We start from the raw sequence: 60,753 nt of genomic DNA, 5'->3' as shown, positions 1-60,753 counted from the left end.
TAAGTTTGCGGTGCGACTTTAACGTGGCATCAAAACGCAACGTCCCACTGTGAATCTAGCCTTAAACTTTTGGAGACATCATCAATTGTCCCGCTTTTTTACATTCTGTGCTTCCACCTTTTGCCCAATAACTTCTCTAATGGAGTGGGAACAAATCTCTATTAAAGAGTAAAAGATAGAACATGCAATTTCACTTCTACATCAGATGATCCTTAGAGACATGCAGTATATAAAACCTCTTCATATTTCATAAAAGATTCATGGGATAAGGAGACTGGTTAGCAATGCTCAACTCACTAACATAATTTAAATGTTCCCATTGAAATGAAACAAATCTCATTGGCTGTTTGTGGCTCCACCCCGTTTGTGATTTTGCACCCTAGTCACCCAATAACCGACAGTACCAGGTTTGAGGTCTCTGCCATTAACAGTGTAAGAATGGCTGCAGTTTATATTTTCCCATGTAAAAAGTTTAGTTGTTGGCTCTGCCCACTTTTTCTAACCTTGACACACAGTCACTCAATGACCAAATTTATGAGCTTTGGGGTCCTTGGCATCAATAATTTAAATTTTACCATAAATTACACGAATCTGATTGGCAGTTTGTAGCTCTGCCCTTTTTCTGAATTTGAGCCCCCGTAACCCAATGATTGACTGTACCATGTTTGAGGCCTCTGCTTTTAACAGTATAAAAATGGCAGTAATTTAAATATTCCCCTTGAAAATCAATAGGTGAATTTTGATTAGCTGGTATAGGTTCCACCCATCTACCCGAATATTAATCCCCAGGGCCGCCATCAGCGGGGCAACTAGCACTAGAGTGATGGGCCCAGCCCCCCCCCCCCCCCCCAATGTACAGGGCTGCTGCTAGCTACAAGCACAGAGGGGGCCTTGCCAAGCTAAACCGTCAGCTCCAGCTGCCATCATCTTCTGCCCTGTGGCCCCCAGCTTCCCGTAACTCATATGGCCCGATCCATGCGCTGAACCTCACCAATGTCCTGCATTGCATCCTGGCCATCACCATGGTTACTTCCAGCATGAACATCTGACATCATGAGATGCGCATGCCGGAATTAACCATAGTGATGGCCGGGACGCCATGCTGTGAGCGGAAGAGCAGCGAGGTTTGGCACGTGGATCTGGGCCATGTGAGTTGTTGGTGAAAAGGAATACAGGGAGGGAGGACTTGGGAACAAGGTGCACAAGGGTGGGGAAAGCTGAGAGCAGAAAATGTGACACAGGGACGAAAAATGACAATAGGAGATAATTTTCCATCTTCAATTTAAATACATTTTCAACACTCTGCAATTGTTTATATAATTGGTTCACCTTCCCCCTGCAACCAAGGTTGCTTATATATCCATCAGCACTGCACTAGCACTTTAGTCTCTTTTTTTCTCTCATACCTATGTATACTGCACTAGTGCCTTCACTATAGCGTCACCATATTATCCTGACATCATCATGCACTACACTGAGTTTTATTTATTTAAATTGTAACTAAATATGGCGTATATGTTATATGATATTCACTGCAGAAATCATTATAGCAATGTTTGTCTCTTGTCTACAGTTTGTCCCCACCTTATTGCCTGATGAAGCGGGCTTGGCCTGCGAAATGCATTGCACTTTTGGGGTACTTTACAATAAATGTATTTATTACTATACAGACAGTCTTTCATGTCTGCTTTCCGGAGGTAAGTCCACCGCTTCCTCCAAGCGAATTTTAAAAGTTTTATCCATTTTTATCCTGCTGGTGCCTCTGTTCTCTTGTTGCTATATTGTGACCACCCTTGGTGGAGGAGTGACCTATCCCCTTTTTTTCTGATCTACAGAGAGCAACTTTTTAATCCTGAGTGGGGACAGGTCTAATCTCCTCCTCTGCCTGTACAGTGGTTGCCTATAAGGTAACCCATGTTTGTGAGTATACTTATCTCACTTATTGTTATATCCAATTTCTTTTGACATACTACACTATATTGGTCTCTCGGTTTCCCTATTTTTATACTTGTTATTCAGGTCACCTCCCAGTTGCTGTTTAGAGATGTCCCGAACGGTTTGCACAGGGCCGGCCCGCTCATGAGGAGGGGTGAACCTTTTGCCTCAGGCGGCACTTCTGGGGGGGCGGCACCCACCCGTCCGTAGGTGCAGGGGCCGGCCGCTGAGCTGGAGGGGTAGCGGGCAGGACGGGGGTATTGGGCCTAGCGGTGGGGTCGCCTGGGTTCCCCGATCTGTGCTCCCCTCCACCTTTAAATCGTTAGGAAGCAGCCGATAGGAAGAGGCACGGGCGGGGAGGACTCAACTTTTCCGCGTTCCAGCGTGCGATCCACTGGCATCACTTCCTGCAACGCCGCCCCATGGGGGGGCAATTTTTTCCAAATTTGCCTCAGGCGGCAAAAAGTCTAGGGCCGGCCCTGGGTTCGCATGCAAACTTATTCACGCGAGCAACGCAAACTTTATGGTGGTTCAACCCGTCCCCTATACTACATCATTTGGCTAATCTTTGACCCTCTACATCACAGTCAGCAGACACATGGCAGCCAATCAGGCTGCACTCCCTCCTGGAGCCCACCCTCCCTCCTTATATAAGGCAACAGCGTCGGCCATTTTCTCATTCTGTGTGCTGCAGTATTAGTGAGAGAAGGGAGAAACATTGGAGAGATAGAGAAAGTGATAGTTAGGAGGTCTGTTAGCTTGCTGAAAAGCACCACCAAAACAACTCTTTTGAGAGCTAATGTTCTTGTGATGTGTTTTTTATTTTTGTGTGGCCCACTGACACTGCATATACAGCCCTGTCTGTCGCAACTGGTTCTTGCTAATTGCTATACTGTGCCAGGCCCAGCACATTCAGTGCCTACCTTTCAGGGGCGTAACTAGAAGTCCCCGGGCCCCCCTGCAAGAATTTGAGTGGCCCCCCTGGGGCCCGCTCATGGCCATTTGGGGGGGGGGGGGGCAGTAGGGGTCGCAGCATGTGTCTAGTATAATATACTTTGCATGCAAACCATATTGGAAGCTAAAGTTCCTCCTAGTTTAATAAATGGTAGCACTTGTCTTGGATGCAGGGCATGCATTTTTCAGTCTGTCAGAGGCGGTGTATGCCTGTGCGATTAACCATTCTATTGCAACATGTGTTTAGGGACGCGCAGCCTTTTCCCCCCACCTTTTCGTAACTATGTAACTGTCAGGTTAGCTGCTCCCAGCCCCTCCTCCTGAGTTTTCTGTTTGCATAATAAGTATTAGCAGATTTGCATATGATTTGCATCTGAATTGAATGCAAAGTGTGCAGAAAATCTATTTAGGTGCTGCACACTGAGCTGGTGGTCATTTCAGATGCAGCCTTAGTGGTATGCGCTGGCGTTCTCCTCGCTGTTCAACAAAATGTAAGTTACACATTTTTTTTTGCTTAGCTGCTCCCAAGGTTTTAAATTTAGGTTAGGTCACTTGCCTGGAGGTTTGCCTCACCGTGGCGCAAGTGCCTAGTATAATATACTTTGCATGCAAACCATATTGGAAGCTAAAGTTCCTCCTAGTTTAATAAATGTTAGCACTTGTCTTGGATGCAGGGCATGCATTTTTCAGTCTGGCAGTGCGATTAACCATTCAATTGCAGCATGTGTTTAGGGACGCGCAGCCTTTCCCCCCCCACCTATTTTTCATCACTACCTTCCCGAGTCGGGACTTGTGTGCCATGCCTGCTGCCTTCCTTGGATGTGTGGTGGTAGCCGTTTCTCAGGGTCCCACTCCGGACCGGAATCGAACCCTGATTCCCCAGCCGTACCCTTTCTTTTACAATGGTAGAGAAAGAACCATCGACAGTCTGAGCAGCGATGAACCCCTGGACTACTGGGTGTGCAGGCTTAACCTGTGGCCAGAGCTGTCACAATTTGCAATCCAACTTCTGGCTTGCCCTGCCTCAAGTGTCCTGTCAGAAAGGACCTTCAATGCTGGAGGCATTGTCAGTGAGAAGAGAAGTCACCTAGGTCAAAAAGATGTTCAGTACCTCACCTTTATTAAAATGAATGAGGCATGGATCCCAGAGGGCAGTCCTGCCTGCCGGCTGCTGCTGCCTGCCTCAAGACCATGTCATGTCCCCTACACAGCATCTTTGCCTGCAGGCCGCTTGACTGCCTTCTCTGCCACCACCAACAGAGTCCAGGACTCCAGGTGGATTCCTGAACAACAAGAATAATAATTTTTCTGGTGCGTGTACATGCCTGCCTAATTTTTCTGGATGCACTGGGACTGCAACAACAAAACAAAAGGCATGTACATGTGTCAATTCCCCTTCGTGATCCTTACCTTGCCGCGGTGAAGGGGCTTGCGTATCACAATGAAGCAATGACCAGACCTATATGAGTGTATTGGGGGGCACACCCAAGATAATAAGGTTGTTGCTTCATTGTGGACAGACCGTATTTGATCAGCTGGACAGTCACTGTTGTTCTGTCATTGAGCTACCTCAGCCCGACCATATGGACTTGAAAACCGCCATCGCCTGCACTCTCGCCATGGTGCGCACCTGTCCAGCATGGCCATCACTACATAAACAGCTGTTTGCAGTGCGTTACACAGTGAGTTTGGTCTGTCAATGTGAAGCAGTACACTAATCACACTACTTGATCCATGTATACACACGCAAGATGTTTTAAAGCACTTTATACCTCCAATTTGGGAATGCAATGTGATTTTTGCTCTTTAGGGATTATAACCCTGCTGTGCATCAAATCCGTAATTTTCCCCGGGACTTTTGGCATGTATCCCACTCCGGCATGCCCCCCTCCAGGTGTTAGACCCCTTGAAACATCTTTTCCATCACTTTTGTGGCCAGAATTAGTGTTTGTAGTTTTGAAAGTTCGCCTGCCCATTGAAGTCTCCTGCGGTTCACATGATTCGCCAGTTCACAAACTTTTTCGCAAGTTGGCGTTCCCGGTCCGCAATAAAAAAAAAACACGGGTTCACGACATCTCTATTGTTGTTTTCCCCAGCTTAGTTTGTCCAACCTTTCTTTTAATTGAGACCTTTCATAATTCTGATTAATTTATTTGGGGTCTTTGTACCTGTTCTAGAACATCAATTTCTTTGATGCACTCAAAACTGTATCCCAAACTCAGAAGTGATTTATACAGAGGCAGTAGCAAGCATCTCAAGATTTTATTTCCCATTGTATGCATCCCAGAATTCTATTTGTTTTAGCTGCCAATGTTTGGCATTTATATGCTAACTTAACTTGTTATCTGTGAGCATTCCCAAGTCCTTCTCCAAGTCTTATGTTCTGAGTGTGCTGTGCAAAAATGTTGCACTTTAAGGCAGCCAGTGTATTTCAAACTAAACTAGACACTTTATTTGAAATCTTGGGATACTTAAAGGATATTGCACTTAAAAACACTCTTCACATAATGCTCTACAACTGCCTTGTGATCAGTAACACGAATATATTGCATGATTGCTTCTTCTGGAAATCTCCTACAACTGCAGAGGACATCATAGCAATGTCTACAGCAACTGTTCAGCAAAACATTATTTCTATCATTTCTATCATTCTACTGCTACAGAGAATAACAAGACACTCTCACCTCATAACTGATACTGACAAAAACAATCTCCTCATCTGTACTAATACAGCTGATGGCAAGAACTTGTTACAGCATGGGGTGGTGCTGGGGGAAGGGAAAACACGGGTGGAATGGTAAATGAATTATATGCAATAATGCTAACTGTTGTAACTTTATTACTTTCTTAGGATGATTGTGCAATCATTGCTGCAGTGATCCAAGATGCGGCATTCCCATCTTAAGAACATTCTTGTTCTGTCGTTTGGAATCTTACTTTTGTACGTTGCATATATGGGACTTCAGACTTTACAGGTAAACTATCACATCAGCATAATATCTGCAGGTCTTCTTAAACTCTGTCTTAATTTGTCTGTGTATATGTTTTATTTCATACATTTATATATCACTTCTGTACAGTTTCACAGAACATAACATTTCTCCATACAGTTCCTAAAAAGGTCTCTCAGAATAATGGATATCACAGAGTTGGAGCCATGTACAGTATGGGGAGAAGTCAATAGAATTTTATGAGCAGATTGCCATGATTGGGGCACTAATGCAATAAAGTGACAAGGGTGGTTACTAGGAGTAGCCACATGTTTAGTGTACTGGTTAAGGGCTCTGCCTTTGACACGGGAGACCAGGGTTTATTTCCTGGCTAGGGTCAGTACCTATAGTTCTTGGGCAATTCAGTAATAAGTCCTTGGGCAAGAATTCCTAACACTGCAGGGTGGCCTCTTGAGTGCTTCCTTAGTGGCAAAAAACGCTATACAAGTGTTAGTAGTTAGAAGTATGTTTAGTAAATAGATAAAGTGAAGGTGGTAAACAATCTACAATTACAGGGAAATCCATATAAAATCCTACAATCAGGGCAGCCTGCAGTAGTAAAGTCGCAATGAGGTAGCTAGGTGCAACCGCATGTTCTACTAGAATAAATCCAGGGGAAATCAAAGTCCATATAACCGATCTGAAAGTTGGGGAGTGCAGCAAGCGATCACAATTCTGGAACAGGCCAAAGTTCATCAGCTAGCAGAAGATATGTTCAAAGCAAATTATAAACTCCAAGGCATGATTAAACAGATGTAGGATGGAATTGCAAAGATCAGGTTTCCACCAGATACAGTATAGTGTTTAAGATCAAGTCTCAGGTTATACAGGTTGCAAAATTAGGCTTGAGGTTCAGGTTTCAAATCAGATTTCTGGCACAGGCTTCTATGTCAAGATTTCAGGTTTAGATTTCAAGATCAGGATACAGGAATCAGAATCAGCTTCATTCACGACAGTTTTTGTACCTGAAATTATTTGTGGTACACTCGGCAGTGGTCACAGTACGATTCATGCAGTGAATAATGTACATTAAAGACCATGTAGACATGTAGATTATAGGACATGGGTTCATAAAGCAAGGATACCAGAGATGCGAGTGCGCAAGCCTGGGAGTCTTTGCTGAGGATGGGACTTGAGTTAAGGAGGAGGACTACTTGGGGAAAGAAAGTGTTCTTTTGCCTGGAGGTCTTGGTGGGGATGGTTCTGTAGAAGCAGCCTGAACGAATAAGGTTGAAGAAACACCTGCAGGGGTGGGAGGGGCTGTTATCTTGTTATCCCTGGAACTTAGTCTAGAAGTATATTTGAGGTTCAGTGGTGGCAGGGGTGACTACTCTTTGAAGTTTATACTTGTCGCTTGTAGTTGTGCCTACATACCAGACGATAACAGAGGAGCAGAGGATAGATTTGATGGTGCAGAAGCTGGTCATCAGCTCCTGTGACATTCCAAACTTTTTCAGATGTCTCAGAAAGAACATACTTTGCTGAGCCTTATTTGGGGTTTTGGGGGTGTAAACCCCCACCCACCTCAAATAACTGGTGATGGTAGTGCCTACAAACCGAATGTTAAGTACACCTGGTGACATCAGTGCCTTTGATGGAGACCGGGTTGAGTGTGGATGCCATCTGTTGTCCTCAGTAAATTCAACAGTTTCAAATGCGTTTAAGACAAGATTGTTGCCTTTCACCCAGGGGCGTAACTAGAAGTCCCCGGGCCCCCCCTGCAAGAATTTTTTCCTGTTTTAACAGGAAGTAATGTGAAGACCTTGCAGATCAGAGAAGCCCTTGCAGATCGGAGACCTCCGTATAGCTGCTGCCGCCGCCACCACTGCTGCCACTTAGATAGATGCAGAAGGGGGAGCGCAGAGGGGAGAGCCCGAGGTGAAGGAGGGGGAGAGAATGTCCCCCCTCCCCGCTGATGTGCAAAGCTCTCCCCTCATGCTGCAACCTCTCCTGCCCCCCCCAAAACGGCCGTGAGCAGGCCCCAGGGGGGCCCCGGGCCCCTCGCGGGGCAGGGGCTGCTTCCCCTTTTGTTAAGCCAGTGCTTCCACCATTTGGAGATTCTCTAAATTGCTTTACTTTAGTATGTGTTGTCCCCATTTTCGCCATAGAGGCCAAGGATGGTGGTATCATTTTAGAATTTGATGACCTTGACAGAGTTAGCTGATGATGAAGTCAACACCGACTTGTACAAGGTTGTTGTAAAGAATATTCAGTTGTCCGTACAGTGCTCACACCCCACAGTCACAGAAAAAAAGTTCAAATATTAACAGTTTCACTGTGTGCAGCGATAACTCCACTAATTTACTGTAATATGCACTCTCACCAGCATTTAGTGTCTGATTTATCACAGATCAGCAATGTTCACTTTTTCAAATAGATTTCCTTCTCGGCATCTTTCTTTCTCCTATGTTGACACAGATGGGATGGCTGATTGTACCATAAACCAGCATACACGCTTAGATACAATCTTATCACTGTGCCAAACTCCCGTCTCGCTTCCACTTGTTCCTCAGGGAGAAATTGTGATACAACATAGCGTAAACCCGTATAGATCTTTGAATCCTTCTTTCCTATATCTGTGCAAAAGCTGCCTGCACCTGCCACTTTGCATGTCATGCAGACACCCTGCAACAACCAACTGTGCCTCCACACTGCCCGGTGTTTTATATTCCTTCACCGACCTCTTCACCACATGCTATAGAATAGAAAGAATGCAGGCTCACCAATTGTTATGCTGAGCTTTCAGGGACCAGCAATCAGCGCTTTGATGTAACTAGTATAACTCCAAATAGCAGCCTGATAAGTACCTAAAGGAACTAACCATCAGCTCCCATAGCGTAACTCCGTATTTATTCCAAGTAAAAAAGCTTAATATTACACTCACAGTGTTAAAAACAATATGCGCATGTAAAACTCAAAGCATAATATAATTGAAAATCTGTGGCGTGAGTTAGAGAGCTGTCCATGCTCTGAAGCCATCACACCTGAATGAACTGGAGGTGTTTTGTAAAGAGGAATGGCCCAAAATACCTTCAACCAGAATCCAGACTCTCATTGCAACCTACAGGAAGCGTTTAGAGGCTGTAATTTCTGCAAAAGGAGGATGAACTAAATATTGATTTCATTTCTTTTTTTGTGGTGCCCAAATTTATGCACCTGCCTAATTTTGTTTAAACAATTATTGCTCACTTTCTGTAAATCCAATAAACTTCATTTCACTTCTCAAATATCACCTACCTATGTAACTGTGTGCGTCTCCTATACAATATACAGTATTTAACTGACATTCTTCATTGTAACAACCAATGATTTATACAGGAAAATCGTGATGATTAACAAGGTTGCCCAAACTTTTGCATCCCACTGTACACCAAGCATGGAGTAACCAGGGCTTTCCCTCAAGGTTTACAGTTGGAAAACATGTTTTGTAGATGGCCACACCTGCACATGTAAGCAAGTGTTAGTGTTGCCAAAATTTTGTCTTTGTGGTAAAAATTTAGCCACACCATGGTATTCTTCAGGGACGACATTTTTCCATGAAAAGTTGCTGAAAGGATTAAAAGATTCAGTTTGTTTGGAAGTTTATCAGTTACCTTCTCATATTATTCTTTGAACAATCATTTGAGTTGATAACAGGCCCGTTTCTAGGGCCGTGCGGCCCGTGCCGTCGCCCGGGGCGCTGTTGGGAGCTGGTGGGAGGTGGGCGCTGTAATGGAGGGGGGAGCCGGAGCCGCGGGGAGGGCAGCCCGACCTCTCCCTCCCTTCCACTCCCCGGGCCGCCCTCCGTGCTCCCCCCTCAGATGCAGAGCAAGCCAGCCAGGGAGGAAGCGCTGTATACAACATACCTCCCTGCGTTCCAAGCGCTGCTCTCTAGCCGCCGGTCTCTTCCTCTCTGCCTATATGATGATACACACGCTGCTTCCGGAAGCAGCGTGTGTATCATCGTATATGCGGCAGAGAGAAAGAGACCGGCGGCGAGAGAGCAGCACTTGGAACGCAGGGAGGTATGTTGTATACAGCGCTTCCTCCCTGGCTGGCTCACTCTGCATCTGAGGGGGGAGCACGGAGGGCGGCCCAGGAGAGGGAGGGAGAGGGAGGGCTGCCCTCCCCGCGGCTCCGGCTCCCCCCTCTATTATGGGGGACAGCTACCTATCTAACCTACCCTGGGGGGGCACCTACCTAATCTAACCTACGCTGGTGGGCAGCTACCTAATCTAACCTATACTGGGGGGCAGCTACCTAATCTAACCTACGCTGGGGGGCAGCTACCTATCTAACCTAGACTGGGGGGCACCTACCTAATCTAACCTATACTGGGGGGGCACCTACCTAATCTAACCTATACTGGGGGGCACCTACCTAATCTAACCTACACTGGGGGACACCTACCTAATCTAACCGACACTGGGGGCAGCTACCTATCTAACCTACACTGGGGGGCAGCTACCTAATCTAACCTACACTGAGGGGCAGCTACCGATCTAACCTACACTGGGGGCACCTACCTATCTAACCTACGCTGGGGGCACTTATCTAACCTGTATTGGGGGCACCTACCTACCTACCTAGCCTATACAGGTGGCAACTATACTGGCTACCTATATTGCAGGCACCTACCTAAATAACCTATACTGGGGGCACCTACCTATCTAACCTATGCTGGGGGCAACTATTCTGGCTACCTATATTAGAGGCACCCACCTAGCTAACCTGTACTGGAGCACCTACCTATCTAACTTATACCGGGGGCGCCTGCCTATCTAACCTATATTGGGGGCAACTATACTGGCTACCTATACTGGAGGCACCTACCTGGCTAACCTATAGCGGGGGCAACTATACTGGCTCACCTATGCCTGGCTACCTATACTGGGGTACCTATTCTTGGTTACCTATACTGGGGGGACCTATACTAAGTGCAACTAGACCTGGCTAACCTATACTGCGGGCACCCATACCTTGCTCGGGGGGGGGGGGGCACAGTTTTTACACCCTCGCCCTGGGTGCTTTTTAGCCTAGAAACTGCACTGGTTGATAAGACTGAACAAACAGAGCAGAGTTTGTTTTCTGCAGATTCAGTGACTTTAGTGAGGAAGAGTTTGTATTCTGTGCTTATGTAGAGCTCCTCACAAAGATTTCTGAATTGTGATCATAAGCAAACGCAAGGGGGATTACAGCTGCCCAGTATCCCCCCTCAGACCAGGGCCGGTGCAGTGTCTGGCGACAAGCACGAGTTGAGACACCAGAATATCTGCAGGCATCCTGCAGCTCACAGCACTGCCCCCTTTCTTTCCCAGCTACAGTTGATTTTGGATATAGCAGCAGCGTGTGTACAGACTCAGAGCATGGAGCACGAGCATGTGTACAGAGCATGGAGCAGCAGTGTGTGTACAGAGCATGGAGTAGCAGTGTGTGTACAGAGTATGGAGCAGCTCTGGGGAACTTAAAGGGACTCCGAGCAGTGCAGAAACTATGGAAAGATGCATACCATTTTGAAGCTCTCTTTCTCCTCTTTCCAACGATATATAAACCGGCGCCCTACGCCTTTTAGTTTTTGCTATTTTCGCGATCGAATTCGCGGCCGCTGCGATTTCGATCACAAGAATATCGAAAACTAAGAGGCGTAGGGCGGCAGTTTTTGTGTCATTGGAAAGAGGAGAAAGAGAGCTTCAAAATGGTATGCATCTTTCCATAGTTACTTGTATTACACAGGGCGACTTTTCCCCAGCTCCATTCAGCTGCTGACTTTGGAGAAAAGTCGTCCTGTGTAATACAAGCAACTATGGAAAGATGCATACCATTTTGAAGCTCTCTTTCTCCTCTTTCCAACGACACATAAACCACCGCCCCACGCCTTTTAGTTTTCGATATTTTCGCGATCAAAATCGCGGTGGCGATTTCGATCACGAAAATAGTGAAAACTAAAAGGCGTAGGGCGGCGGTTTATATATCGTTGGAAAGAGGAGAAAGAGAGCTTCAAAATGGTATGCATCTTTCCAAAGTTTCTGCACTGCTCGGAGTCCCTTTAACAGAATTGAGTATGAGCCCAGCCCTGTGCCCCTGCTGTGTGAATGCTTCATTTTCCCCTTCATTAGCAATGTCGGCTGTCATTATTATCTGTATCCAAGCTGCTCCTGATCTATCCCATTGTCGGTTGGTCGGTCGGACGGGAAATTGCATTATGTGTACCGAGCATGAAGTCCTACCATATTATTATACTGTATTGTGCGTGGCTGAGGGAGACCTTTCAGGAATCCCCCCCTTGAAAATCCTAGGTTTGCTCCTGGTGATATACTAGGGGCTTGATTCACAAAGCGGTGATAACCCAGTTATCACGCCTAAAAGACTTTAGGCGTGATGACCTTTTCACCACTGAGTTATCACCGCTTTTTCCTGCTCTTCGCGCAAAGTTACCTCGCGTACGCGCGTTCGCGCGTGAGCGCGCGCGCAAAGTCCCATAGGGTTTAATGGGAGCTTCGCGCGAAGCGTCGGGTGCTGCGCGCGCACTTACGCGCGTACGCGCGGTAACTTCGCGCGAGTTTCTTCTTATCACGCCTAGAGTGAGTTTAGGCGTGATAAGGGGCTTTTCACTGGCGTGCAAACACTTTGCACCGCTTTGTGAATCAAGCCCTATATATGTAATGACAGCCCCTAGCTATGCTGTTCTGTGAACTGGGAACTTAACATACCTGACACAACCTGTAGACAAAAGCAAATATGATAATTATATGGGCAATGCAGAGTAGGTAGACACGTTTTGTATTGTATGATTATTGTATATTATACCAGACTGGATACTCAGAATTGGAAGTCATGCAGTATTTCTCAAACCTGTTCTCAGAAGCTTCTCACAGATCTTCCTTTCCAGATATGTGAGCACACGTGCACAGTGGCGTACTGACCACAGGGCTGCAGGTGCTCACAAGCCTGGGTGTAGCCATGGCTAGGGGTGCCGCTGTGGTGCTAAGCCACTGTGTTCTTCCACCTGGGACCTTTTTCCGTAGTTTGGGCAACATTTGGGAAAATAGCATCAGGCTGTGCATGGGACTGTACTACTTCCTGTACTAGATGTAGCACCCCTCCCCTTCCTGTCCGTGGGCAATGTATTTCCTTGCTCTCTACACACAGCCTGCAGTGAGTGAATGTGCAGAGCAGCAGGGTGAGTAGACAAAATAATTGCTGTGCTGTAGCTGGTACATTAGCAGGGAGAGGTGGCAGGACGTGTTCAGTGCTTCAGAAGTTGCCTGTCATTAGTAGCCATGTTCACTGGCTGCTGTAATACAGGAGTGCCCTGGACTATATCCTGATCAGAAGAATAATTAATCAATAATGCAGGGTAGTCTGCTGCTGCAGAAGCCAGTGATACAGGTGCTGACAGCCGACTTCTGTAGTGAGCGAAGAAGCAAGCTCCAGGCAATTTAGATGAGCACGATTGCAGGTAATCTGATCTATTCTCCCAGCTTCCCCTCCCACCCTGTTGTCTTCCCCATGACCCTTTCCTCTTTTCAGATTTCAATGACAGCATGTCCCTGCAAACTTCAGTCCTTCCTGCCATATGTCCTGTCCCACCAAGCTCTCTGTTTTGTGACTCTACCACTTTAGCCCCCCTCCTATGCATCCCCCACTGTCATATGGCCCCTTTTTCTGACTGTCCTCAGAGGAGCTCACAATCTAATCATACCATGGTCATAGTCTAATGTCCTACCATATTATTATTGTGTATTTAGAGTACAGAGTTTCATAACGGTTAGCTCCGTCCACCTCCTGATGACTCCTTTCCTCCCCAAATGGCCCAAACATTGCAGCAACCCACACGGCGCCCCAACCCATCAACCCTCCTATCAAAAAAATGGTGTTTTTTGTGGGGGGGTTCTTTAAATAACCAGTACCGGGTGTCAAATTCTATAGTTATGCCACTGGATGAGTGCATGGATTACATAAACATCTGAACTTCGCATTTTGGTATTGACGACATGACAGAAGGCTTTGGCTCCAAAGGTTTTTTAGTTGGACTCTGAGGGGTGGTCAGGCTATTAAATCCTGTTGTTCTGTGGTTGTGGGAGTTGAGACACAGTTGCAACAGAACTGGGGCTAATATATAGCTGAACTCTAGAAAGTGGCAGCATAGAGGGTCACTATGTAATGTACGAAGCTTGAAATTTCAGATAACGGCAGAGTTATCCACTGCTATCATCATGAAAAAAATGTTTTGTTGTGTTGCACAATGATGATAAAGTGCATGAATCTTGAGTAGGGGGCTTTAATGGAGGAGCGGGGGTTACTGTTAGGTTAGGGAGGGACGGAGGTAGTGTCAGGCATAAGTAAGGGAGGGTTAGTGTGAGAGAAGGGTTAGGGAAGGCCATAGTTGAATATAGATAAAATAACAGATGTTCTAACTATTGGCAATAATCATACTCTTTCATCCAGTGCCATAATTACTTGTATGCCTAGTGGTATATTTAATGGAATATTTAGAAGATTACTTACAGCCAGAGACAGAAGTAACTCCTTGGTGTTTGATATTTTTGTTGAAAATTTTATACAATTTTGACTATCATTCATGGGACTTTAAACTGCTCCCTACCCAATGGCATAGCAATAGGGGTTGCAGAGGTTGTGACTGCATCAGGCCCCTGGACCAGAGGGGCTTACTATAAGCCCTCCCTCCAACTCAGTATTAGCTCTTCTATGGCGCTATGCTCATCATCAAATGATCATTTCTACAGGGAGTGCAGAAATATTAGGCAAGTTCTATTTTTGAGGAATAATTTTATTATTAAACAACAACCATGTTCTCAATGAACCCAAAAAACTCATTAACCTCCTTAGCGGTAACCCCGTGCTGGACACGGGGTAAGCCGCGCAGGAGGATTTCTCAGGCCCCGCTGGGCCGATCTGTATAACTTTTTTTTATACACGTGTTACTCACGATCACCGCCGCCCCGCGCCAATTCGCCGCTATCCGCCGCATCAGAGGGTGCTCCCCAGCTGAGACCCGTGCGCTGCCTAGCCAATCAGTGCCAGGCAGCGCTGAGGGGTGGATCGGGACTCCCTCTGACGTCACGACGTCGATGACGTCTATGACGTCATCGCGGGCCGTCGCCATGTTCAGAACGGGATTTACGGATAGGCATATGCGCCGGCGGCGATCAGCGCATACGGGTGGACGCACAGGGAGGGGGGAAGCATGTAGCTAGCGCTAGGCTAGCTACATGCTAAAAAAAAAAAAGTTAAAAAACCCTACCATACCGCCAGGGAGGTTAGTATCAAAGCTGAATATTTTTGAAAGTAGTTTTTAGTTTGTTTTTAGTTTTAGCTATTTTAGGGGGATATCTGTGTGTGCAGGTGACTATTACTGTGCATAATTATTAGGCAACTTAACAAAAAACAAATATATACTCATTTCAATTATTTATTTTTACCAGTGAAACCAATATAACATCTCAACATTCACAAATATACATTTCTGACATTCAAAAACAAAACAAAAACAAATCAGTGACCAATATAGCCACATTTCTTTGCAAGGACACTCAAAAGCCTGTCATCCATGGATTCTGTCAGTGTTTTGATCTGTTCACCATCAACATTGTGTGCAGCAGCAACCACAGCCTCCCAGACACTGTTCAGAGAGGTGTACCGTTTTCCCTCCTTGTAAATCTCACATTTTATGATGGACCACAGGTTCTCAATGGGGTTCAGATCAGGTGAACAAGGTATATCTTCTTTTATACCCTTTCTTGCCAGCCACGCTGTGGAGTACTTGGACCCGTGTGATGGAGCATTGTCCTGCATGAAAATCATGTTTTTCTTGAAGGATGCAGACTTCTTCCTGTACCACTGCTTGAAGAAGGTGTCTTCCAAAAATTGGCAGTAGGACTGGGAGTTGAGCTTGACTCCATCCTCAACCCGAAAAGGCCCCACAAGCTAATCTTTGATGATACCAGCCCAAACCAGTACTCCACCTCCACCTTGCTGGCGTCTGAGTCGGACTGGAGCTCTCTGCCCTTTACCAATCCAGCCACAGGCCCATCCATCTGGCCCATCAAGACTCACTCTCATTTCATCAGTCCATAAAACCTTAGAAAAATCAGTCTTGAGATATTTCTTGGCCCAGTCTTGACGTTTCAGCTTGTGTGTCTTGTTTAGTGGTGGTCGTCTTTCAGCCTTTCTTACCTTGGCCATGTCTCTGAGTATTGCACACCTTGTGCTTTTGGGCACTCCAGTGATGTTGCAGCTCTGAAATATGGCCAAACTGGTGGCATCTTGGCAGCTGCATGCTTGACTTTTCTCAGTTCATGGGCAGTTATTTTGCGCCTTGGTTTTTCCACATGCTTCTTGCGACCCTGTTGACTATTTTGGATGAAACGCTTGATTGTTCGATCATCACGCTTCAGAAACTTTGCAATTTTAAGAGTGCTGCATCCCTCTGCAAGATATCTCACTATTTTTGACTTTTCTGAGCCTGTCAAGTCCTTCTTTTGACCCATGTTGCCAAAGGAAAGGAAGTTGCCTAATAATTATGCACACCTGATATGGGGTGTTGATGTCATTAGACCACACCCCTTCTCATTACAGAGATGCACATCACCTAATATGTTTAATTGGTAGTAGGCTTTCGAGCCTATACAGCTTGGAGTAAGACAACATGCATAAAGAGGATGATGTGGTCAAAATACTAATTTGCCTAATAATTCTGCACTCCCTGTATACATGCTTTGTATAGTGGTAATCATTAACAAACGGTTCCTCTACTCTGCTTACACTCTCATACTGTGGATGTCCTTGGCAGGCTTTGTTGCATCATATGAATTGTTATGTATAGAATGGTTGGGGGGGGGGGGGGGGATAGGGCAACTGTAAAACTTGCACTGGGGCCCAGGGTTTCTTAGCTATGCCACTGCCTCTACCTGGGAATAATACGTTATTTTGGGCAGCACGGTGGCGTAGTGGTTAGCGCTCTTGCCTTGCAGTGCTGGGTCCCCGGTTCGAATCCCAGCTAGGTCAACATCTGCAAGAGTTTGTATGTTCTCCCCGTGTCTGCGTGGGTTTCCTCCGGGCACTCCGGTTTCCTCCCACATCCCAAAAACATACAGATAAGTTAATTGGCTTCCCCCAAAAAAATTGGCCCTAGACTATGCATGCACTACACAGTACATACATATGACTATGGTAGTGACTAGATTGTGAGCCCCTCTGAGGGACAGTTAGTGACAAGACAATATACTCTGTACAGCGCTGCGTATTATGTCGGCGCTATATAAATACTTAAAGGGAACCTAAACTGAGAAGGATATGGATTTTTCCTTTTAAAATAATACTAGTTGCCTGACTCTCCTGCTGATCCTGTGTCTCTAATACTTTCAGCCACAGCCCCCTGAACAAGCATGCAGATCAGATGCTCTGAATGAAGTCAGACTGGATTAGCTGCATGCTTGTTTCAGGTCTGTGATTCAGCCACTACTGCAGCCAAAGAGATCAATAGGACTGCCAGGCAACTGGTATCGTTTAAAAGGAAAGAGCCATATCCCTTTCAGTTTAGGTTCCCTTTAAATAAATTGCGCCTATTCTATATAAATAATAGAAAAATAAATACTATTTATATGGGCCACAGTAGAGAATTTAGCTCAATAGAAATGACATGCACTTCATATCACCATGAGCAGCTTGTTCATGAGTGATTAGACACATATTTACACAACTTACAAAGCTACATTATGTCATTGACTAAGGTGTGTGAGACATCCTAGGTCTTTTTGCTGTAAATTGCTTTCTAACTTCTCTTTGAAGCATAATAATACAGCAAAATGAGGCCTTAGTCATAATAACACACCTGTGTGCATAAGCTTTTTTACGGCTATGGATAAAAGTCTGACTTTTTCTGATGCAGTCAGAAAGCATGGAAATTATTTATAGTAAGGTTGTCACGTGCAGCAGATTGCTACAAGCAGGCAATTTTTCTCTGATAATTCTTGTAATTTAGCGAGAGTTACATGAATTGAGGTTTGTCATACATTTGTCAACAAGGTGTGTTTGCCTCTTTTGGGCTGTTCCAACGCTACAGTATAAAATGAGCAATGACACCACTTTATCATTAGAAAGCAGTGAAAGCAGCTTTTACTACTTAAAGGGTTACTCTACCTGATAGGGCATATACAGTTTTATGCAAATGTATGGGCGACCCCCTAGCCAATTGAATATAAGCAACAACATCTTCTGCAGCACTTCACATAGTGCACTGAATGTTTGGGGAAAATGTTTTATCTTTGAGTCTGTATATGTGTCTGTGTCTCTGAGCTTATATCTGCCAAAGGTAAACACGATGGCAACTGTGGGGCATGCTAGTATGCTCGTTTTTTTTAGTATCAGGGGACTCTATCTCCATGAAGTCTCTATCCCTATGTGGTTGTGGCTTTCTCTATCTGTTCTGACCTATTGAAGCAGACATTTTGCATTTTGTATTTCTCTGAACCCCATCCTTGGTGCAGACTGTCAGTGCAGTTTGACATTATTGCAGTCTGATGTCATATTTGACATCAATACACCAGTGCACAAATAGAAATAAACTCTTTAAACTGTGACATGGCCTACTCAGGCCTGCAGTTGAGCTTTAACAGTATATAGTTTATTATATTCAAGACATCTGTTTATTAAGGGGAAAAAAGAGATATGAAACATATAAATACATCAAAGGGCAATATAATAGCTTGGCGGATGAGCTTTTTGTCCCCAGGCCTTCTCAAAGGACTAGAGGACATGATCTGCGCATGGAGGAAAAATGTTTTAGCCATTTATTTAGGAAAGGGTTCTTTACAGTAAGAGTGATTAAGATGTGGAATGCATTGCCACAGGAAGTAGTTATGGCAAACTCTATACCTGCATTTAAAGGGGGCTTAGTTGCTTTCCTTGCGTTGAAAGATATCCATGGCTACAATTACTAACTACTACTAGGTAATGCCTAATGATGTTGATCCAGGGATTTTATCTGATTGCCATCTGGAGTCGGAAAGGAATTTTTCCCTTTTGGGGATAATTGGACCATGCCTTGTAAGGGTTTTCACCTTCCTCTGGATCAACAGGGATATGTGAGGGAGCAGGCTGGTGTTGTACTTTATACTGGTTGAACTCGATGGACGTATGTCTTTTTTCAACCAAAATAACTATGTAACTATGTAACTATGAAACATTACAGTGATATTTTTTTCTCTCCTTATACAGAGTAGTCTTAATAGAATTGAAGGACTTGGAGTTGCCTCACTTAGTGTAATGTACGTGTCGCTCAGCCTCTCTTCATTATTACTTCCTCCTTTGCTCATTAAGAAGATTGGGTGCAAATGGACCATTGTGGCTTCTATGTGCTGCTTCATATCCTACAGTGTTTGCAACTTCTACCCAAGCTGGTATGTATGTGATTTGTTTCTTGCTGCCTGAATGAAATCACAAAGCGAAAAATTGTTCTTCACTCACAATGCAACATATCCAAAAAGTAGCATTGAGCTTAAACAGTGCAGAGCAACCACACGGTAAGGCATACAGTACAATGAAAGTATGGCTCACTGTCACTGTAAACGCCAAGGTTACCCCGTAAACATACTGCATGCAGTGTGTTATCCTGACGGAACTCGCCACATCACACTGCAATAAAGTTTGATAGCTCCCACAGAATATTATTGCATTTGTGTTGTGATGCAATGTGATGCAATGATATTGTCCATTGCGACGCAACACAACAAACATAGCGTGAAAGAAGTCTAAAGATTTATAGTACTACAAATAACTCTGAACATGGTCCTGGTATACACATAGAGAATAGCAGAACATATATAATATGTCCTGGTGTCAACTCCAATGGGTTAATCCAGAATGTATAAGCGTCATCCAAAAACTATAGATCATTTTCATTTATTAACTAAGGAAACACTTGTTTTCTTGATTATTTCTTCACATAATCACCTCCTTTATTAAAGCATTTGTCATATCTTTTTACTTGGTTTTCAATCCCTTTGTTATAGAAGAATTACATGGGGAAGCGTCATGTTAATGCTGCTGAAAAACAGTTACTGCAATTCTGCAGTCACACAACATTACTTGATGACCCTCATATATATGTGTAGACCCAATATACTGTACATGATAAATCAAGCAACACTGCAAGAGGCAAAGTATAAAGAATACACAAAGAATTTTACATACATATGAATTAGGCCAGTGTTATTTGGGCAGAGGGAGAATCTGAAAGATGACTCTCCCTGCTCCAAGTAATCTTAGGGTATATAACTAATATACAGTGGCTTGCAAAAGTATTCGCCCCCATGACCCCCCCCCCCCCTGAAGTTTTCCACATTTTGTCACATTACTGCCACAAACATGAAGCAATTTTATTGGAATTCCACGTGAAAGACCAATACAAAGTGGTGTACACGTGAGAAGTGGAACGAAACTCATACATGATTTCAAACATTTTTTACAAATAAATAACTGCAAAGTGGGGTGTGCGTAATTATTCAGCCCCCTGAGTCAATACTTTGTAGAACCACCTTTTGCTGCAATTACAGCTGCCAGTCTTTTAGGGTATGTCTCTACTAGCTTTGCACATCTAGAGACTGAAATCCTTGCCCATTCTTCTTTGCAAAACAGCTCCAGCTCAGTCAGATTAGATGGACAGCGTTTGTGAACAGCAGTTTTTTTAGATCTTGCCACAGATTCTTGATTGGATTTAGATCTGGACTCTGACAGGGCCATTCTAATACATGGATATGTTTTGTTTTAAACCATTCCATTGTTGCCCTGGCTTTATGTTTAGAGTCGTTGTCGTTGTCCTGCTGGAAGGTGAACCTCCGCACCAGTCATTGCCCTGTATTTGGCTCCATCCATCTTTCCATCAACTTTGACCAGCTTCCCTGTCCCAGCTGAAGAGAAGCACCCCCAGAGCATGATGCTGCCACCACCATATTTGTCAGCGGGGATGGTTTGTTCAGATTGATGTGCAGTGTTAGTTTTCATCCACACATAGCGTTCTGCATTTTGTCCAAAAAGTTCCATTTTGGTCTCATCTGACCAGAGCACCTTCTTCCACGTTTGCTGTGTCCCCAACATGGCTTGTGGCAAACTGCAAATAGGTCTTCTAATGCTTTTCTGTTGGCAATGGCTTTCTTCTTGCCACTCTTCCATAAAGGCCAACTTTGTGCAGCGCACGACTAATAGTTGTCCTATGGACAGATTCCCCCACCTGAGCTGTAGATCTCTGCAGCTCGTCCAGAGTCGCCATGGGCCTCTTGCCTGCATTTCTGATCAGTGCTCTCCTTGTTCGGCCTGTGAGTTTAGGTGGATGGCCTTGTCTTGGTAGGTTTATAGTTGTGCCATACTCCTTCCATTTCTGAATGATCGCTTGAACAGTGCTCCGTGGGATGTTCAAGACTTTGGAAATCTTTTTGTAGCCTAAGCCTGCTTAAAATTTCTCAGTAACTTTATCCCTGACCTGTCTGATGTGTTCTTTGGTCTTCATGGTGTTGTTACATAGTTACATAGTTACATAGTTATTTTGGTTGAAAAAAGACATACGTCCATCGAGTTCAACCAGTATAAAGTACAACACCAGCCTGCTCCCTCACATATTCCTGTTGTTCCCAATATTCTCTTAGACAACCTCTGAGGCCGTCACAGAGCAGCTGTATTTGTACTGACATTAGATTACACACAGGTGCACTCTATTTAGTCATTAGCACTCGTCAGGCAATGTCTATGGGCAACTGACTGCACTCAGACCAAAGGGGGCTGAATAATTACGCACACCCCACTTTGCAGTTATTTATTTGTAAAAAATGTTTGGAATCATGTATGATTTTCGTTCCACTTCTCACGTGTACACCACTTTGTATTGGTCTTTCATATGGAACTCCAATAAAATTGCTTCATGTTTGTGGCAGTAATGTGACAAAATGTGGAAAACTTCAAGGGGGACGAATACTTTTGCAAGCCACTGTATTCTCATAGTGCTTACCCTGATTTTACCGCAATTTGGTCTGACCCGCTATAGCCATAATTAAAATTATGGCCTATGGGGTGCCCAAATGCGGCGCAGCACGGGTGCCAAGTAAGCGCCAAAATTTCCTGACTGGAGAATTTTTGAACCTGGAGTCAAGTGAGTTAACTTAACATGCAAACTGCACTGGTCTTGGCAATACAACAATTAGGGCCTGTTTCCACTACACGCAGATTGGATGCAGAATGGATGCAGAAAAACGGACTCCAATGAATGCCTATGGGCCTGTTTCCACTAAACACGATTTTTCTGATGCAGATTTTCCCATAGGCAGTTTTTCTGCTTCCATTCTGCATCCAATCTGCGTGTAGTGGAAACAGGCCCTTAGGGCTGTTAACACTGAATTGGTTTCTAAGAAGGGACTTATTGTACAAATGTAGAAGATCTGCATAGATCTTACAAACCCCTTTTGGAAGGCCATCAAGGCCTAGGCCCTTGTTGTTTAGGAAGGAGGAAAAAGCTTCCATGGCCTCATCTTTAGTGACATCTTTGTTGAGTAGACCCTTCTGATCAGCTGATAGTCAAATGAGGTCTATTTCAGACAATAACGTTTTGAGTCAATGTCAATAGCAGAAATGTACAGTTTCTCAAAGAACTACTTGAAAACGTTTACTGTTTGGTGGTCATTTTTAATCTCATTGTCCAAGATCTAAATCCAAGATATTGTGGGTGGGAATCCTGGCCTTGAGCAGGAAATGCTAATATTTTGTGTGTTTTTTTTCCAATTGATTTACACAACCTGCTTATTAAAAAAGATTTGAGATTTTGCATTTTCATGTATTTCTTTGTGTATCTCAGCTAAAAATCATACGCCTTTCTTTCTTTCTTTCTTTCTTTCTTTCTTTCTTTCTTTCTTTCTTTCTTTCTTTCTTTCTTTCTTTCTTTCTTTCTTTCATTACAACCAAAAAGCATTATTATTATGTTATATCAACTCAAAAATATTCAGTAATAAATATACAGTAAGTAATAAACATGCCCTGTCACAGTTCACATAGGCACAGACTAACCAGCAAGCTCATGGTGACCCAGAACTCATTGGAGTGTGTAAGGGACTACAATGGTCCTAAAAGCCCCCTTACTAAGATGTTAAGAAAAACAAAAGTTTGCTTTCCTAAAACAGAAAGAATATGCGATAATTCAGGTTCACTCCAACCTGAATTATCGCAAATTCTTTCTGTTTTAGGAAAGCAAACGTTTGTTTTTCTTAACATCTTAGTAAGGGGGCTTTTAGGACCATTGTAGTCCCTTACACACTCCAATGAGTTCTGGGTCACCATGAGCTTGCTGGTTAGTCTGTGCCTCTCGGATTTACAAGCCCTACTCCATAGAGCCAAATTAATCCATGCCATGCACTGATGAGGATCAAACAATCCGAAACAGTCTGTATGCATGTTGGATTATTATGGCTCTGTACAAATTAACAAGCTGACACATCATTGCATTCCAGTGGTTCTGGAGGTGTGTTTAGCTTCTAAGGGTACAATGGTTAATTTGCATATATTCAGCAGTGTTGCTCTGGGAGACATCTCGAGCTCACTTCAACCTGAATTATCGCAAATTCTTTCTGTTTTAGGAAAGCAAACTTTTGTTTTACAGTACACATAGCATCTACTAAAAATTGCTAGTTCATGTTGCTGCCCCTTACTTGACAATCTTTTAGGGAAGTAACACACTAGGCATAATCACACGAGTTTTCCCCATAGCACATAGTGGAAAACGTATATGTGATTCTGCCTAGTGTGTTCCTACCCTTAGGCCTTGTTCACATTACAGGCGTTGCCATACGTATATTGGCAACGCGTGTTGGAGGTGTACATGCAGAAACATCAGAAGTACATAGATGGCACTGTCTGATGTTCATACTGCATACGTTCCATACCAGTGCGGTGTGCGACCGCATGCTGCATGCATTTTTTGGCAAAATGCGAGGCTGACCTATTCACTAAAGTAAATGGGATCAGCCACGCAACGCATGCAAACGCAGATGGCGTGTGATCGTATGCGTTGCATTCTGATTGCACGTCCATATGCGTGTATTGATGTGAAGGAGGCCTTAACCACTTCAGGACTCAGCCTTTACCCCCCTTAAGGACCAGCACTAATCTCTAAGATCTGTGCTGGGTGGGCTCTACAGCCCCCAGCACAGATCAAATACCAGGCAGAGCAACCAGATCACCCCCCTTTTTTTCCCACTAGGGGGATGATGTACTGATTGGGGTCTGATCGCTCCTGCCTGTGTGTGGCTGGCGGGGGGGGGGGCACCTCAAAGCCCCCTCCACCGCAGGATTCCCGCTCTCCCTCTCCTCCCTCCCTGCCCCGGAGATCGGAGGCTGCACAGGAACGGATCTGTCCTGTGCAGCCTCTAACAGGCTCCTGCCTGTCATGTGACAGTGATCCCCGACCGCTGATTGGCCAGGGATCGCTGATCTAGTACAACGCTGCTACTGTTAGCAGCGTTGTAAAAATGTAAACAAAGCGGATTATTTCCGCTTGTGTTTACATTTAGCCTGCGAGCCGCGCGGCTGTTTCCTGATTAATTAGCCTGCAGCCGGCGACGCAGATGTGCGTCGCTGGTCCTGCAGCCACCACTTTGCCGACGCGCGTTATGAGTGCGCGGTCGGCAAGTGGTTAACGTTATCAAGTCCAATAGGTCCTGGGTAGGAAAAAATAAATATTTTCCTTGTCTAAGACCTTGCAATTTGTATCCAAATGAAAACATTTTAACTAATAACACAAACTGGTATCCACATCCCTCCCTCTTTTTACTCAGCCCAGAGTCCTTATTTTACAATTTTGGAAACATGAATCCAAAATCTCCTTTCATATCTTGAGTTTCTCAAATTATCTTACATTTAATTTGGTATTAATTAAATATGCCATAAGCTGTATGGCTTGGCTTGGTTAGAAGAGAAAGTTACCACAAATCAAGTATTTTCTCCAGATGAGGAAAAATTGTATTCATAGTATTCTTTTTCTATCTCCCCATACTTATCTATCCATCTAATGGTTCAATTTTTTCGATTAGATCATTTCATTTGATTATTCTGTTAGATTGATTATAAATATTTTTCCAATATGTCTTATCAGATTTTTATTAAAAAAAATTGGATAATAGTTCATTTTTCTGTATCGAAAAAAAAGATTATTTTAAACTTTCAATCGATTCAAGCATTTTGGTTAAACAAACGAGAACATTGAATGTTTTTATTGTACCATGTATGGGCACCATAAATGATAATTTTCAGTACTTACACTTTCATTGTATCTATTTTTGGGTTAACAGCATTCAATCCAGAATCTAAGAATACATTTCTAAGTTGCCAATATTCGATCTTCAATCCTGGACAATTGCTTCTTCCTCTAGGCTGTCTTTCTTATGGAATATGCATGGCATAATATTCAAAGGACATCTGTCTCTTGTCTTATTTTCTCCAAAACTCTAATGCATGTTGTCTGAAATACTCTGAATTCATCAGTAGAATGAACCACCAAGTCCACCCATTTTTTCACACAGGGCATTAGTTGCTGACATGTTGGAATCTTTTCTTCAGACAGTACATCTTGGACTGCATTAATCCATTAATTAGTCCATTAATCGCCAAATATTGGAATGCTAAGAAATGTATGCCACTTAGAAGTTTTGCTAGAAATATGGAAGTGGAGGATCCTTGACTGTTGACTAGAGATGGCCCGAACCTCCGATTTTCAGTTCGCAAACTTCCGCAAAAGTTCGGTTCGCGCAAACTTTCGCGGACCGCAATAGACTTCAATGGGGAGGCGAATTTTGAAAACTAGAAACACTTATGCTGGCCACAAAAGTGATGGAAAATATGTTTCAAGGGGTCTAACACCTGGAGGCGGGCATGGATGAGTGGGATAGATGCCAAAAGTCCCAGGGAAAAATCTGGATTTGACGCAAAGCAGCGTTTTAAGGGCAGAAATCACACTGAATGCTAAATTGCAGGCCTAAAGTGCGTTAAAACATCTTGCATGTGTATACATCAATCAGGGAGTGTAATTAAAGTACTGCTTCACACTGACACACCAAACTCACTGTGTAACGCACCGCAAACAGCTGTTTGTGTAGTGACGGCTGTGATTGACTGGTGCGCACTATGGCGAGAGTGCAGGCTGTGGCGGTTTTCAAGCCCATATGGTCGCCACGCTGTGGTAGCTCAATGATAAAACAACAGTGACTGTCCAGCTGATCAAATTTGGTCTGTCCACAATGAAGCAACGACCTTATTATCTTGGGTGTGCTCCCCCCCCCCCCCCCCCCCGAGACACTCATATAGCCGTCGGTCATTGCTTCATTGTGATCCGCAAGCCCCTTCACCGCGGCAAGGTAATGATCACGAAGGGGGATTGGCACATGTACATGCCTTTTGTTTTGTTGTTGCAGCTGCAGTGCAGCCAGAAAAATTAGGCAGGCATGTACACGCACCAGGAAAATTATTATAGTGGCCGCTGCTAGCAGGAATCCACCTGGAGTCCTGGACACTGTTGGTGGTGGCGGAGAAGGCAGTCAAAAGGCGTGCAGGCAGAGATACTGTGTGTGGGGTCTGACTTAGTCTTCAGGCAGGCCTGAGCGTGCTTTGCAGACCAGGCATCCATGGTCAGATGGACCCTTGACCCAACACTGTGTGCCAGAGATGTCACCACTTGCCTTTCAGCATCACGGTACAGTTTAGGTATCGCCTTTTTTGAGAAAGAATTGCAGCCTGGTATCTTCCACTGCAGTGTGTGACTTTGCTTTTGTGTGCTGCTTTTCCTCAGGCTGTCATCCCATTGCAGTTTGTGCTTTGTAATCATGTGCCTTCGTAAAGTAGTTGTCCCTACGCGGGTCTTGGTCTTTCCACGGCTCAATTTTTGGTGGCAGAGAGTACAGATGGCATTGCTCTCATCTGAGGCACACACACCGCACACCACACCGCTGAGCCCTGGGGTGATGGCACTTTGGTGGTGGCAGCCGGCTGAGTGTTAAGTGGGGTGCCAGAATCAGATTAAGAGGAGGAAGATATGTCACGCTTTTCTGCGGAAGCTGAGAAAGATGAGGTGTTCTGTGTTAAATAGTCAGCTACATCCTGACAATATTGGGGGTTGATGGCATGTGCCTTCTTCTAAACACTGTACTTTGGTCGAGGGCCGCACAAAATCACGACAGCGCGACCTTGAACAGACCTGCCAGGTGGCCTGCCTCTGCCTTTTGTTTTGTCCATATTGGGGGGAATTGACTAATACAATGTGCAGTCACACAGGTGCATTTACCAGGTATGCACAGAGTGGTATATCACACTGCGTGTACTCACATAGGTAGGTGGGTGCACTGAACACAACAGGTAGATATATGCAGTGATGGGTATTACAATGTGCACCTGTCACACACAGACAGATACCGGACAGGCAGAGTGACACTACGTGCGCTCACGTAAATAGGTGGGTGCACTGTGAACAACAGGTAGGTATATGCAGTGATGGGTATTATAATGTGCACCTGGCACTGGCACAGTAGTAATTATACCACCAAGGGGTCAAAGGCCAGCTGCGACTGACTGACAGGGCTGTATATAATGCAAGTGGGCCACACAAAAGAATAAAAAAATAAAATAGATCAAAAGAACAAGATTAGTTCTCAAAAGAGCTTTTGAGGGGTGCTTTTTTTAGCAATAATAATCATCAAGGAGCAAGCTAAGAAGCCTACAAGAGCCTAACTAAGCTTTCCCTATAAGTCTCTGCACAGCAGCTCTCCCTTTTCTAATTACTGCAGGCACACGAGTGAGTCTGACTTTTATAAGGGGGGTGGGGCTCCAGGAGGGAGTGTAGCCTGATTGGCTACAATGTGCCTGCTGACTGTGATGTAGAGGGTCAAATTTAACCCTCATGATGCACTATGGGGGCAAACCGAACTTTCGGAAAAGTTTGTGGTTCTCCGCGATCGCAAACCCCGTAAGTTCGCCGGCGAACCGTTCTTGCCATCTCTACTGTTGACCTATTCTATCCCTTAGTCTATTCCAAAGGAATAACGGATCAGTAATTGGTAAACATTTCTGTACACATTTATGTCCTCGCAGAAACCCACATTACCCCTTTCAAATCATTGGGACTCTTTATACACGTCTTTATTTTGACCCGCACTGGAGCTTGCCTAGGGATTCTCAGCATTTGTTAGCCCAGATAAGGGAGAATGGGTCCAATCCATTTCACTTGTTCTCCTACGTTTTCTCCTAGGAGATAATTTTCATCTTCTCTTTAAAATAACTTTTCATCACTCTACTACCAAAACTACCAAAGAATTTGTGAAAACAATACTGTCAAAATTATTCTGAGTTTTTTCTTCCCTGCTGGGTGGCTAAAAATGCATTTTATTGATAAGATGTGAAAATATCACCTAGGATAAAACTTAGGATAAAAAGTAAATTGGATTGGGCCCAATATCTTCTTCTGAAGAATGCTGAAATCATTTTTATCTAGGGGAACTGGTAATCACAGACCGGTTCCACACTGCGTGTCAGCGGTAGTGGTGCTGTCCATGAACTGCCCCGCCAAAAACAGGCCTTCGGGGATTACCGCATTAGTACGTGGTAATCCCTGTCTGGCAGCAGGCCAAGAAGGAAGTGACACTCACTTCCTGTGGCTGAATCGATGACGTGTGCGTGTGCAATGCATAAAACGTGCGGTGAGCATTTTAAAAACATGTCACCATAGACACCATAGACATAACTTCTAGTCTGCCGCAGGTTGCCACAGGAACTGCACGGTTACATAGGTATGCAATCGTGTTAGATAGGGTACTTACAGCCCAGTACGCCGCTCCACATGCAATGTTAACTACCCAATAGACTTTCATTGCCCTAGTGTTATGCTGAGGCAAAAGGCCGCACTGCGAAAGTGTGAAAGGCCCCTAAAGTAGTATGTTCATCGGGGAAGTAAGCTCATTTTGACCACTGATATTTGTCCCATCTAGGGCAAAGAGCAGGTATGTTAGACGTCTAAACCTCTCACAAGCATAGTTCTTGATATTTTTACAAAAATATAATAGACTTGCAAGATACAGATTTTTTTATTAAAATGAGAATTGTCTTAAAAATATATTTTCTCTTGACAATTCACCTTAATGCATTTGGTGAAAAATTGTTTTTCACATGCATGCCCATATATTTACAAAAATGTAGTCATCTGTGAGAAAATGTATTTTCTCTTACCCTTACAATTACAATGCAATTGGCAAAACTGACCTTCCTCATGCCCACATGTTTTTGCAAAAATTCTTGTTTGTACAAAAATGTGTTTTCTCATGTCCATTTATGTTTGAGAATATTACGGCAACCAAAAATGGCCATATGTTTCATCTTCACTTATTACTTTGATGGGACAAAATAAATATCAGAGGATCCCTTCATTTGTAAAGCTGACTCACCCCAAGTTATTACCCCCATCACCTTCTAGGCACCATAGTTGGGGAGAGTTCCTTTTCGATAATGTTGTACAAGAATGTTCTGAAAGATTAGTGGGAAGGTTTGCTAAATATACACCAGTGTTATGGACCACGTTGGCTGGTATTGTTGAAAGGGTGGAGCTCTATGTTAATAGGCTCTGAATTTACGTGGGACTACCAACCTGCATGGGGGGGAGGGGGGGGCAAGGGTTCATTAACCACTTCACCACTGAGGGGTTTTACCCCTTGAGCACCAGAGCAATTTTCACCTTTCAGCGCTCCTTCCATTCATTCGTCTATAACTTTATCATTACTTATCACAATTAAATGAACTATATCTTGTTTTTTCCACCACCAATTAGGCTTTCTTTAGGTGGGACATTTTGCCAAGAATTATTTTATTCTAAATGTGTTTTAATGGGAAAATAGGAAAAATGTGGGAAAAAATTCATTATTTTTCAGTTTTCGGCCATTATAGTTTTTAAATAATGCATGCTACTGTAATTAAAACCCATGAAATGTATTTGCCCATTTGTCCCGGTTATAAAACCGTCTAAATTATGGCCCTATTACAATGTTTGGCGCCAATATTTTATTTGGAAATAAAGGTGCATTTTTTTCAGTTTTGCGTCCATCCCTAATTACAAGCCCATAGTTTATAAAGTAACAGTGTTGTACCCCCCTGACATAAATATTTAAAAAGTTCAGCCCCTTATGGTAACTATTTATGTATTTTTTTTAATTGTAAATTTTTTAATTTTTTTTTAATTACAAAAAAAAAAAAAAATGGGGAGTGTGGGAGGTAATGAGTTAATTTTTTGTGTATAAGTAATGAATTTGTATGTGAAAAATGCTTTAGGGTGTAGTTTTACTATTTGGCCACAAGATGGCAACAGTAACTTTTTGTTTAATGCGACCTTCCGGACGCTTGGAGGAAGTACTAGGAGGCTGGGAACATTTTTTTTTTCACAATGATCGCGCTGCTTAGCGGAGAAGCAGTGGATCATTGCAGGGCTTAGATCAACCAACTGGAATGGATTTTCCCATTCATTGATCTCCGGGCGAGCGGCCGGCGGCGTGTTTACGAGCGGGAGTGCTCGCTAGAGCGAGCGGGAGCGCGGGCAGCGGTGGGAGCGCGGAAAGTACGGATTTCTCCGTCCCTGGGGGTAAAAGGATGGAAAAAGGGACGGAGAAATTCGTACGGGCGGGGGTAAAGTGGTTAAGGTTTGGGACAATTTTTTTAGTCCAACTATCGATTTACTATATTCAGTAGTGTAGACAACATCATTGTGGATGAATGAGCAAAATTGATACGTGGAATGGAAGGTCTCACTTACCAAGTAAGGTTAGATAAACTGGGTGTATTTAGTCTAGAGAAAAGACGCCTTAGAGGGGATCTAATTAACATGTATAAATACATCAGAGGGCAATATAAAAGCTTGGTGGATGAGCTTTTTGTCCCTAGGCCTTCTCAAAGGACTAGAGGACATGATCTGCGCATGGAGGAAAAACGTTTTAGCCATTTATTTAGGAAAGGGTTCTTTACAGTAATAGTAATTAAGATGTGGAATGCATTGTCACAGGAAGTAGTTATGGCAAATTCTATACCTGCATTTAAAGGGGGCTTAGATGCTTTCCTTGCGTTGAAAGACATCCATGGCTACAATTACTATGTAATGCCCAGTGATGTTGATCCAAGGATTTTATCTGATTGCCATCTGGAGTCGGGAAGGAATTTTTTCCCTTTTGAGGCTAATTAGACCATGCCTTGTAAGGGTTTTTTGCATTCCTCTGGATCAACAGGGACATGTGAGGGAGCAGGCTGGTGTTGTACTAAATTAGGATCATAAAGTATCTCACAGTTCATTACAGTTTTACAATTTATAATATAATTAATTGCATCTACCTTTTGTTAAAAAACTTTTGTGTATTTCAGGCCTACTCTGATCATTTCATCTATATTACTTGGATTGGGCGGAGGACCTCTGTGGGCCAGTAAGAGCACATATATTACCATAAGTGGAAACAAGCATGCAGAGAACAGTGGGAAACTGGCAAAAGATGTAGTGAACCAATATTTTGGAATATTTTTCTTTATTTGCCAAACTTGTCGTATTTGGGGAAATCTAATTTCTTCATTGGTATTTTACTTAACACCAAATGCAGGTATGTTGAATAATATTATCCCTATAATGTTTCTGAATATAGAAATAAAGACGCTAATATACAGTGGTGTGAAAAACTATTTGCCCCCTTCCTGATTTCTTATTCTTTTGCATGTTTGTCACACTTAAATGTTTCTGCTCATCAAAAACCGTTAACTATTAGTCAAAGATAACATAACTGAACACAAAATGCAGTTTTAAATGATGGTTTTTATTATTTAGTGAGAAAAAAACCTCAAAACCTACATGGCCCTGTGTGAAAAAGAAATTGCCCCCTGAACCTAATAACTGGTTGGGCCACCCTTAGCAGCAATAACTGCAATCAAGTGTTTGCGATAAGTTGCAACGAGTCTTTTACAGCGCTCTGGAGGAATTTTGGCCCACTCATCTTTGCAGAATTGTTGTAATTCAGCTTTATTTGAGGGTTTTCTAGCATGAACCGCCTTTTTAAGGTCATGCCACAACATCTCAATAGGATTCAGGTCAGGACTTTGACTAGGCCACTCCAAAGTCTTCATTTTGTCTTTCTTCAGCCATTCAGAGGTGGATTTGCTGGTGTGTTTTGGGTCATTGTCCTGCTGCAGCACCCAAGATCGCTTCAGCTTGAGTTGACAAACAGATGGCCGGACATTCTCCTTCAGGATTTTTTGGTAGACAGTAGAATTTATAGTTCCATCTATCACAGCAAGCCTTCCAGGTCCTGAAGCAGCAAAACAACCCCAGACCATCACACTACCACCACCATATTTTACTGTTGGTATGATGTTCTTTTGCTAAAATGCTGTGTTACTTCTACGCCAGATGTAACGGGACACGCACCCTCCAAAAAGTTCAACTTTTGCCTCGTCGGTCCACAAGGTATTTTCCCAAAAGTCTTGGCAATCATTAAGATGTTTTTTTAGCAAAATTGAGATGAGCCTTAATGTTCTTTTTGCTTAAAAGTGGTTTGCGCCTTGGATATCTGCCATGCAGACCATTTTTGCACAGTCTCTTTCTTATGGTGGAGTCGTGAACACTGACCTTAATTGAGGCAAGTGAGGCCTGCAGTTCTTTAGATGTTGTCCTGCGGTCTTTTGTGGCCTCTCGGATGAGTTTTCTCTGCGCTCTTGGGGTAATTTTGGTCGGCCGGCCACTCCTGGGAAGGTTCATCACTGTTCCATGTTTTTGCCATTTGTGGATAATGGCTCTCACTGTGGTTCGCTGGAGTCCCAAAGCTTTAGAAATGGCTTTATAACCTTTACCAGACTGATAGATCTCAATTACAGTACTTTTGTTCTCATTTGTTCCTGAATTTCTTTGGATCTTGGCATGATGTCTAGCTTTTGAGGTGCTTTTGGTCTACTTCTCTGTGTCAGATAGCTCCTATTTAAGTGATTTCTTGATTGAAACAGGTGTGGCAGTAATCAGGCCTGGGGGTGACTACAGAAATTGAACTCAGGTGTGATAAACCACAGTTAAGTTATTTTTAAACAAGGGGGGCAATCACTTTTTCACACTGGGCCATGTAGATTTGGAGTTTTTTTTCTCACTAAATAATAAAAAAAACATCATTTAAAACTGCATTTTGTGTTCAATTATGTTATCTTTGACTAATAGTTAACAGTTTTTGATGAGCAGAAACATTTAAGTGTGACAAACATGCAAAAAAATAAGAAATCAGGAAGGGGGCAAATAGTTTTTCACACCACTGTATGTAGCCCTGCATCTTGTCTACATGTACTGCTGACTGTTCTGTGCTTTGGCTGTATTGGGATGTTTTGAGAGGTGTATGATAGATTGTGTAGGAAGATCCCTGTACAGAACTGCTGACTTTACTGTGGGTTGAGATTGATAGCTGTGTAACTTAAAGGACAACTGTAGGTATTTCATTTTAAACAATACCAGTTGCCTGGCAGCCCTGCTGATCTGTTTGTCTGCAGTAGTGTCTAAATGACAACAGAAAAAAAGCATGCAGCTAATTTTGTCAGATCTGAACGCTAAAGTTTGCCCCAGGGCCCCTTGAACCGGCCCTGCTTATGCTTAAAAGGAAATAAATATGGCAGCCTCCATATAAATCTCACTTCAGTTGTCCTTTAATTGCTCCTTCCAAAGGATTAGTAGCAATACCCCATAAGGACAGGGAAGTAATGGAACATCAACTACTGTAGAACAGATATGTGTAATTTTTACATCCTATGAAACAATCCCCTCAATTACATACTAGAAGAATATATGAGGGGGCGGGGCTGTGCATGATTGATTAATGTACTAATTGAACATGGGACATGCAGCGGTTTATATTAATCATCAATGATTTAATTACTGAACCTGAGTTTTAGCACAATGTTTCCATGCAGGTGATGTTCCTAAGTGGAAATACATGTATATGTTACGGCCAGAACCCGAAGTCTTGCCACTTTGGGCTCTGGCCAGCCAAAACACAACGTTGCCGTGCCGCTTCGGCCAATGTTGGAAATGAAATGATTCCAGTAAGTTTCATGTACCGTATTTTCTGGCTGTCTCGCTGCGGCCAAATGTATCAAAAGTTAGTTAATTTAATTAAATTAAGCCGGTGGCAATGTAACAGATGAAGCCGCCAGATTCGTCTCTGCCTCCTCTCCTCCCCCTGCTTCTCTCCTATACAATACTGGCAGCTGGGGGACATGCATGTCCCCGAAAGTCGTTTGTCGCGCCAGGGAAGCAGAGCGGGGAGGCTGCAGACATTGCATCTGCCAGCACCCGCTCTGCAGGAACGGCAGGATTCTGCAGGAACGACACGCGTGTCCCCGACTGCCAATATTGTATAAAAGAGAGGCAGGGGGAGGAGAGAGCTTCATCTGTTACATTGCCGCCGGCTTAATTTAATTACATTAACTAACTGTTGATACATTTGGCCGCAGCGAGACGGCTTAGAAAATACATGAAATTTACGGGAATAATTTCATTTCTAACATTGGCCGCAGGGGCACGGCCAAGTTGCGTTTTGGCTGGCCAGATCCCGAAGTGGCCAGACTTCGGGTTCTGGCCGTAACATATAAACAATGCCACTAGTATGGAGTAGAGTCAACTGTAGACTGTAGAATCTACCAGGCCTTTGATAAAGACAGACAATGGGGAAATTAGGATTAAGCTAAAATGAAATCGAGCTTTCATGTGACACTATTGTATTAGGCATATACAGTATACAGTAGCAGCTCACTTTCTTTAATTGTGGGGGCAGCTTGCACATGCTCATTACAAAGGGTACAATGAAGGCGTACCGTTCTGTTCACACGCTCTGTCTGAAACCTGCATTACCTATTAGCCGTTTCCATTATATTGCAATATATTCCAATATTTTTCAATCACACGTGTCAATATGCTATTTTTGTCTCTTTCTCTCTCTCACAATTAAAACCCTTTAACCACTTAAGGACCACGGTCTTAAATCCCCATTGTGACCAGGCTATTTTTTACAATGAAGGCCACTGGAGCTTTAAGGGCTCGCTGCAGGGCCGCACAACTCAGCACACAAGTGATCCCCCCCTTTTCTGCCCACCAACACAGCTTTCTGTTGGTGGGCTGTGATCGCTCCCAGGATGTTTTTTTTTTTATACAAATATTTATATCTTTTATTTTTAAATATATCTTGCTATTTTTTTCTATGTTCCCTCCCTCCCTTCCCCCTCTCTTCCCTCCCACCTTTCACTGTGATTGGTTGTTATAGGCATAGGCCTATGACAGCGGATTACCCCTGAGCCTGCCAGGGGGACAGCCGTGTCACACGGCTGTCCCCAGTACAGCGCTGCCTTAGATCGCAGCACTGTACGGAGTAAATAGACGGCGTCTAACAGTCTCCTTGCTGCATATGTCCTCGCTCCTGCTGATGTCACCAGAAGAGTACTGCACAGACACAGACCGTACTGGGCCTGCACAATACACTCCTGATGACGTCAGTGTGAGCGAGGGCCTGGCCTCGCAGGCGCAGCGGTTTTACAACTTTAAACTTGGAAATTCCAGAAGTGAACCGGAGGCGAGGACCGGAGCATCGGTGAGTGGCTGCGCGGGCACAGGATGTCTGTGAGGGACCATTAGAAGCTCCGGGTAAGTTCAACTCTTTTTCCCACTACCCCCCTACAGTACTCCGTTAAGTAAAACCAAGCTGCTATTTAAGGCTGAGTGGGTGGATTCCTTACCATTGTTATGATTATTGTGTATTTATATAGCGTTGACATCTTCTACCGCAATTTTACATGGTATATTTAGTTATGCCACTAACTGTCTTTCGGAGGAGCTCACAATTAGTGATGCACGAAAATATTCACAGGCGGACAGTTCATGGCAAACAACGACCTATTCATGGTTCACGCTTCGCATTTAACATTGAAGTCAATGGCCGCCAACTTTACCAGTTAATAGCAAATTTGCAGGGTATGCTAAGGAAAACAGTGGAAACAAGGGAAACCTTTTTTCTAAAAGACCTTATAGTTTTTGAGAAAATCGATTTTAATTTTTTTTTGTAAATGCAGTTAAATGATAGATAATGTATCCACCTATTTATTAGTAGCGTAAATTTACATATGTCAAAAGAAAGAGCAGTGAATTTCATATGGCAATGTTTTGGCCAAAGAGATCTCTGTGCACCTGCAATATTGCTGTATAAGCATCCCTGGCAATTTTAGCTTCCTGAACCCCTTGTCACCCATGCAGGCTGGGATAGCCAGATTGCCTAGCCTGGACTGATGAGAATTCCCATTGGTCTGTTAAAAGACCAATAGGGTCGCTGGAGGGATTTTTAAAGATGATCCAGGGAATAGCAAGCCCTAACACAGTGGCAGCTGTTCCTCTATCCAATTCCCTCCCCCCCTTCCCTGCTGCAATGACACAGGGCAGGGCACCCACAGCACCCTGCCCTGTTAAACCGCTACCGTGCCTGCACTGCTCAGCAGGGGCTAATGTGCGGCAGTGCAGGGGTGGCAGGGTGTCACAGGGCTAGTTGCTGTGTTTTATTGCAGTGGGGACAGCGGGGGGGTAGCATAAAGAGAGCAGTAGCTGCCACTGTGTCGGGGCTTGCTGTACTTCTAAGTATAGCAGCCAAAAGCATCTGAAAAATTCCCTCCAGCACCCCCATTGATTATTTAACAGACCAATGGGAATCCTCAGAAACTACAAGGTCTTTCTGGAGAAAAAAATCCCCTTGTTCCCACCGTTCTCCTTAAAGTGAACCTCCAGACTAAAAATCTACTCAGCAGAACTGAAAAGGCTTGGTGTTTCTTTAACAGTTTCACAGCATCAGAACTTTGTTTTTCTTACCAAAGCATCATTTTTAGCTCCATTTTTAGCGAACCTCCACCCATCAATGAAAAAAAGCCCTGGCTTTTTTCCCCTGATGCTGTGCAGAGCATGATGGGATTTCCTATGTCGTTGTTCACGTTACCTAGCAACTGGGAGGGGTGATCAGCACACAGGACAGTTGGAACTGTATCTCATGCTCCCCGTCACCTCCTTTTAACCAAAAAGATGGCTGCCATCATGAAATCAAACATTTGCCTGTTCTTTTAAAACAGGGTGGGTAAGAGATTATATTACCTATCTATTTTAATTAACATAACTAATGTAACTTAATGACAGTATGTTTGCTTAGGCAGGAGTTCCTCTTTAACATACACTTCAAATGTAAAAATAAAAAACATTAAATAAGCATTTGCTTAAAATATGTCTTTTTTGGTGACTATTTTACCATTAATTCCCCTTCACCATGTACTGTCTGGGTTTCTAGACACCTTGTACACCTTCTTTTAGGCTGGTTTCACACCAGGACGTTGCGTTTTAGGGGACGTTATGGTCGCATAACATGCCCCTAACACAACGCCTGGTGCTCCCTGCTTTGGACGTCAGAGTGAGCCGCGTTGTGCAGCTCACTCTGGCGTCCATGATGCCGTGATGCGCACTCTTGGACGCATGCGGCATCACGTGGTCCCGCCGGCCAATCGCCGCACAGAGCGGCCGTTCCAAGAAGTAAACACTGCACGTCACTGAGTGCAGTGAATATTAATTAGCCATGTGCCTGGCCGCTCTCCGCTCCTCCCCAATGTTACTGAGCATGTGCAAGCAGTCTAACGCGGCTCTGCCGCTTACAAAGTACTGCATGCAGTACGTTGACTTATGGCGCAGCGTTACTGTGTAACGCAACATGGGCACTGTGAACAGCCCATTGATTTTTCATTGCTGTGCGGTGGGCTGCAGTACAGGCTGCACTAACGTGCGTCTGTAACGGGACGTGCGTCTGTAACGGGACTCAAGGCATCTCTGCAGCCACCATTTCTTTAAGGCTGGTTTCACAGTGGGACACGAGCCACTCCATATCCACGCTTCAGCATTTCCTTGGATCCACTTCGTGCACTACAGGATGGTAACTATGAAGCTTTGCATGGCTGGCTTGGCACCTGCTGCTTGCTAATATCCAACTGCCGGCATTAACTCCTTTGAACTTCTTTGAGCTCTGGCTTGCTACATTGTGCCTCTATCATCTGTGCATAAGGCTCTGTATCCCTGCGATTGGGGGATTGTTAGAATTTACCTATGTCAGCATACAGGAACAGTCTGTGGCTTATCTATTTCTCTGCCATACGCCTTTGATCCTGGATCTATGGACCTGTATTTTCATGCTGGATTGCTCCATGGGTACCTTTCCTTGATCGTTACAAGTCACAGCATATGAATAAAAATACACCCCTTTATGATGTGGGTGCCTGGCATGTGTCTAACAACCAGCGTCACTGTTATGTGACGGGATCTTCTGAGGCTTAGCTTCTTTGTTACAAGTGGATTCATATCAGCCATTCTTTGTTACAAGTGGATTCATATCAGCCATTTTTTACATTGATTTATCATCTGTGGTTTTTTCACTTGGAGTGGAACTCTTTTTTCTTGCGAGGTAGGGTGAGGACTGCAGCCTCACTATTCCTTGTGTTGCCCAGGGGGATCATTCACTGTTTTTAAGGGGGTTTCTAATTATATATATGTATTTATTCGTATGTTAATACCAAAATAATAAAGATTGTTTTGTATTTTCTTATGCACCCAAGAGCCAATTCTCTTTCTTTAATAGTTTATATATTATGCCTTAAAGAAATGGTGGCTGCAGAGATGCCTTGAAGGTTCTAGAAGTTTGCCTCCCATTAAAGCCACTGGGTATCGCTGCGAGCGTGCGAATCGCAAATTTTCATGGACATTTTTTTTTGTGATGTTCGTCCATCACTACTCACAATCTAATTCCTATCATACTCAGTCTAAAACCAATTTAATGGGGGTGCCAATTATGGTTAACTATCCTTTCTCAAAACTGTTCATTCAGCCCCCTCCCTGCTGCCCGTTCTTTTTGTTTCTCATCCTTCGAAGCCCACTCAGTCTGAGTCTTCTTCACCTTTCACCTCCAAATCGCCATAATTTATCGCCCCTCTGGTCTAATCAGTCTTTTCCTTGACCACTTCTCAGCATGGCTTCCTCTCTTCCTGTCCACTAACATTCCCTCAGTCATCATAGGGGACTTCAACATTCCCATCGACATTAAATCATCCTGCGCCTCCAAGTTCCTGTCACTTACCACTTCCCTTGACCTCACACTTTGGCCTACCACCGCAACCCATACTGACGGCCCCACTCTCGACCTAATTTTCACTAGTTGCTGCTCCCTATCCAAACTTATCAACTCTTCCCTCCCACTGTCTGATCATAACTTACTCAAATTCAACATCCTTCCATCCAGTCCCTACACATCCCCACGACACACTTCTGTACACAAGTTCTGCAACATTCGCAATCTCAACCCCCAAACACTATCAACCTCTCTGCATCATCTACATACTCTATCCTGTTTTACTGACCCTGAACTAGCAGCTGATCATTATAACATCACCTTAACCTCAGCCATTGACTCTGTGGCTCCCTCCTCCACAGTCTACCGACGCCGAGCCCTTCGGCAACCCTGGCTTGACGAGGAGATCAAACTACTGAAACGCCTCTCCCGGATAGCTGAACGGCGCTGGCGTAAAAATAACTTACCTGAGCATTTTCAAAGTTACAAAGAGCCTTTGCACACACTCAGACAGGCTCCTACAGCAGCCAAACATTCATACTTCTCCTCACTAATCTTCTCACACTTCCACAACCCTAAACTACTCTTTGCTACATTCAACTTCCTCCTCCGGCCCCCACCTCCCACTCCCTGCATCTCAGCCGACGACTTTGTCTCCTTTTTTACTGATAAAATCACCAACATCCGAATTTTTTTTTTAACTAGCAGCCTCCTCTTTCCTTACATACTCCAAACCTTACATCCTCCCTGACAACCTTCTCCCCACTAACTGAACTTACTGTCTCCTCTCTCATCTCTAAATCACGTCCCACTACATGCCCCCTTGACCCCATGCCCTCTCACCTCATTACTCACTTATCCTCTACCATCTCACCTGCCTTAACCACCCTCTTCAACCTTTCTCTCACCAGAGGCATAGTGCCATCCTCCTTCAAACAAGCCCTTATAACACCCATACTGAAAAAAACCTTCTCTTGACCCCTCTTCCCTGCCTAACTAGTTACCCATTTCTCTCCTCCCCTTCTCATCTAAACTACTTAAACACCACGTCTACACTGACTTAGTCCATCATCTCACTGCCAATTCTCTCTTTGACGACCTCCAATCTGGATTCCTCCCCAGCCACTCAACCGAAACTGCCCTACTTAAAGTAACCAATGACCTGGCGACTGCTAAATCTAAAGGTCTCTACTCTATTTTTATCCTCCTAGACCTCTCTTCCGCTTTTGACACTGTGGACCACCCCTACTTCTCCAAATCCTCTCATCCATGGGCATTCAGGGTCTTGCTCTCTCCTGGCTTTCCTCCTACCTCTCAGATAGGACCTTTAGAGTTGCCTACTCTGGCACCACCTCCTCTCCATGTCCCCTCACTGTTGGAGTTCCCCAAGGCTCAGTCCTCGGACCTCTCCTTTTCTCTATCTACACATATGGTCTCGGTAAGCTCATCAGCTACTTTGGTTTCCAATGTCACCTATACCCTGATGATACCCAGATCTACATTTCAGCACCTGACTTGGACACCTTAACAGCTCGTGTCCCAGACTGTCTCAATGCCATTGCCTCCTTCATGTCCTCCCGTTTTCTAAAACTCAATATGGACAAGACTGAAATAGTAGTCTTCCCACCTCACCACTCAATGCCCCCGCCAGACATCTCTATTTCTGTTGATGGCACTTCCATAACGCCTGTCTCCCAGGCTCGCTGTCTAGGTGTAATTTTGGACTCAAGTCTCTCATTCAAATCACACATTGACAAACTTTCCTCCTCTTGTCGCCTCCACCTAAAAACATATCCTGCATCCACCCTTTTCTAACACAGGACACTACCAAACTTCTGGTGCATGCCCTGATCATTTCCCGACTAGACTATTGCAACTCTCTGCTCTGCGGCCTCCCTGCCGACCGTTTAGCCCCGCTAGAGTCTGTTATGAACTCTGCTGCACGACTCATCCACCTCTCCTCACGCTTCTCCAGCCCAAGCCCCCTCTGTCAGTCCCTTCACTGGCTGCCAGTTACACAAAGGATACAATTTAAAATCCTTACTCTTGCCAACAAAGCTCTCCACAACATAACTCTTTCCTACCTTAATCAACTTATTTCCTGATACCATCCTACACGCAATCTCCGCTCTGCTAACAATATCCTTCTGTCTTCTTCCCTTATCACGTCTTACCACTCCCGCTTACAAGACTTCTCTTGATCCTCTCCCCTCCTCTGGAACACTCTCCCTCAACACATCTGCCACTCACCCACACTTACTATTTTTAGGCGCAATCTGAAAACTCACCTCTTCAGGCAAGCATACTGTCCTATCTAGGACACTGCCCACTAACCACCATTTCAACCACCCCATACACAGCTTCCCTTTACCTACTGTCCTATACCTTAAATGTTTAGACTGTAAGGCCTTTTGGTCAGGGCTCTCTTCCCCTTTTGTCTCACAATGCTGTGTAATGGGTGTGCATACCTCCCATGGCTGTGTAAAATATGTTGTTAATTTGTTCACTGATTTAGCTGTTAGACCCTCTTGTCTTGTATCAACTGTTTGTATTGTATACTTTGTTTTGTTATACCCTGTATGCTATTGTGCAGCGCTGCAGAAGATGCTGGCGCTATATAATTCAATAATAATAATAATAAATCTGTATGTTCTTGAGATGTGAGCGGAACTGGAATATCTGGAGAGAACACATGCAAATACAAGGAGAACATACAAACTCTGTGCAGATAGTGTCCTGACCTAGATTTGAACTGGGGACTCTAGCACTGCAAGGCAAGAGGGCTATTCACTACTCCGCCATGCTTTAATGGCCTGCCAATGCTGTTGTCTGTTTGAAACTCAAAAGCAAATTCACTTACAACTTACAACTAACTTCTTGGTCCACCTCAACCTATAGAGCTTTTCCAGATGTCAATTCAGCATCCCCCAGGCAAAATAATTTCCCCAGGTGCAACTGCAGGTTCCTCTACCAACTGAAAGTACCCAGTTACCATCACAAAGAGTTTTTGTCTCAGTAAAAAAAAAATAAACTATATTTATTATAAACATTATCTCATTTAGTTAACTGAGGATTTACTGATTAGTTATTTTGGCCCATCCAAATTGACGTTGGCCTATGGTAGAAAAATTAATTAATGACTATGACGATGTAACATAATGAGCTCTTCTCTGAGGGACAGATGGTAACATGACTATGTACCCTGTAAAGTGCTGTGATAGAATTCAGTGTTAAAATAATCACCAGGGATTCGCGAGAATGTTCTTGTGAAAAGCGAGAACATCCTGGGGTGTGCGGGCGGGGAGAGCGAGGTATGCAGGGGTTAACTGGCTTAGCACCGCCTACATTCTGATGCGTCCTACAATTAGTGATGGACTTCTAAAGGCAGAAGTGTCAGGAGAAGAAATGCAGCATACGAGGCGTCTGAATGCAGGAATGTGCCTCTCGCACACTGCAGGACGTTCCCGCTTTTTGTGAGAATGTTATCGCTGATCCCTACCAAACACATAATAAATACAGTAATTATCATAACCTTGCACTTGTAATATCAATTTATCTATTAAGTATATATTGAAGAGTGCTTATGTCAATTTAATGTAACACCTTTTTGCTTACAGGACTTGATGCTCCAAATCAAACCATTTGTGGAGCAGGCGACTGCCCAGCCGAGTTGTCTCAGTCACAAAATAGTACAGCTGGTCGTCCATCTAACACTGTAATTTATATTCTTCTAGGTTCATACACTGGTATGTACTGATGTATTGTAATAGCAAGTAAAGCATGTAAAAAGCTAAAGCCTTTAGCTTAGAGTTGTGAAATATACTGTTTTTTAGTGCATTAAAGCACACCTAAACTGAAAGGGATATGGAGGCTGACATATTTATTTCCTTGTAAATACCAAATAGCCTGTCCTGCTGATCCTCTGACTGTGACATCTTTAGACAGGCACCCTGAACAAGCATGCAGATCAGATGTTTCTGACTGAAGCCTGGCTCAATTAGCAGCATGCTTGTTTCAGGTGAGTGAATTGGGAACTACCGAAGCCAAAGAGATCAGAAGGACTGCCAGGTAACTGGTATGGTTTAAAAGGAAATAAATATGTCAACCTCCATATCCCTCTCAGTTAAGTTATTCATTAATAGTCAGTCACTGTGCCTGATGGATAAACGTTTTATGCAAATACAAACCAAGTGAAATTACTTGATTTACTTGAGGAAATACTTTCTGGGGATAGGTAAGGCCACTTTCCCACAACAAACGAATGAATGTGTTTTCGAATGCACTCAATAAAATCTGTGCATACCCTCCTTGCACTGACGCACGTTTTTGTTTGCACTCCACACTTCTATCATAGAAGCTAAAATGCATGTTGTTCTAAAAAAAACAAAACATCATGCAGTATATTTGAAGGCTTTCTTCTCAAGAAAACTATCTTTTTCATGGGCCACAGTTGTTGAGTCTGTTTAGTGACAATGTGTGAGGTAGCTTACTGGGTATCTGCTACAAATATGAGCCACAACCGAGTTGATCTTGCACACCTTAACATGGAACAATGTGGGAGAAACCATCTGTATCAAATGTAGTGCATTAAAAAAAAAATTGTCGACATAATGCTTTTTTCATGAGTGCATCAAAACTATGTGAACATTATACATTTAGCAAAATTTAATTTTCCTTGCTTGGTACATCTCCATGGCAATACACAGTTCCCACCCTATTAAACTTTTACGTTTCCAAAATGAAGGGTGAGGGAAGCTGATAACTTCTCTAATATTTTCAAATTAGAAGTAAAGGGGAAAAAGTTACTACCTGCACTCAAGAATTGTTTGTAAGCTACACGTCAAAAAAAGCACCACACCCGACAATTTTGTTTCTGTCTTGCAGAGATTAGTAGAAGAAGCTTGGAATTTTTTTTTTTAAACTGCTGCCTGCATTCCCACTGGGAATATATCAGCTAGTTTCCTATTCTTAAGACTCAAAAACTGGCCTATGGTGTTAAAGTGAAGGGGGCAATTGATGCAGGTTCTATCTATTCTCCACGTTACCGGAAAAAAAAATACTAAATGCTGCTACTGCCGCTGTCTGGAGAGGAAGTGATGACATTTACAAAATCTAGCAAACGTGTTTTGTGATGTTGGGCTCTTAAAATGCCTTTTTATAAATAGGTCTCTTAGGAATAACTTCATTGTTTCTGGAAAAATATTTCAAAGTCTTGTAATGACAAGGGAGGTAAGTGGTTGTAGGTACTAGGTAAGAAATACTTTTTTTCCAAAGTGGTAAGGCAAGTAAATATTAGTTGAAATTAGCTGTGAGTTTGAATCTAAACAGTACTTATAATCCTAATAATTTGCAGACCATCTAAAATAAAAACAACATTTAAAAAAAGAAATAACTGTCTGTTCTATGACTTTATCTTACTTTATTAATTTATCCTTTTGTTGTTTATTAAAGCTTGTGGAGTCCTGGCTATGGTGTTGATCATCATATTCTTGGAGAGGGTACATGCTCACACTGAACCCAAAGATCAGCCCTGTTATTCCACTCTCCTTGCCGCACTGAAGCATCTACGTGACAAACGTCAATGCCTTCTCATTCCTCTCACTATGTTTAGTGGTTTTGAACAAGGGTTTATTGCCAGTGATTTTACTAAGGTACGCTTCTGATTCCTTAGAGCACTTCTATCACACATTTGTACCTCTTACACCTGTAATATACATTTAAGAATATTTTAATTATTTTCTTGTACAATATTTTTCCAGTTTATTTACTGTACCATTCATCCCTGCCCAACTTGCCCATGATATGCCCCATACAAGGTTATTTTATATATTTATGAGCAAGTCAGGTGGGTGGTGTTGACAAGGAGCAATCGACAGGCAGACATCATAGGTGGTTTTTCCTCCTGGCTGGAACCTAAGGGAAGAACTTTGACACATGGGCCCATATGCAATTACATTTTTTACCTGAGTTTTCTCCTAGGTGATATTTTCACAACTTGTAAATACAAATAATTTTGATAGTACTTATTCACCTACTTGTTGGTACTTTTTCAGTTGCAAAGTGCAGACAATTATTTTAAATACAAGAAGAAAAATTATCTCCTGCTAGAAAACCCATTAGAAAAAGGTAATTGCCATGGCCAGTGTTCATCAACAGAAGAGAACTGCCTTCTTTAGTTTTGGTAGTTTAAGCCAAGTGGCAGGTTTAAGCCAAGGATTTTACTAAGTGTTTCAAATGTGAGAGTCAAAGGTTTCAGTGTATAAACTTCAAAAAAGTACAATTTTTATATTATAGAATAGAGATGGAGCAGCTTAGAACAGATCAATCAAAATGAACAGGAAGTGAATTTTCCTGGATAAATTCCGAGCTACATATCATCCGTATAATATCTGCATGCAAGCCAGAATTATTGACGATCTCTAGTTGCAATTATAAAATACAATTTTTTGGGAAGTTGTGGCTGGGCACACCATTTGCAGTTGGGTGCTTGGTATTGTGGTATGGGAAAACCACTAAGCAAAGTCTGTATTCAAGTATACCAGCACTCCAGAAATTCAAAAATAATCACGCTCCTTTTATTGAGCTGACATATCCACAAGAATAGCCGACAATTGTTTCGGGGGGTCCCCCTTTCTCAAGGCGTGTGGTTACAATCAAACTTAATGCTATAAACTAATATATACATCATTAATCCCATATACCCCACCCCAAACTGTGATCAAAGAATGATGTCATCTCCTTTGCTTGCAACAACAACATGTACATACAATGCTCAGTACCATCTCATCAACATTGTAAACACAATTATTCACCACATCAGTGCGCCCAGCGATTATAAAATAGTGTACATATGCTGGTATATATCAAAAGAGTAAATTAAAAAATTGCCAAACATCCATGGCTCTTGATCACCCCGTTTCTTTATAATTTTAAGAATGTCTAAATAAATAAACTATACCTATAGCAAACAATGTAATATGGTGTCCCCTAATACAGGGATCCAAAACTGTCTGCTGATTTGTCCAAAAATTATTAGCATTTGGCCAGTAGTATTTCTTAGTGAAATAAATACATACAAAATCAGCATGATATTATAAACTATAGTCATTTTATACCATAGAAGCTTAGAAATTGAACTGAAAAACTTTCACCACTACCATAAAATATTTTATGCTACTTTATGCTGATCAGTACATTTTAATTCCAAATCACAGATAATGAAAAGGCTCACTGCTCCCTCAAACTCTGCAAATAAAGATAGGTAGTAGTAGCAACACTGAAAAATGCCTGAGCTTACCTTTCCTCTTCCCTGAAAACGTTGGTGACATGACCACTTCCTGCTCATTTTGAGAGGTTTGGTGCTAAACTATGGCAACATCCATTTGTCTCTCAAAGCACCTTCTAGGGCAGAAAAGAATGGGTGGTCAGCACTGCAGAAATTTATTGGGGTTACATGCAAATGGTCAATCAAACATCAGTGTTGCAGAAAATTCAGAAATGCCATTGTGGGTAAAAAATGTACAGGTGGCAGGTGCAGGGCACAAAAAGCATAATGGCTTTTTTGGGCATATCGCTTCTTCTGGGGCTAATCTAAGGCCACTGAACCCAACGTTGTGGGTCTCGCCGCATTGAACTTGTAACACCTCACCGTAGTGCAGGCAGACATTAATTTCCTCTTTTCTGCATTCCTTCTAGGACAAGTTATGGACACTTATTTTTCCTCCCAGTGTTCTTGTTTGCCGAATGGGTGAGCCTGGAGCAGGCTTCCATCTAGTGCTTTGTGGGATGGTGCATAGCTGACTTGCCACTCATTCTCCCTTTTGATTAAGTCAATGCAGAGAGTGCGTGACTGGGGAGAAGTCATCCTGAACAGTACAGGAGAGCGCGTGGAAATGCTCTTAGTCCATAGAAGGGGTAATGTGGCCAACATTTTTAATGCAGCTAGAAGCAAGTACAGGAAGTTTTCAGCATTACTCCTACTAATAATATTGTTTGCATTGGATGGCCAATGTAGGAACTCCTTTTTAGCCTTGGATGTGGCTTCATTATTTAGAACAGCCACCCTTATTTCACTTTGTTTTATGTTTGATTAGAATAACTAACACTTATGAACTAATGTAGCATGTAATATCTATTTTTTATTGTAGATAAGCATGTTCTTCCTACTGTAGATGAGCATGCTCTTCTGTATAATAAGATAAAGAACTTATAAGAAAACATGGGATAGTATTGCCAAGATCACTAAGCTATGCAAATATTGGTGGAGTCCGCAGAAATAATAAGTGGGGGTTTGGGAAGAAGGCTCTTGTTGCTTTCAGAGCTCTCCTCATTAACATAACACATTTTGAAGTATTGATGTGCCATGGCACAGAATTGTAGGAAAAATAGCTGAAATATTCTAATATCTTTTTTTCTCAGTCTTATGTAACCTGCATACTGGGCCTAAAATATGTAGGCTTTGTCATTATCTGCTTTGGAGTCACCAACTCTATATGTGCAGCAATCTTTGGGAAACTTACTCAGTATACTGGAAGGGTTCCATTGTTCCTACTTGGTAAGTATGTCACATGTTTTTTTCTCTTTTAATAAGAAATATAAAAGTAGAAGTGATAAGGAAGAAAAATAATATATGGAGAAAGAATGGTTAGCATATACGGTAAAGGATATGATGGCCTATAAAACATGTTAAATAAGATGTATGATTTATCAACCAGTGTAGGAGAGTTACAGAATGTGTTGCTCAGCAGAAAGTTTACTAGTAAAAGAAAGGACCATTTCAATCAAACACACCCAAAGTTTTTGATCAAATGATCGTATAGGTTAAGAAATAAGGTCTATTTTTATTTTACCTCATAACCCCATCTCCCAAGCAAGATGCTAATCTTGATAATGACTAGGGATTTTGGGGGGAAATATGTATAGATTGGATAGATCCTAGTTTCAACAGGTAAGATTTGAGTCAAATCATTCGATAACCATTACAATCATGAATTTTTATCACAACATACTAAAAACACACAATTGCACTTTTGTTTTTGTTTTGTTTTTTTTACAAATCATTAACACACACATAGTAAGTATATAATTTTTACAAATCGAAAATTGCACAAAAGGTGGATCAGTGCAACACCAGACCGCCTCCGAATGGCCTCCAATCAGAGATGCGCTGAGCCCCCCCAGGAACTACAAACGCACCTTGAACCCAAACAGAAGCTCTGCATATACACCAAAAGCATGGCTGTTAAGTGGGAGCAGCTGACCAAAAACGAATTAAATTAGTACATAGCAAGGAAATGAGCAGCACTACATGCAAGCTGTTACAGGAAACCAACATCCTCCAGTGGTAGACAGGTCATGTGTATGCTCGGTGTGTATTCGACCCCACAAGTGGGGCTTGCACTCTTTTGCAGGTAGGCACTAGTCTGTCATTTTCTGCTAACTTGTGACAAAAAATAAAATCTTCTATAAACTCACCATGCCTCTTAGTGAATACTTTTGGGATGTCTTCTTTCCAAAATGGGGTCATTTAGGGGGGTTTTATACTATCCTGGAATTCTAGCACCTGATGAAACATGACAGGTGCTCAGAAAAGTCAGAGATGCTTGAAACTGGGGAAATTCACTTTTTGCACCATAATTTGTAAACGCTATAACTTTTACCCAAACAAACAAAAAATCCAATAAGTGTCTATTTATTGATCAAAGACATGTAGCACAAAAAATTTAGACAAAAAAATGATATAGAAATTTTACTTTATTTGAAAAATGTCAGCACAGAAAGTAAAAAAAAAAATCAATTTTTTTGACAAAATTCATGTATTTTTTGATGAATATAATAAAAACTAAAAATCACAGCAGCAATCAAATAGCACCAAAAGAAAGCTGTATTAGTGACAAGAAAAGGAGGTAAAATTCATTTAGATAGTAGGTTGTATGACCGAGCAATAAACCGTTTAAGCTGCAGTGGTCTGAATGGAAAAAAGTGTCTGGGCAGTCCGCTCCGGCCCACGTGGCGGTGATTGACAGCGCCGATCGCGCAGGCGCAGTACAGAGCGACCTCCGGGTCGCTCTGACGTCATCGCCGGGGACCTGGTCGGAGCTCCGGCAAACGGCTGCGGGCAGAGCTGCGGCGAGGGAGGTCCTGGGAGCTTGGGGCTGGAGGAAGCCCCCGGTAAGTAGCGTTTATTTTATTATAATTTCCCTGACAACTCCTTTAAGGCTAAGTGTTTCTTTAACAGTTTCACAGCATCAGAACTTTGTTTTTCTTACCAAAGCATAATTTTTAGCTGCATTTTTAGCTAAGCTCTACCCGTCAAAGAAAACTGCCGGGTGTTTCTTCCCAGATGCTGTGCAAAGCATGATGGGATTTCCTATGTTGTTATTCACGTTGTCTAGCAACTGGGAAGGGTGATCAGCACACAGGACAGTTGGGAACTGTGTCTCATGCTCCCTGTCACCTCCTTTCAACCAAAAAGATGGCTGCCATCATGAAATCAAACATTTGCCTGTTCTTTCAAAACAGGGTGGGTAAGAGATTATATTACCTATCTATTTTAATTAACATAACTAATGTAACTTAAAGACAGTATGTTTGCCTAGGCTGGAGTTTCTCTTTAAGTGGTTAAGACAGTAGTCTTAACATATTAGTCATAGACTACAGGCTATACAAAATAACCCAGGTCACTAAGTTTTGCTTGCATATTTTAACTGAGAATAACACAAAGGCCTTGTTCACATTATAAATCGCCAGCGCTATCGCAAGCACTAAGCGATTTATTGAGCTTTTTTAACCTCCCTGGCGGTATGATAAGTGCGGCTGCGCGGCCGCGGGAGGATTTTTTTCACCTTTTTTTTTTTTTTTAAGCATGTAGCTAGCCTAGCGCTAGCTACATGCTTCCCCCCTCCCTGCGGAGTCCCCCCGTATTTACCAATCGCCACCGGCGCCGCTTGCCCATAAGGAAATCCCGTTCTGAACGGGATTTCCTTGAGTGGTTTCCCCGTCGCCATGGCGACGAACGGAGTGACATCATCGACGTTGCCGACGTTGTGACGTCACAGGGAATCCCGATCCACCCCATAGCGCAGCCTGGCAGCGATTGGCCAGGCTGCGCAAGGGGTATGCGGGGGGGGGGGGCCTGTATCGCGGCGGGTAGCGGCGCAACAAACACGCAGCTAGCAAAGTGCTAGCTGCGTGTTTGAAACAAAAAATTATGCAAATCGGCCCAGCAGGGCCTGAGGAATCCTCCGCGGCGGCTTACCCCGTTTCCAGCACGGGGTTACCGCTAAGGAGGTTAAAGTGATTTTCCCTGCACTTTGCACTTAGAAAAGTGCTTTTGCTGAGCGATTTCTTTTTTCACTTCCTGACATGTTTGTGAGGCAATCCTTTACAGGTTATCCACAGAGGCATCTGAATTGTAGAAAGGCATTCAGCCAGATCTGGCAGTAGACCCCATCAATAATAATCCTAACATTTGTATAGCACTTTTCTCCTGTTGATTTAAAGTGCTCAAGAGCTGCAGCCACTAAGGGGCTCAAGGGGCCACCGTGCAGTGTTAGGAAGCCTTGCCCAAGGACTTCTTACTGAATAGGTACTGACCCTAGCCAGGATTTGAACCCTGGTATCCCATGTCAAAGGCAGAGCCCTGAACCAGTACACTATCCAGCTAATGAAGTTACGCTATGTTATTACTCCTGGGATGCAGGTTTGGTGCTTTGGAAGACTCCATGAGTAGAAAGTAAGAATTACTGGTTGCCAGCACTGTATGTTAGAGGAATTGTGCTAGGCATTATGAAAAATAATGGGAAATGTCCTGAGTCCCTGTGCATAGACAGCTGGCATTGAAGAAGCAGATGGCGTCTTCTTTTATTACACAGCTGCTGCAGCAGCACAACTGTTGATGTTACACAAAATCAAGAGGAGTTATGCAGCACGGAGAACAGCAGCTCCCAAACAGAGGCTGCCATATACATTGTTGAGAAAATGATATGAAAAAGCTTGTTTAACCTTTAGTGAAATTGGCTAAATGAGTAACAAAGGAACAAATCTCAAAGAGTCTATAGGTTGATCATGGTAAAAGCAGTACTGCAGTATAGAATTATAGAAATTCTTGTTTTATATTATGCTTATTCTACCTTTCTTTGTAAAATGTTATCAGGAGCTGCTATAAACATTGGCTGTATCATTGGCTTCTTGATATGGAAACCTGCAGTTGGCAACTTTGCTATATTTTTTGTCATGTCTGGCCTGTGGGGAATTGCAGACGCTGTGTGGCAGACTCTACTAAGCTGTAAGTACCACCTGTGTCCAGCAACATTTTTGTAAATACTTTATTATATGTTTTCATGGGACAACACTGAAGATATAACACTATAACACAATGTAGTCAGTGTACAGTTTGCATAACACTGTAAATTTGCTGTCCCATCATAATAACACACACCGCCATTAAAGAGGAACTTTGGTGAAAATGACATAATTATTCAAATTGCCTTTTGTGTACAATATTCATTTATACATTTTTTAGTTAGTGTTTGCCCAAATAGTTCTTCTCTTTTGTTTACAAAAAAAAACCAAAACCCTGATTTACATTCTGAAATTTATCACTGGTGGCGACATCTTTAGGTCTGCCAGGTGATCTGTGTGGAATGTTCCTTTCTGAGAGTTCTATGCACACAGAGAGATATTGCTTGTTTGATGGTTAGAAAAAACTGCTATTTCCCACAGCAAACCGTAAGGACCATGCTCATGACATCACTCTGTGGGAGGGGTTTCACCACAATATCAGCAACACTGACTAAACTGATAATCTATTCAGTGTAGTGTACTCACTTTTGTGAGATACTGTATATATATATATATATATATATATATATATATATATATATATATATATATATATATATTCAGTGACCTGGCAATGTGTATATATATATATATATATATATATATATATATATATATACACACACAAACAGTGGGTTGCAAAAGTATTTGGCCCCCTTGAAGTTTTCCACATTTTGTCATATTACTGCCACAAACATGAATCAATTTTATTGGAATTCCACATGACAGACCAACACAAAGTGGTGTACACATGAGAAGTGGAACGAAAATCATAACTGATTCAAAACGTTTTTACAAATAAATAACTGCAAAGTGGTGTGTGCATAATTATTCGGCCCCCTTTGATCTGAGTGCAGTCAGTTGCCTATAGACATTGCCTGATAAGTGCTAATGACTAAATAGAGTGAACCTGTGTGTAATCTAATGTCAGTTCAAATACAGCTGCTCTGTGAGGGCCTCAGAGGTTGTCTAAGAGAATATTGGGAGCAACAACACCGTGAAGTCCAAAGAACACTCAAGACAGGTCCAAGACAGGTCAAGGATCAAGTGATTGAGAAATTCAAATCAGGCTTAGGCTACAAAAAGATTTCTAAAGCCTTGAACATCCCAAGGAGCACTGTTCAAGCGATCATTCAGAAATGGAAGGAGTATGGCACAACTGTAAACCTACCAAGACAAGGCCATCCACCTAAACTCATAGGCCGAACAAGGAGAGCGCTGATCAGAAATGCAGTCAAGAGGCCCATGGTGACTCTGGACGAGCTGCAGATATCTACAGCTCAGGTGGGAGACTCTGTCCATAGGACAACTATTAGTTATGCACTGTACAAAGTTGGCCTTTATGGAAGAGTGGCAAGAAGAAAGCCATTGTTAACAGAAAGCATAAGAAGTCCCGTTTGCAGTTTGCCACAAGCCATGTGGGGGACACAGCAACCATGTAGAAGAAGGTGCTCTGGTCAGATGAGACCAAAATGGAACTTTTTGGCCAAAATGCAAAACGCTATGTGTGGCAGAAAACTAACACTGCACATCACTCTGAACACACCATCCCCACTGTCAAATATGGTGGTGGCAGCATCATGTTCGGGGGGTGCATCTCTTCAGCAGGGACAGGGAAGCTGGTCAGAGTTGATGGGAAGATGGATGGAGCCAAATACAGGGCAATCTTGGAAGAAAACCTTTTGGAGACTGCAAAAGACTTGAGACTGGGGCGGAGGTTCACCTTCCAGCAGGACAATGACCCTAAACATAAAGCCAGGGCAACAATGGAATGGTTTAAAACAAAACATATCTATGGGTTAGAATGGCCCAGTCAAAGTCCAGATCTGAATCCAATCGAGAATATGTGGCATGATCTGAAAACTGCTGTTCACAAACGCTGTCCATCTAATCTGACTGAGCTGGAGCTGTTTTGCAAAGAAGAATGGGCAAGGATTTCAGTCTCTAGATGTGCAAAGCTGGTAGAGACATACCCTAAAAGACTGGCAGCTGTAATTGCAGCAAAAGGTGGTTCTACAAAGTATTGATTCAGGGGGATGAATAATTACACACACCCACTTTGCAGTTATTTATTTGTAAAAAATGTTTGGAATCATGTATGATTTTCGATCCACTTCTCACGTGTACACCACTTTGTATTGGTCTTTCACGTGGAATTCCAATAAAATTGATGCATGTTTGTGGCAGTACTGTGACAAAATGTGAAAAACTTCAAGGGGGCCAAATACTTTTGCAACCCACTGTATGTATATATATATATATATATATATATATATATATATATATATATATATATATATATATTCAGTGACTTGACAATGATCTGGTATAAACATCGCACGAAAATCATTTGCTACTTTTTTTCTTAACATCAGAAATCTTGGCAGAGTACAATTGTTTAAGGGGTACAATAATGGAACTGATGGTGCTCCCAAGCTGGTTGCATTTGCACCTCTCTCCCCCTTCCTTTCTTTGGGGTATCGAGCAGCTCCAAAAGCTAGAGGAAATAAAGGTGGGCAGAGGGAGTTGCATTAAGAATGTGACATTTCGTCATATAAAATATTTGACTTATAGGGGTTCTGTGACGGTATCTAAAAACAAAAAGTGTCACTTATCTGGGGCTTCTAATGGTCCCCTGCAGATATCCTTTTCTATGCCGTCACTGAAGAAACCTCTGTTGCCCACAGCGGGTCACCGTCCAATTATTCGTCTAACTAGACAAATGGCAATGCGGCTGCGCAGCCGTCGCCACACGCGTCCTCACTCCTGCTCGCATCTCCGGGAGCTTACTGTGCAGGAGCAGTACAAGAAAACTTGGTACTGCCCATGTGCAGTAAGCTACTGGAGACACGAGCGGGAGCGAGGATGTGCATGGCCATGGCCACACAGCCGCAGTTAGACGAATAATTGGACGGTCACCCGCAGGATAGGATTTCTGCAGGGGGAGGTAAGAAGCCCCAGGGAAGTGACACTTTTTGTTTTTAGTTACTGCCACAGAACACCTTTAAAGGGAATCTGAAGTGAAAATAAAGTTATGATATAATGATTTGTATATGCAGTACAGTTAATAAATAGAACATTAGTAGCAAAGAACAGAGTCCCATATTGTTTTCAGTAGAGGAAGAGTTAAGAAACTTCAGAGCTGAAAAAGAGCTACTCTGTACCCTTTGGCCAAACTTGGGTTGCAGACCTATTTTCTGATAAATCAAAGACACAGCTTCAGATAAGGTTTTACTGCAGGGGAGTTCAAATGGTCATTAGCTCTGCTCTGTTTCATAGTTTGAAATACAGTGTGTGGTTTGTAATTGCAAATATGACAGAATCCTGCAATGTTATTAAAAAAAAAAAGCTATACAACTGAAAATAAAAATATGAGACTCTTTCCTTTGCTAATGATGTTCCATTAATTATCTGTACTAGACATATACAATTCATTATATCATAAGTTGTTGTTGTTGTTTTTTGCTTCAGTGTCACTTTAAACTTTTGTGTACTTAAACGTTGAATCTAGTCAGTAATAGTTCTGTTTTAAACACCAGAATTGTTTACCCTGTGAAATTACTTATCACTAGCCTGTAGTCCAACTCAGTGTTTGCAGATCAGTGGGGAATATCAGGGGCGCCGCCAGCATACAGACGAGCCATGCCCCACGCTTGGGGCCTCACACAAAGGGGGCCTCGCTCTGCTGCTGGCAGCAGGAGGGAGTACGCAGCGGCGTAGGTATAGCTATAGCAACCATATGGTTGCTATGGGGCCCGTAGCAGTCCGTAGCCAAGGGGGGGGGGGGGGGGGCGGCAATCCTGGCTGTGTTTTAATTTGCAGAACCCCGGGGCCCCCATTTAATTTCCCCTTCACAAATGCCCAATCCAGCACCTCCACCATGCCCACATACACTGTCCCCACCACTGCTCTCCCTGGTAGTTCCCGGCCAGGCGCAGCTGAGCGTCACTGTTGCCATGGTAACAGAGCACAGAAGCCGGGCCACTGTACTACTTGCAGCAACTAGCTGACTTCTGTGTTCTGTTGCAGTGTAAACAGTGACGCTTCAGCGCTGCCGGAAGTATAGTGAAGACAGAGCGGCTGATGAGAAAGTGCGTCTCCCCTAAGTTTTTAATTGAGCAAGTCTGCGTGTGTTGGGGGAATAAAGGGATGTAGTTACTGCATGTGTGTGTGTGTGGGGCGGTGTGAAGAGGTGCCATTACTGTTGCTATGTGGGGTGTGTGTGTGTGTAACTTACGGGGTGGGGTGGGGGGGGGGGTGAAGGGGATGAAGGGTGCTAATTCCTGTAACTTATTATGTGTGTATGTGTGTGGGGGGAGAGGGGTGCTATTTACTGTGTGTGTGGGGGGTGGGTGTGAAGGGGTGCTATTTACTGTGTGTGTGTGCGTGCGTGTGTGTGTGGGGGGGGGGGGGTGAAGGGTTGCTATCTACTGTGTGTGGGGGGGGGGGCGACCTGATAACATACTCTATGGATGGGGGTGGAACTTACCTTGTGTGTGTGTGGGGAGGGGTGTAATTTACTGAGTGGGGAGCCTGTGGAATGGTTTCTTGTCACCGCCACCCTCACCTGCCAGATAGACTGTATCCAAAGGGGACAGCAGCGCTGCACCTTCATCTACCGCACCTACTGCCAGTATACTGCCTACCTATCTAACCTATACTGTGGGCATCTACCTATCTAACCTATACTGTTTGCACCTACCTATCTAATCTATACTGAGGGCATCTACCTATCTAACCTATACCGGGGGCACCTATACATGCCTACATGTGTGAGGGGGTGCATTGTATGCCCTCGCCCTGGGTGCAATTTAGCCTAGAAACTGCTAGTATTTGGCTCCTCTCACATCATGGTTTGGCCACGCCCATTTTTGCCACGTCGCACAAAGTGCGCCACTTTGTTTTGTGGTGGGGCTACCCATTTTCTCACCACAGCACACAAAGCGCAACACTTCTTTCATGGATGGGTGCCTCAATTTATGGACTGCTTGGGGCCACCAAAACCTTAGCTGCACCCCTGGGGAATATGATAGTTCGTGCACAGCCACAAGATCCACCAACACAAGTACTGTGGTGTTCATAGTTCTGGCCTATCAATAGCGCTGTTATGTTTGTTTAATGCATAAGATTATCTACAGTATATGGTTGTGGGTCTTTGGTTCTTGTTATACCCTGGCCAGGAACCTGAAGAGAAGGCACTGCATATATAGAGAGACTGGTGAATACTCTAAATAACCCCAGTTTCAGTTAAGCTGCCTCCATGACTACTGAACACAAGTACAAATCTACATACATAGTGCAATAGTGTAAGATCCAGCATACAGGTCCATGTACATTTAATAGAATAACACAGCAGACATTTGTCTGTGTGTCTATTTCCGCACATGAGACTACAGATTACAGCACTTATTGTGACTGGACACCAGGGACTCACAACAGGCAGCTGCAGCAGCTCAGAAATTAATAATAGATTATATGTTTTTTTTTCCAGCAGAAAAAAAAAAATTAACAGATCTTGAATCGGACACTTTTTTTTTTCTCTTTCTAGAAACTGTACCTGCTCCTAAGCCCAATGTGACTTATATTTGGCATGGGTCATGTGGGCACCAGTACACCACTTAGGCTATACCACAACATTTTTAGCAGCGCTTAACCATTGGTCATTTGGATAGCTGTAATCGATACCATGATGGTATCCAGCAACCCTATGCCTCACCATAACATCACCCTTTAACAGTAACCCTTTCCTGACATCTAAATTCACATCTTAAATTTAAAGCGTAGTTGTCAAACTACTGACAGACAGTGGTACACCTATGCAGACGTTAAACACCAGCATCCAGATTAACTACTTGACACTTGTGGCTGACAAATCCTTTGCACCCAACACCTGCTATTCTATAGCAGCGGAGCCCAAATCAACTGTGACAAACCAAATCACTCCAACATAAGTAGTTCCTGGAATAAGTGTATAGCACTTGAAAATAGTCAGTAGCAACCAGGATAAGCAGTGTCTGAACTGCTGCATGTGAGCTTTATCTAGATAAGATGCTATAAAAAGATATTTTATGGGATCTGCATTATACTATCACTCCAAAAAACATCACAGTTTTGCTGTTTGTCTCTCTTTAAGGAGATTGATTTCACTAAACAGATTATTAAAAACTGTATGCCGGAATAAGCAGGTCATTGTTGGTAGACAGTAAATTAGACAATATTACTCTGTAAACTACTCTTAGTAGTTTGCAAAGAACTCTGGGGTGTGGAATAATTACATTTTAAAGGTTACCTCAACTGAGAGCAAGATAGAAACTGTTATTTAAAAAAAATGCCAGTTACTTGGCTCTCATGCTGACATTTTGGTTTTAGTAGTACCTGCATCACACACTGCAAACAAACATGCACTCAGTGGAGAATAAAGTCAGAACTCCTATTCTGCATACTCACTCTGAATCAGTGACTCACAGCATTAGAAGCAGAGGATCAGCACAACAGCCAGCAAAATAACATTTTCAAAACAGAGTCAGCTGTGATAATAAGCTCCAAATTTGTCGCAGCAACACAGTTATGTTGAAAAGAGACATCCATCCATGAAGCCATGTTTTCTATCTCCTTTCATTCATTATCAGAGATAAATGTCAATGTCATAAATCAATAAGTACAAAACTGTACATCAAGTTTATTTCTGTTTGTTTTCTTCTGCAGCTTTATATGGCATATTGTTTGAAAAGAACAAAGAAGCAGCCTTTGCCAATTTTTCACTTTGGGAATCTCTTGGATTTGCCATTGCCTTTGGGTACAGCTCATTTTTATGTGTCTATATTAAACTCTACATATTAATGTGTGTAGTAGTGGTGGGGATTGTGTTATATGGAGCTGTGGAATATATAGAATACAGGAGTGCTGCCTCAGTAGCTGAAGATGGTGGTCCAAAAGAATAACCCAAAACCTACAGGTGAACCACACTGGAAGAAACTACGTGGTCATGGACTTCATTCATATCTATTTACGTTTTGTCTATTCAAATCCATATTGTAGCCAAATAATTCAATCTGGACCGCTGAATTTGCATAGTTGCACATTGTTCATACTGAATATTCATTCCAGAAGAACTGACTTGCAGGTATTTTATAAAAAACAGGTGACGTGAACCTGGTGCTCACAGAAAGATCTAATATTTTAGTGGGGCCCCAATGCCAGTAGATCACCTAAATGTAATTTTTTTAAATTCTAAAGAATTAAAATCACAACTAAACTTGTTTCTGTACAAATACCTAATTTGTTCCCATTTTTTTAAACAAGGGCAATGCTGAAAGCTTTTCTGTTAAAAATGAAACGCAGCAAAATGTAGTCAAGTGAAGTCAGTGTATGCCAGATACAAATATCAAGTATCCTAAGAACATCTTACCTAACTTCTCTGCATTTCTTTCTATTACATACTTTGTACATTAGATTCCTGTATACAATATTCTTCATTGTATCTTATGTGATGCATTCCCCAAACATGACACAACTTATGGGTGCAGCTCATCACAAGCAATGTACTATCGATATATGCAACCAATTTTGGCCCAAAATGAGTAGCATCATTGATCGAGCATGCTTTTGGCGGCACCAATTTTCATCCGATTCGATAATAATTATCTAATCGGATGGTCAATCAGCCACCAACTCTACAGATGTATGGCCACCTTAAGACAACTGCCTGTGAGCAGGCGGGAGGCATTATCTGCCCTAGCTATGGAATACTACTCTTTTTTTTTTTATTATTATTATTATTTTCTTTCAGTGGGGCTAATGTACACAGACGTCAGAATTCAGCTTGTCATCAGTTCAAATTACTTTTAACCTCAAATCTGTTTCTCCTCATTTTAATTTTAATTTGACTTCAGTTTGACCACAGTTTTCCATTCACTAATATAGCTTTGACTTTAACTGATGACAAGCAGAGTGTAAACGTAAAGCAAATTGATGTGAAAAAACTGTGTCCATTGTCTGTAAAGTGGACCTGAACTCAGAACTTCCTCTCTGCTCTAAAAGATAAGCAACATCATAATAACCTTTAAAGAAAAACATTTCTTTGTTGCAGCTGATGCAAATCCTACAATAAATTGGCACTGTTTCTCCTTCCTGCTTTCATGGAAGCAGATATTTTGAGCTTTCAAATGAGCTCATCTGCCTTATCAGCCGCAGCTTTCAGATGACACAGGGGAGAGATCAAATTACAACTTTAGATTAGACACAGATGAGAGGGAATTAGACTGGCTAAACTCTCTAAATACATACAGGGTGCATTTTTCTATGTTTTCCTTCCATCCTGCGCAACAGTTCAGGTCCACTTTAACCACTTGAGGACCGCAGTATTAAACCCCCCTAAAGACCAGGCAATTTTTTGAGAAATTGGCCACTGCAGCTTTAAGCCAAGCTGCAGGGCCACACAACACAACACACTAGTAACCCCCCCCCCCTTTTCTCCCCACCAACAGAGCTCTCTGTTGGTGGGGTCTGATCGCCCCCCCATATGTTTGTTTTTGAATAAAAAATGTGTCTTTTTTAAATTTGTTGTACTCCCACCTCCCTCCCCCCGCCAGCCAATCCCTGTGAACAGCTGTCATAGGCTTCAGCCTATGACAGCCGATCACCCCTGTGCCTCTGGAGGGGACAGCCGTATCACACGGCTGTCCCCAGTACAGCACTGCTGTAGATCACAGCGCTGTACCAGTAATTAGATCTCCTCTCGGAGACTGAAGGCGGAGCTCAGCTCCGTCTACCAAGCAGCAGATGCGCACGATCGCCTGCAAAACAGAGCCCCAGGATTTTACGCCGACCGGCGTTAGGCGGTCCTGGGGCTGCCGCAGCGGCCACGCCCATCGGCGTGACGCGGTCGGCTAGAAGTTAAAGGATACATGAGGCAACATAAGAAAGAAAAGTTTTACTCACCTGGGGCCACCTGGGGCTTTCTCCAGCCCCTAGAAGTCAGGTCGCTCATCAAAGTTCCACTTAGGGATGATCGAAAGAGCAAATTCCGTTCCGCCGGAAATCACGGATTCCGTCAGTGTTGAATTCCGTCGCTATGAAAATTCCACCGGATTTGTACAAAATTCCAGATTCCGTCGGAAAAATTGAAAAAATCGCTAAAGTAACCTTGTTTATCCTATATAGTAGCCCATAGTCCCTATTAACTGTTCACTTAGTCATTTTTTTCCTTCCTCCCTCCTCCCGGAGGAAGGAGGCTCTCATCTTCCAGGGAATTGTAGTATTTCAAAAGCCAGCTTACATACCATGGCTGGCAATTGAACCCAGGCTGGGCTGGGAATTGAACCCAGGTCTCAGTG

The 60,753-nt window shown here is 43.1% G+C and overlaps 1 protein-coding gene across 1 annotated transcript; it reads left to right on the top strand.

Moving 5' to 3' along the window:
• The first annotated feature begins 5,774 nt into the window (after positions 1-5,774).
• Positions 5,775-58,359, top strand: LOC137570823 (protein unc-93 homolog A-like). The gene is made up of 8 exons (XM_068279532.1): positions 5,775-5,864; positions 19,098-19,279; positions 31,293-31,522; positions 42,694-42,822; positions 44,528-44,727; positions 47,495-47,630; positions 51,231-51,362; positions 58,124-58,359. The coding sequence occupies exons 1-8, from the start codon at positions 5,775-5,777 to the stop codon at positions 58,357-58,359; spliced, it is 1,335 nt and encodes a 444-aa protein (XP_068135633.1).
• Positions 58,360-60,753: the final 2,394 nt, after the last annotated feature.

Source organism: Hyperolius riggenbachi, chromosome 4 (assembly GCF_040937935.1).
Source record: "Hyperolius riggenbachi isolate aHypRig1 chromosome 4, aHypRig1.pri, whole genome shotgun sequence".
In the NCBI taxonomy this organism is placed as follows: Eukaryota; Metazoa; Chordata; class Amphibia; order Anura; family Hyperoliidae; genus Hyperolius; species Hyperolius riggenbachi.
Note: the sequence above shows the minus strand (reverse complement) of the source record. Positions and strands in the feature narration are given on the sequence as shown.

What these genes read in the sequence shown, in the direction of transcription:
- LOC137570823 (XM_068279532.1), top strand. Translation starts at nt 5,775, where the DNA reads ATGCGGCATTCCCATCTTAAGAACATTCTTGTTCTGTCGTTTGGAATC. An exon ending in TGCAACTTCTACCCAAGCTG is followed by an intron (nt 19,280 to 31,292) that starts GTATGTATGTGA and finishes TGTGTATTTCAG; the next exon opens with GCCTACTCTGATCATTTCAT. An exon ending in TTGCCAGTGATTTTACTAAG is followed by an intron (nt 44,728 to 47,494) that starts GTACGCTTCTGA and finishes TTTTTTTCTCAG; the next exon opens with TCTTATGTAACCTGCATACT.